The 72,089-nt window shown below is 32.8% G+C and overlaps 1 long non-coding RNA gene across 1 annotated transcript; it reads right to left on the bottom strand.

Annotated features, from left to right (window-relative positions):
* Positions 1-41,699: 41,699 nt before the first annotated feature.
* Positions 41,700-66,165, bottom strand: LOC141541254 (uncharacterized). Its single transcript, XR_012481711.1, has 3 exons — positions 66,021-66,165; positions 43,971-44,078; positions 41,700-41,819 (listed from the first exon to the last, which is right to left on the bottom strand). It is a non-coding gene; the product is annotated as an uncharacterized LOC141541254 (long non-coding RNA).
* Positions 66,166-72,089: the final 5,924 nt, after the last annotated feature.

Genomic DNA, 72,089 nt, shown 5'->3' with positions numbered 1-72,089 from the left:
AGGTTAATTTCATCTATTTCTGATGAAAAAAACAAAAAAAAAAAAAAAAAAAAAAAAAACAGAACTAAACAAAAAGTTTGATCTCTAATTATAGAACTCAAGAGAAACCTAAAAAGGTAAAAAGAAATATTGGGAAGTATATTTCTGTTATAAAGATATATAAAGAACACATGTATAATTTGTTCTAGAAACCAGAGATGGAAAGGAAATTGTACCAGAAAAAGGATAAAGTGGGGGTAGTACATCTCAAGAAGAGGCAAAGAAAACCTATTATATCTGAGAGAAAGAATGGAGGGAGATGAACATGGTGTATATCTTACTCTCATCAGTATTGGCTTAAAGAAAAAAAATATTAGACATATTTGATTTATGGTGAAACTTTTCCCACGTCATTGAAAAGTGGGAGAGGAAAAGTGAAAAGGGAAGGAGTAAGCTAAACAGAAGGGAATACAGAAATTGTGAGGAAAAGGGATAAGATAGGGGGGGGGAACTCTAAGGGGGAGAGGGTTACTAAAAAGGGAGAGCCGTTTAATACTGAGGAGGAGGGTAAAGGGGAAGGAAAGGAGAAACACACAAGCGGGGTTAACAAAATGGCAAGTAATACAGAATTAGTAATTTTAACCATAAATGTGAATAAGGTAAACTCCCCCATAAAGAGGAAGTGGTTAGCAAACTGGATTAAAAGCCAGACTCCTACAATACATTGTTTTGGAAACACACTTGAAGCAGGGAGATACATACATAGTAAGATAAAAGGTTGGAGCAGAGTCTACTATGCTTCAGATAAAGTCAAAAAAAAAAAAAAAAAAAAAAAAAAAAACATGAGAAGCCATCCTGATCTCAGATCAAGCAAAAGCAAAAGTTGATCACATTGAAAGAGATAAGGAAGGGCACTACATCTTGCTAAAGGAGAGCATAGATAATGAAGGAACATCAATATTAAATATATATGTACCAAGTGGGATAGCATCTAAATTCTTAAAAGAGAAATTAAGAGAGCTGCAAGAAGAAATAGACAACAAAACTATAATATTGGGAGATCTCAACCTTGAACTCTCAGAATTAGATAAATCAAACCACAAAATAAATAAGAAGTCAAAGAGGTAAATAGAATACTAGAAAAGTTAGATATGATAGATCTTTGGAGAAAACTAAATGGAGACAGAAAGGAGTACACTTTCTTCTCAGCAGTTCTTGGAACATATACAAAAATTGACCATATATTAGGACATAAAAACCTCAAATTCAAATTCAGTAAGGCATAGATAGTAAATGCATCCTTTTCAGACCACAATGCAATGAAAATTACATTCAATAAAAATCCAGGAGAAAATACACAAAAAGATGATTGGAAACTAAATAATCTCATACTAAAGAATGATTGGTTGAAACAGCAAATCATAGGCATAATTAATAACTTCACCCACAAAAATGAAAATAATAAGAAGCCATACCAAAATGTGTGGGATACAGCCAAAGAGGTAATAAGGAGAAATTTTATATCTCTAGAGGCCTACTTGCATAAAATAGAGAAAGAGAAGGTCAATGAATTGGGCTTGCAACTAAAAATGCTAGAAAAGGGACAAATTAAAAACCCCAGTCATATATTAAACTTGAAATTCTAAAAGTAAAAGGAGACATTAATAAAATTTAAAGTAAAAAAAAAAACTATTGAATTAATTAATAAAACTAAGAGTCAGTTCTATTAAAAAACCAACAAAATATATAAATCCTTAGTAAATCTGATTTTAAAAAGGAAAGACTAAAATTAAATTGTTAGTCTTAAAAATGAAAAGGGAGGACTCACCACTAATGAAGAGGAAATTAGAACAATAATTAGGAATTATTTTGCCCAACTTTATGCCAATAAACTTAAATGAAATGGAAGAATACCTTCAAAAATATAGCTTGCCCAGATTAAGAGGGGGAGAAGTAAATTAGTTAAACAGTCTCAATTTAGAAAAAGAAATAGAAGAAGCTATTAATCAACTCCCTAAGAAAAACCCCCCAGGATCAGATGGATTTACATGTGAATTCTACCAAACATTTAAAGAACAATGAATTTCAATGCTATATAAACTATTTGAAAAAAATAGGGATTGAAGGAGTCCTACCAAATTCCTTTTATGACACAGACATGGTACTGATACCTAAAGCAAGTAGGTTGAAAATAGAGAAAGGAAAGTATAGACCAATCTCCCTAATGAATACTGATGCTAAAATCTTAAACAAAATATTAGCAAAAAGATTACAGAAAATCATCCCCAGGATAATACACCATGACCAAGTAGGATTTATATCAAGGAAGCAGGGCTGGTTCAATATTAGGAAAACAATTAGCATAATTGACTATATCAATAACCAATTTAACAAAAACCATGTGATCATCTCAATAGATATAAAAAAGCATTTGATAATATCCAACATCCATTTCTAATAAAATCACTTGACATGGTAGGAATAAGTGGACTTTTCCTTAAGATAATCAGTAGCATCTATTTAAAACCATCAGTAAGCGTCATACAAAATGGGGATTTACTGGAACCATTGCCAGTAAGATCAGGAGTGAAACAAGGTTGCCCACCTAAAATTACCCCTATTATTCAATATTGTATTAGTAATGCTAGCTTTGGCAAGAAGAGTTGAGAAAGAGATTAAAGGAATTAGAGTAGGTAATGAGGAAACCAAATTATCACTCTTTGCAGATGATATGATGGTATGAGAATGCCAGAGATTCTACTAAAAAGCTACTAGAAATAATTAAAAACTTTAGGAAAGTTCCTGGATACAAAATAAATCTACATAAATCCTCAGCATTTTTATACATCACCAACAAAATCCAACAGCAAGAGTTACAAAGAAAAAGTCCATTCAAAATAATTGACAATAGAATAAAATATTTGGGAATCTTTCTACCAAAGGAAAGTCAGGGTTTATATGAGCAAATTTACAAAACACTTTCCACACAAATAAAGTCAGATTTAAGTAATTGGAAAAATAATAAGTGCTGTTTGATAGACTAAGCAAATATAATAAAAATGACAATACTCCCTAAAATAATTTATTTATTTAGTGCTATACCAATAAGACTCTCAAGAAACTGTTTTAATGACCTAGAAAAAATTATAATAAAATTCATATGGAAAAACAAAAAGTCAAAAATTTCAAGAGATATAATGAAAAAATAAATCAAATGAAGGTACCTGATCTAAAACTATATTATAAAGCAGCAGTCAACAAAACCATTTGGTATTGGCTAAGAAATCGACTAGTTGATCAGTGGAATAGATTAAGTTCATAGGGAAAAAAATAGCCAATAACTATAGCAATCTAGTGTTTGCTCCCAACTTTTGGAATAAGAATTCATTATTTTACAAAATCTGCTGGGAAAACTGGAAATTAGTATGGCAGAAATTAGTCATGGACCCACATTTAACACTGTACACCAACATAAGATCAAAATATGTCCATGATTTGGGCATAAAAAAACAAGATTATAAATAAATTAGAGGAACATAGTATAGTTTACCTCTCAAACTTGTGGATGAAGAAGAACTAGAGATCATTATTGATCACAAAACAATGTCTGTGACAGCCCTTTTTGTAGTGGCTAGAAACTGGAAAATAAATGGATACCCATCAATTGGAGAATGGCTGAATAAGTTGTGGTATATGAATGTTGTGAAATATTACTGTTCTGTAAGAAATAACCAGCAGAATGAATACAGAGAACCAAGGACTCATTATACACTTCAACAACAATACTGTATGAGGAAATATTCTGATGGAAGTAGATATCTTTGATAAAGAGAAGATCTAATTCAGTTTCAATTGATTAATGATAGACAGGATCAGCTACACCCAGAAAAGGAACACTGGGAAATGAGTGTGAACTGTTTGCAATTTCATTTTTCTTCCCAGGTTATTTTTACCTTTTGAATCCAATTCTTTTTGTGCAACCAGAGAATTGTAGGGTTCTTCTCACATATAGTGTATTTAGGAAATTACTATAATATATTTAACATGTATGAGACCACCTGCCATATAGGGAAGTGGTTGGAGGGAAGGAAGGGAAAAGTGGGAACAAAAGTGAGTGCAAGGGATAATGTAAAAAAAAATTACCTATGTATATGTTCTGTCAATAAAAAGTTATAATTTTAAAAAACTTCTGGGTCTGAATTCCAAAAGTTTATTAATTTCTTTAAGATTATTCTCATTTGTTTCCTTTGATTTGTTTTTTGACCAATCAGTTCTTTAAAATTAAATTGTTCTCTGAAGGACTTCTGATGAAAAAATGTTATCTATCCTTACAGAAAGAATTGATAATGTCTAAATACAGATTCCCACACTTTTAAAATTTGTGTTTATTTTTCTTGGGTTTTACATCGGTCTATGTTTTTTTTTTTTAACAACATAACTAATATGGAAATGTTTTATGTGACTACACATGTATAATCTGTATTAAATTGTTTGCCTTTTCAATGAGGGAGAGAGCATTTTGAATTCAATTTTTTAAAATAAATGTTGCAAATTGTTTTTTTTCATAAAATTATGGAAAAATAAAATACTAACATGAAAAAAAAAACTGCAAGTGAAGAGTTAAGCAATATTGAAACAACAACAAAACACCCTTTTGAACAGAGCTGCATTTGAGGGACATGGAAGTGCTACATATACTCTGCAAATGCCTACCAGTACAGATATAATCCATTCTACCAATGGATCTCAAATAAAGAGAACAGGCATCCCTGTCATAACTATGATAGGTATAGATTCCTGTCTTTTAAGATTTTCCCCAGTCATTGACAATAAAACTTTTTCCTCAGCTGTTTGTTTTGAGCAGAAGAATAGACGCTCAATTCACCTAATAGATTTACCAATTTGTCCACATAACAATTAAAATGAATTGGAAAAACTGAGATCTGATATGGTTGGGTGACATTTTAGATTGGGAATGTATCTGACATGAGATTGTATCTGACAATTTTAATTTTAGAAGTTGAATTTTGATGCAGTCTCCAAAGAAGCATTAACAGCCTTAGATCTATTTCCAAGATGTATAGTTTGGCCCATAAACAGTTCTTATCTATTGAATAAAAGACTGATGATAGATCAATGAACACTTTAAAGAGTTATTTTTAACTTTCTCAATGATATGGAACAAAGGACAACAATTGTTGGTAATGGAATAATTTCCTAAATCCTGTTTGTTTCTTCTGGCAGATTTAGTGTCAATAGAAGGAAGAATTTTCTAAAATGCAGATTTTCCAGACTGAACAGGCATATGGTAGAAATATTAAGTCTAAAGGACTGATATTGAAGGAGATGCTACAATACTATAGATATCATTTCTATGTTGTCTGGGAGTTTGGATGACCTCTTAGGTATGTTAAAAGTCAAAGTTTTTTTTGCATAATTTGAAAGATCTGATTCTTTAATTTATTGAAGAGGAAGCTGACATAGGAGTACTTAACAAATAAATAATTTTCTTTTAAAAGATGAGATGAGAAATTTTAAGGTATATCATGAGGACACACAAATAGAATGTTGAACCAGATTTTGGATTCTAATCCAAATAAATCATCCAACCATAAGATAATAGTCAAGCCATCCTTCAGTATGTAAGCATTAGATAATCTCAAAATGTTTTGTTTTTAAATCTGTGAAGTGGTGAAAAATGTGGCTAAATATATTTTTCTTTTAAAAACCAAGCAACTCAGTGGCTGATCCTCAGCCATTTCCTAAAATCTACATATGTAATTTTCCAGTTACCTATACCTACAATAATGCTACTTTTCTTGGTGGTTAGGGGAAAAAGTGTGGGCAACCCTGCCCTATTAATTAGGGGTTGGTAAACTAAAAGGAATCTTCTAGGCTATCTCTATTCATCCCTTTTATTTAACATATGATGAACTTGGACCCACAGAGATAATTTGCCCAAGGCCACATAAGTAAAAATTACCAACAATAAAATCCAAGTGCTCTGACTTCATATCTGTCATTCTTTTCACTGTGCCCTGGTTCTGTTTTTTAAACTTTTTTTTTAAATACAGAAGAGCAAAGTCCTCAAGTGAGAATGAAATTGGGCCAGGGTTGATATATGTAATTACAAAGTAAATTAGAATGACATCTATGTGGCATTAGACAATTCATTTAACCTCTATGGACCTGTTTCCATTTCTGTAAAACTGAGGGGTTTGGACTAGAAGACATCTGAGGTCCATTCTACTAATACTATATGGTAGCATATATTTGATATCAAGAAAGTCAATGGGACAAATTTCATACTTTTGACAAATACCTAGGGGAGATGTGTGTACTCATTGGATAATTGTGTAGAATGATTGAGAAATTTTCATAGAAAAAATATTGTTAGATGGGTTTCTATAAGAAAATTGGTTTCAAGATAAAGTTTTGGTCAATCTGTTTTAAAAAACACAGGATGCTTTTTGCTTGAGTTACTTTATATTGTTTCTTGTATATTAAAAAAAAATTGCTCAGTATAACTCAAAAATCTAACAACCACCTAAAACAATTTTTCATTGAGTTTGAAATATTTTCCTAGAAACTGAAAATATTTAAGAAATATTTGTATAGATGTTGAAACACAGCTATTGAGACCAAGTAAAGGAAACTTAATTGAGCATCTGGCATCATATACTTTTTATATGATATTAAATAGGTTAACTTTTCTCACACAATTTCCACATCTGTAAAATGGTATAATAATTATATCAGCCTTTCTGAGTTCTGAATTTATACTTAAAATCAACATTATTTAGTTTTCCCATAAGAGAGATATTCTCAGTCATTGATCTTACAGATCTGTAGAGAATTAGATTCAGTGTTATTCTTGAAGTTTGAATCCTGTATCAGATATTTAGTATGAGACTCTGGACAAGTCACTTGACTTCTTTCAAACTCAGTTTCTTAAGCTATTAAATGTGTATAATAATAGCACCTAATTTATATGAGATCAAGTGATATGATATTTTAAGTATTTTGCAAACCTTAAAAACTTATGTAAATTGGTGCTGTTGTTATTATTAGTACTTGGAATGGGATGGTTTGGTTTCAATAACAAGATATTATGTAAATTGAGTTATCTATAGATTTCCTACAGATAAAACTTTGGCATCATCTTAGGAAATCTTATCCAAGTCCCTAGGAATTTTTATACCAGCTGATGGTGACTTTGAGAATATCATCTAGCAGACCATTTCATTTCTTCAAATTTCCAAGACTTTTATATGCAAATCAATAAGTAGTAAATATATATTAAGACATATGTAACAGATTTGTGTTTTGTTATTGTTTTGCTATAGGGTCATTGATTTAGAGATATTAACGATGCTTTAGACTATATAACTCCTTGCATTTTATAAATCAGAAGACTTACACTCATGTGCTGATTTATCCAAGGTCACACAAGTTGCAATCATTTGATAGTGTCTGAAGTCAGCTGCCTGAATACGTGCTCTTTGCTCTGCACTGACATATTCATTTAGAAACTTCAGAATTCTAGATTCTGTAGTATCAGTGGTATAGAAGTTCTGATCACTTTACACAGGATTTTTTTTTTGTTCTCCAGGAGGAAATGGAAGTCTGAAACTCTGTTGCACTTACAGGAAAGAGGAGAGAGAGAGACAGAGAGAGACAGAAAGAGACAGAGACAGAGAGACACACAGAGAGAAAGAGAGATTACACAAGCAGAAATCTAAGAAACTCATCTGATATCTCCTTTTTATGAGCCACAAATTAGGTTTTCCCCCTTTTAAAAGATGTTGTGATCTTTCCATGTGAGTACTCTTTCATGCCTTCTTTCTGATATTTGTCCATGTTTTTCAGTTTATACTATACCAATATTCTCCTTAAGATGCAAGTTATTCTTCTGATTCTTTTTAGTATCCTGAAGGTATTGTTCAGTATATCATCACATTCTGTATACATGACCCTCCAATACTATTTTTCCTCTTGTGTGTTGTTCTCTGTACTATTACATATGTATAATAGTTATCACTGGTATTATCCTACAGCCTGCTTAGTCTCATGTAGCTTTTTATTACCCCTTTGTTCATTTGCAATATTGTTTCTTAATCATTCTTAACCATAATTGTTTAGCATCTATTACAAGATGTCTGGAACCTTTCTCATACTTAATAATGTAGTAGGCACATCCTAAGATTTCTATTTTTTTTTAATGATACAATTCTTAGATTTCTGCTCTTTCTGTTTCTTTGTCTCTCTCCATCTTTTTCTCTCTGTCTCTGTCTCTCCCTATTTCTAAATCTCTTTTTCTTTCATAGGTGTACATATGCTTGGATGTAAGTGTGTGTATGTGTGTTGAGGTTTTGTTTTTTTTCTGTCATGTCTGACTCTTTATGATTCCTATTAATTTCTGGAGTTTTTTTTTTTTTTTTTTTTTTTTTTTGTTTTTTGTTGTTGTTGTTTTTTTTTTTTTTGAGGCTGGGATTAAGTGACTTGCCTAGGGTCACACAGCTAGGAAGTGTTAAGTATCTGAGACCAGATTTGAACTCTGGTCCTCCTGAATTCAAGGCTGGTGCTCTATCCACTGCGCCACCTAGCTGCTCCCTGGAGTCTTCTTCTTAACCTTATCTTCTGCTTTTCTTTTACCTCTGGGCTGCCAAAAAAAAAAAAAAAATAGAAGTTTTCTTGTCTTTCTCTCTTGCCAGTCTGAGGATACTATTTCTATTTTCTGTGTCTTCTTTGATCACTAGTAATAGCTGTGCTATTTTCTAGGTTAAAAAGAGAGAAGAGCCTTGAATGTGGATTTTGCCCTCTCCAGTTCATTAGGGCAGAAAAAAAAAAATCATTTGAGGCCAAATTCATTCTGAGTCACAATCTGGTAATTAACTTCCCAAGTTAACAATTGGGCAAAGTCTATATTTTTTTCTTCCCTAAGGTCAGTCATATTGATGGAATGGGTTTGTAGGTTTCCCTAAGGACAGCACTAAAAAAAATTCATAACCTTACTCTATACTATCTTCCACTAGATGCTTAGCATAAATATATACAAGAATAAATAAACATCAAATATAAGATAGAAAGGGATCTGTTACTTTGAATAGACTTGGCAGAAGCAACACGTAAAATACTACTTAAAATGAATCTTGATTAAAGAGAAGGAAGTGTAAATAAAAGAGGGCAAGCATATTCCAAGAATTGCCAATAAAAAAGCATAGAAAGGGGAAATAATGTGTCATGTATATATATAAAAAAAAAATAAGCATAATCAGCTTGGCTAAAAAAAGAATGCATTGAGAGCAATAAAAATTTATACTAAAACAATAGGTACTGAGCTGTTAATTCCTTCCCCCACCCCAGGCTGGGTTAAGTGACTTGCCCAGGGTCACACAGCTAGGAAGTGTTAAGTGTCTGAGACCAAATTTGAACTCAGGTCCTCCTGAATTCAAGACTAGTGCTCTATCCACTTTGCCACCTAGCTGCCTCTGCAAAAATTTTTAAAATCTAAAAAAAGATTACATTTTACTCTAGAGCCAATAAAGAAGTCAGTGAAATTTAATAAAAAGGGTAGTGACAGGATCAGACTATTTCAATGCAGAACATCTCTGTGTAAGGCCCATTTCCACTCAATGGTAAAATGGAGCATTTTTTTGTGGAGTGGCCCAAGCTGTTATTCATGACTCTCCTGGCACTGGTCTTGATTTGCAAAATTTCCCTTGGACTTACTGACCATATGGTTCTGCCTTTTCTCATCTTCCTTTCAAAAGCAGCCAATGGGAATACCTCTATATTACTAAATTATGGGGGAATATGAGCAAACATAATAAAAATTATATATATATATATACATATATATATATATATATATATATATAGTGTGTGGATTTCTTGTTTACCTGCCAAACAGATAATATTTATAAAATGACAGAGTGGTAAAGGTCTATTTAAGTAAGCTTTGTACTTTTTTGATATATTATTATTTTAGCCTAATACCTAGAACTCAAAAGTTAAAATGCTGAAAAACTCCAATTTCTCCAGCAAAGTTAAATAGGTCACATTGTACCTACAGAGGAGTATATTTTATAGTGGACATTTTAACAACATCATAATATCTATCTATGTCAAGGGATTTAACTATAGTACCTAAGCTTCAAGGGAAGAGGGAAATTAATTTCCAGCTGCAATTGCATTTGAGCCAGGTAAACTAGAACGAAAGAGGACAAGGAGTAGGTCAAGAATGATTAGGAATTGTTGCATTACAGAATTCTTTAGCTATTTGCCACTTGGTTCTGGTGAAGACTTTATCATTTCCTCCAATCTAATTATATCAATATATTATATCTCAAGGTGAGTAAAGAAGCTCAAAGATTGAGACACTGGGTATGGAAATAATTTAAATCTGGAAAGTGTTAAAACATAGATTGGGCACAAGAATAGAAGTAGGGAAAACCATTACATAGGTACAAGCAAATTATGGAATCTTTCACTTTCAATATTTGTGAAAATGTATTGTTTAAATTTGTATCTTAGATATTTGGCACATAATACTCCATAGTATTTTTGTTACTTTAATATATAAAAGAATCAAAATTGTGTAATGAATACAAGAAACTCTGAATTTATTCACACAGTCCATACACTGAATAATACTGATTGTATGACCTTAACTTCTCACTCTTTCAAGAAAGAAATTTATAAGAATATAAATTATAGAACAGATGCTTATCAGAATAAGGTTAAGGGGTTCTTCCATGGGAGTCCATATGAATATAAAATTGCAGGTCCTATCACAAAATAGCTAATAGTTAGCACTTATGTAACACTTTAATGTTTTTACACTACTTTACAAGTAGCATCTTATGTGCTACAACCTTTCAAAAATAGATGGTATTATTATTCCCATTTAATACAAAAGAAAAATGAGAAAGACAGAAGCCACCTAGGTTTCCTAATATCATAGTCTTAGTGACTCAGGTCTTATTAACTACTAGGACATTGTTTCAATCACTACACCATATAGCTGCCTGCAGCAACAGCAGTGAAGTCATTTAATTCTAATTTTAAAAGTATATTAGTTTCTTGAAAGAATATAGGATTCCTAGAAACTATTTTAATAATCTGAAGATTGTTTTAATTTAATAATTTTCTCCAAAATATACAATTATATCATTAGATTAAAAACTTTAAAGAATGATTGAAAATATTGTCTCTGACAATAAATTGTTAAAATCTTAAAATTTATCTCAAATGTCCTAAGGAATTCTCCTGGTAGGCAGTAATATTTCCTTCTAAATTTAGGGAATAAGTATACAATAGCTGTCTTTGTAGTTAGTATCATGTTTTAATAAGTTCATCTTTATCATATGTCCCAAAAATCTCAGTCTAATCTCACTCGCACTAACTTTTCTGTGATGCAAAACTTTATGGCAGAATATTGTTCCTATTTTTCTGTCTTCAGTACTGAGTAACAAAGAGGATCCCCTGAATGTAAGGCTCCTGGGCTTAGTGACTATGTCTGTAAACTCTAGTTTGAATATCTCAAGAAGTGAAAGGTGAAAGTCTAAGAAATACAAAGGTGCAATTTCTCAGTTAGCATCTTAATGAAGATGGTATGTGTAATGAATCTCCAAGAAACTATTAAGAAACATATGAAAAGTGATTTTGTTATTGCTCTTGAAAAAAAAGGCCTTAATAAATTTATCTTCTTTTAGAAGTTTGATATTTTTGCCTTTTAAAAAAAATCTTGCTTAATTAGCAGTTGGACTAGGAATAAAGTGATTTAATCAGTGGCTAAGTTTGTTGCTGTTATTAGTGATTTTGAAGGTTGTTTCATTTGCATACATTGACTCTGGTTGTATCTGTATTTAAAAAGGAAAGAATATCAAAAGAATAATAATGAAAAGTGATAAAAGGAAATTATTTTTAATTAATTGATACCTACAATGGTCACTAAATTCCTTAATTTAACCAGAAAACAGAAGTCAGTTTGTTTTGAAGAAGAAGAATGTGAAATTTCATGGAATGTAATATTTCCCTCTATCCTGGAAGAAAATTCAGAATTTATAAAACTATATTTAATGATATAGGAATAAATACATAGAAATTCCTGTTAACATGGAAAAGAAAACAAAACTGAGTAAAATAGGAAAATAGAATAAGTAAAGAAGCATGTGGACATTTAATGTAGGTCCAAAATGTAAATCCCTATAATACAGCATCATGCAATATAGCATGGTTGGTGAATGTTTGTAATGTTCAGCAATTAGTGTAAAGTCGGAAGGAATAAAGATGGATAATATTTAAAGTCTGCCTTCAAGTGACTTATCATCTAGTAATAAAGAATAAGTAGATACATATAATTCAAATCAGAACATAAGTGTCATAAGTAGGTGATTACCTAGCCAATGTCCTCATGATGTGAATAAGAGTAGCTCTGAATTATTATTCTCTTAAAATATTCTGGACTGGCTACTTCTGTTGCTTAGAATATTGCTAATGGCACCAAGGTCCTGAGTTCAAACCTATATGAAGCAATTAGTTTTGCAAAGAGTAAAATTATCCTACAACCACAAATGACACCATTTGCATCATGAAATCCTGCTAAGCAGCTCACAAATCCAAGTTGGTAAGGAAGGACACAACCCCTTACTCTTATTGGAATAGCAAACTTAAAAAACACACTTCATTCATAGTATATTAGTACTGTCACCTTGATTTATGAAGTACAGAACATCTGAAAAAGAAGGTTCTGTGGAGCTTTCTGTGGAGAAGTCTTTATGAATTCTGGCTAAAATAAGCATGAGAGGCAATGAACATCAAGGATAGAGAGTCAATATTAAAGTCAAGAAGACCTAGGTTCAAGTCAAGCCTCTGATATATATTGGCTATGTGAGTGTGTATAGGTTTTTAAAAACTCTCCATTATCATATGTACAGTAGAAGTTATAGTTAAATTATTGTTCTCTGGTGGAAGGAATTTCTGCACCAAGAGATCTCTACACAGATGAAAAAAAAAAAAAAAAGGAAAAAAGAGGGGAAGAAAAAGGAAGGTGGGTAGAGGAGAGGAGAGAAAAGGAGCAGAGGGTATGGAAAGAGTTGGAATAGAAGAGGAGATGAGAGAGGAGAGATGATTTAAAACAAGATACAGAAAAAGATGCAAAAATTTTTGCATAGCATTTAGAAACATTATTGAAAATACTTTTGTGTTCTCTGACCCAGTGAGTTATTATATCAATTTACCAGAGTTAGTGCAACTAATAAATCTTTTTTTTCAACCTAATTTTGTTTTTTTCCATGTAGGTTTACCTAAAATTAAAAATGTTCTTAATAGATCCTGGGGAGATTTTTAAATTATTATTCTTTATGTCCGATATTTATCATTATCATTATTTTAATTTTGATATTCAAAAGACATGTATAAAAATGCATCCACAACATTTTGTCCTTTAATTTCCTATAGTTTGTCCCATAGTTCCAAAATACTGAAAAATGCTTTTAAAACAAAAACATCAATTGTAAATTCATAAAAACTTCAGTCCATCTATTAAAATATCATTTTATTCATTTGTAGGTGGATTTCTGATTCAGTTTAATTATCCCATAAGCCAAAATTTCAGAATGAAAACTTCAGGATATTTGTTTTTCCTACCATATGACATGTGCCAATTTGGAGGATTAGTCAATTACATGACAGATGGGGAAGCAAGATGAATCATTGGAGAGTTGATATAAAAAGTATAAGTAGACTTTAGAGAAACATTAAAAATAATCAACAAACAGAATGACACACAAACAATGCATTCCAGTGCAAAGATATTAGCAGCTAGACATCAGTCTTTCTCACTATAGACATCACCCAGGAAGAAACACCAGAGAGCCATCTTTCAAAATTTATAGCAGTGATATAAATATCATTATGTAATATACATGTTATGTAATCTATAGAAATATATATAGAATTGTTGAGGCAACCATGGACAGATCGTGAGGAGCAGTTTATAGTATATCTGTGGGAGGAAGAAAAGGATAAATATACAGAATGAATGGAAAGAAGAAAAGTACCTAGAAGTTAATATCAGAATGAATAGTGAAGTGCATAGCAGAATGTAAATTTTGTTTAATTTGTTTGCATATGGTAAAGCTTTATATTCCATCTAGCCATCTACCCAGGCTAATCATCAAAGTGCTCCAGACAACCTGCTCTTTAAGAGCTAGACAAACATTCTCCATGGTTTATCTGAACCCGAGGCCTTTCTGTAATTGGGACTCCAGAATCTACCCCTCAGTTACAGTTAATCTGTTCATCTTGCAGTTCCCACTCTGTGGTTCTGGGCATTGATCTGATGCCTACCTATGCAGAATCTGCCTTCGATTAACAATCTATCGAGCCTTCCTTCCATGCACTTTTTCCAACACCCAGAATAAAATAGCCGTATTTGGTTCAGTGCATGTGCATCAGTGTGTAAATGTATGTGCATATATATGCAGAAAGAAAGATATAAATTTAGAGATTATAGATGATAAATATAGCAATAAAATATATGTATTTAAATATTTGTGATATAAAATATAGAAACATAAATATAGAGATATAAATATATGTGTATATTGTCTTCCTCTATTTTGTAAGATTCTTAATGGTAGGACCCATTTCTTTAGAAAAAAAATTATATTACTGGAGTTTTCCAATGGCTGGCACAAATTTATAACAATTGATTATATATAGACAAATCTGATGATTAATAAATTGCCTAATAGATACACAATCCAATCTTAAAATAGAAGTTGTACACATTCTTCCAATACAAAATATATAGAACTGATGAAATTCTATGTGGAAAGAGATACATTGTTTAAAAAGGAAAAATGAGAATTAAAGACAAAAAAAAATCCTTTACTTTTGTTTTAGTATTTTATGCTTGAAGAGATGTGTTTCAACAGCAACAGCAGCAAATATTCATTACACAGATAATTTGCATAGTTTAGCTGAACCTGAGAATGTCAAGGAATTTAGATTAAAAAAAAATTAATATGGTTTGTGTTATAGACCTTCTGACCAAAACTAATACTTTCATGAGTTCAAATCAATGGAAATAAAGGAACCCAATTGTTCTAAGTTATACATCAGATAATTTAAATAGACAACAAAGAAAACAAGCAAATATATGTTTTTCTATTATATGGTATATTTATCCTTGTATAGTAAGATGAATTATTTTCAATAGACATTTTTTTACTTCAGAATGTTTAGAACTCTCTTGTTTTAAAGATGAAAAAACTATAACAAATTACCTTTACGAAGTCCAAGGATATACATCTAGTATAAATAGTAGAAATAGGATTTCATTGCATTGGTTTTTCAGCTCACAATATGGTTTTTCCCTTATAAGGTATTGTATTGAGACAACCAGTATTATGCTGCCTATTTCAGTTCTACTGCTTTTAGTACACACAAAATCTTAGCACTGACACAGAAAGTAACATCAATTCACAGTGTGGCTTAAAACAGAAGGGGTAGAGGCACTTAAGTTTTCCTTATCTGAAGAGAATTGAAGTTTTGTAGTTTTTCTTAGGTAGACTTAAAGGTAATCATCACAATCACAATAATAATTTGTGTAGCTCTTTAATATTTGAAAATTACTTAAACATATATTAGCTTTTCATTTGATTCTCACAATAAATATTATTGCTCTCATTTTATAGAAGGGAAACAGGTTAAAAATATAAGTGATTTTTTTCTCAGGATTACATACTTAGTGAAGAAAAATTGTGTGAATTGATATAAACCAACTTAAGAAATGACAGATTAATATTCACAATCATTGTAATGTCAGTAGAAACAACATAAAAAAAGAAAAAAAAATACCTGAATGCAGGATAAATGCAAAGGCAAATATTGTGTCTAGATCACAAATGAGTTTTGTTTTGTTTTGTTTTTTATTAAGAACACAGAAAGTCATAGAAGCTTCCAGACAGCAAATTTGTCTTACATTTTGCTGATTTTTTTTTATTTGTAACATGAAAAACTTGGAAGGGAAAAGAATATATCAGGAAATGATCCCATAGCAAAAAAAAAAAAAAAAAAAAAAAAAAAAAAAAAAAGAATTAATGTATTTTTTTTGGAAAATAAAGTAGTGATATATAAAGTATATAGAACATATTTAATTCATTTCAACAACCATTTAAAAGAGCCTATCATGGACCAGATGCTGATATATTCCATGAATATAAAGACAAAGATGAAAGCATCACTGCTCTCCAGATGCATCCATTCTTCTTTGGTGAATAAAGGTTCAAAAATTATTAAAACACACATATACACAAAGTAATTTGGGGTCAGCAGACAGTGATAAGAATTGCAGGAATCATAAATTCCTTATGTGAGAAGATCCACCATATCTGATTCTCAAAGGGAACTAGAGGTCATAAGAGGTAATCAAGGAAGGGTAGTGCAATTTCTGAAAATAATATAAGCAAGATACCAGAAGATGGGGTCTTTTGTGGAAAACAGTAAAAAGATCCCTTAATGAGGAATATATAAAATAGCTGAAAATATACCTAACACATTATTATGAATAGATTTAAATGTCTAATTATTTTTATTTTATCACAGAGGCATAGCCAAGAAAACATTTAGAGCAGAATGACATGGTCAATTGTGTACTAACTAGGATAGCATTTTGTTTATAGATATTGGAAATAAATATAGGAGAGATTGAAAACAGGATGACCAATTAGGAGATCACTACAATAGAATATATGAGAGGCTATGAGGGTCTGAATTTGAGAGGCATGTATGTAAGTGGAGAGAAAGAGATAGATGCAAGAGATGTTAAATCAGCAAAATTAGCAAGATTATGATTTTTAGTCATACATTTTTACACTTTACTGTATATATATATAGCATTTCACTTCACAGGGATTATTTAAAATAATTTTCAAATTATTATATATGAAAAATGATGGCAATGATAAATTGAAGGATAACTCCAAAAGTGAAAACTTAGATGACTAAAAGTGTTGTAATATTCTTGGGTAAAAATCAACATGGCTATTTGGAGGAGAGATTTGTTTAAGAAAAATATAATAAATTCTCATTTGGATATATTGAGTATGATATGCCTGTAGAGTAATAATATATGACAGTAAATAATAATAAATAACAATAATACATGACAGTAGGAATTAGAGTTCAGGAGAGAAAGAATTAAATGAATAAGAAATATATGAATTGATGAAGATTAACTGCTATATCTTTTAAAGCTTCTAATTTTTTTTAAAGAACTACCTGTATAATTTATCATTTCCATTGTGCAAGTTAAGGAGTAATCTCCACAGCACTGATAAATTTACTCCTGGAAGTCACAGATTAACCAATAGTGAAGGTATAGAGAGAGAGAAAAGAAAAGGAAATTTTGAACTGAGCCTTGATGACCATCCATAATTAGGGAGCAAACCATGCCTACTCCTTTTCATGAAGATGATTTATTTTTAAAAAAAACTTAAAAGGATGTCAGGAGGTTAAGAAGAAAAAAAAAAGGAAGAACAACATTGTCACAAATTTTTTAGTTACATACTCAGGAAGTATGAAACATGAACAAAATTCATTAAAAGATCACTTATTGACCTAGAGAAAAAAATTCAGTCAAGTTTTTGATCAAAATCCAAACTGCAAAAAGTAAGCTAACGGCAAATATGCAGCTTGAGGTATTGATTGTAGATGACCTTTTCCAAGAATTTTATTGTGAAAGGAATTAAAGATATTAAGTGATCACTAGAGGATATGGCAGCATCAAATTACATTTTTCTAAGAATGACCAAGATGGACAAGAGAAAGGAGTAGGTAGCTGAAAAGAGATTACTGATAAAAGAGGATAAACATTGAAGGGATAAGTTTTGGGAGACAGAAGCAATCAAAAAATATAAGCAAAATATCCTCAGACAAGCAGAGGGAAAGAATAGAAAATGCAGTTGATGGAATGTGAGATATAGATATAGATTTTTTCTTTTTTTTTTTCTCACAAAGAGATGGCTTGCCATTAATGGTTTATATTTTCTTGCATAATTGAAGTAGAAGTCCTCTTCTGAGAGATGTCATATAGATTGAGTAGTTAGAGAAAGAACTGAATGAATAAAGGAATCAATGAAGGGATGAATGGGAAAAACATTTATTAAGCACTAAATATGTAGAATGCTAAGCACCAGAAGTACAAATAAAAAGTCACAGACAATTCCAGACCAAGAGGAACTTACATTCCAGCACAAATAGAAAAATTATAGACTGTGAAGATTAGTTAGTTTGAAAAGTTATTGGAGCCATAATAGAACAGATTGATATATTCTATTCAGAACTTTGGATTTTTTTATTTTTATTTTAATACCACTGATCAACTGGAACTGAATTGGATCTTCTCATTGCTGAAGATATCCACTTCCATCAGAATTGATCCTCATATAGTATTGTTGTTGAAGTGTATAATGATCTCTAGTTCTGTTCATTTCACTTACCATCAGTTCATGTAAGTCTCTCCAAGCCTCTCTGTATTCATCCTGATGGTCCTTTCTTACAGAACAATAATATTCCATAATATTCATATAACACAATTTACCCAGCCATTTTCCAATTGATGGGCATCCATTCAATTTCCAGTTTCTAGCCACTACAAAAAGAGCTGCCACAAACATTTTTGCACATACAGGTCCCTTTCCCTGCTTTAATATCTCTTTGGGATATAAGCCCAGTAGTAACACTGCTGGATCAAAAGATATGCACAATTTGATAACTTTTTGAGCATAGTTCCAAATTGCTCTCCAGAATGGTTGGATCAGGTAATTTGTTACTTAGTGGGACTTGAAAAAATATAAAATATAAAATAAATGTCAGAGCAATTTAGGAAACTTACTTCTCAGATTTTCCATAAAAATGGACCCTATTTTATTGTCATGCAAGGCCTACACACACAAAAGAGAAGTCACAAAAATCAGAGGAGATTCTTTACAAAATGGTGTGATGAAGCTTGGGTTTATTGCATTTCCTATATTTAGAAAAGTAGCTGCTTTAATATTTTTCAAACTCTCCCCCAAGATTGTAGGAGCAGGAAAGCCTCTAGATGACTACATTAAATCCAATGATCCACAGGGACTATTGCTACAGAAAAAAAAAAAATGTCAGCATGCCCAAAGCAATGCTGGAAATGACTATGATCCTTGGTTTGGCCCCAGGCAGTACCTACAAAACAATTTCAGTGATGTTCCTGGTAGAGAGGTAATGGTTCCAGACCAAGGCAATGTGACCTTTCAGATACTTAGAGTCACACAAATCGATGACATTGAAAGAAAGAAGGAAGAAAAAAAGATTCTGCAGATTAGCAAAACAATATTGATTTTAGAAAATAGACAAGTCAGAGTTAAGTAGAGAGATATTGACTTTTTTTAGACAAACCTTTAACAAATTGATTAAATAAGAAACAGTTTTCCTTCAACCTACTAAAACCAGTCTTAGGATATTTGATCCAATACTCATTTTCCTTGCAGAGCTTATATCCAATGTTACCATTAAGTTAAGATTATATTTAAATCCCCATAAGGAGATTGCAGCCAGACAGTGTAGGAAAAATCCAAGGTGAAGTTACAATAAACTATCAAATATAAAACATGGCCATGGAATGACAACAGTCATTTAATGAATTATTGATAATTGATTAGGTGCCATATCTCCATCTATTCATTAATTCAACTTTAAGTTTTGCATTAGATTAAAGGGTTTTATTTATTAAATTGGGCCATCTAATCAGTGCTATTTTCCATGAGTATACACTATTTTGCTTAGAATTAAAAGAATTGATCACAACCATTTTAATTCCTACATTTGGCAACAAATTGGATTTGTTTGAATGAATGGTTTGTGTAATATCAGCATCATTTCTAATAGAGCAAGAGAAGAAATATCACATACAAAATCTGCACATCCAAATGAGATTTATTGAAGGATATTCTTAAAACCCACCAAAACCTCAGAGTAGCTAGAGAGGAGGTTTGCTATAAGTCTAAATCTGTGACTCAAGGTGAAGGGCAGAAGAAACAAATTAGGCTTTTCCACATTCTCCTTTTTGTAGAGAAGATTTAATATCTCATAGATAGTGATATTGCAACACACTTCTCCAACACTAAGGGGTAGAAAGGCAAAATATTCTGTTATCACAACTTCTAGATCAGTTTTTTAGAGTCTTTGTAATTAGTTAAGTGAATAAGGAGAAGAGAATAGAGACACATACAGAAATGGTGAGGGGAGAGAGAGAGAAACAGAGAGAGATTCTAAAATACACAGTTGCTAACCTAGACTTTTTCTTTTAGAAATAAGAACCTGCTTTTGCTCTTGCCTTAACTCTGAGTTACTACCCTAACACCATCCCTGTGTAATTGTTTATGGATATTACAGTAGTTTACTTAAAAAATAAACAAGAAAGGGCCCAAAGTTTGTTCTTGGCTTGAAGGTGTGATTAACTCTTACATTTCTTGATCTATCTCCAAACCCTAAAGCTTGATGTACATATAGAAAATAGTTTAACTTTTACTGAGCAATAGTTCATAAACCAGGGTATCTTACAGTTATGAGGTAGGCTAATTACTGGCAAGTATTTACTGACCTGTAGATTAGTACTTAATATATTTCCTTATGATAAGTGATTTATTTGGTAAATAGGATTGACATGATAAAATTGTTCACTTAAAATAGTCCAGCAATATTCTATTTCTGTCTTAAAAGTTATAAACTTGGATGCTTTGATAATGATGATTTGCATGTTCTTATCTCCCAAGGACCACAGAAATTTATGCTATCTCTATATCCTGATATGTGAGTCATTAGGAGTCACATATGAATGCCATGAAAATTTGAATATATTGATGAAGGATCTTGATCACTTGTAAGAGTTTGCTCTTTGTGGTAGTTTCTCTTGAGCAGAAATCATTTTGCTTCTCTCCCTTCTTACATGGCTTCATTGAGAGTCAGTCAGGACTTCGGGGGTAGAGCCAAAATGGTGGAGAGCAGACAGGACTCTTTGTAACCTCCTCTGACCTTCTCTCAAACCAACAGCAGATTAAGCCTCTAAACTGGTTTTGATGTCAAAGAACCCACAAATATTTGGAGTACAACACATTTCTAGAAGATACCTTGGAAGAACTTCAGAACAGGTCTGTTTCAATCAGGCAGGGGGACAGAATGTGAAGCCCAAACCATAGCACAGGGAGACAGGGAATAGGAGCTGGAGTGGCAAGTCAGAGTCAGAACATTGCAGTTCCAAACACCTGGAAATCTTCTGTGAGCCTCTTTGGCTATTCTGTCCTGGTTGCTAGCAGGTGGTTTGGTAGATTTGCCTTTTAAAAAAGACATTGTAAACCACTGAACCCAGGAAGAACACTGGACCTTGCCACCATTACCCAGCACCAGAAATTAGTCAGAACTGCCCCAGGGCAAATTAAAGGCTGTGTGGTTTCTTTGCATTGAACAGACCTCAAGCCTTAAAAAATGAATAAAAACCAAAAAAGAACTCTCACCACAAACAGCTTTTATGAAGAGATAAAATAACATACTTCAAATACTGACATTTCTGAAGGCAAAGCAACTCCAAATGAAGCCCCAAAGAGAGACATGAGCTGGTCCACATTTCACAAGGCTTTCTTCGAAGATTGCATAAAGGATCTTAAAAGACAGTTAGAAGAAAAATTAGAAGAAAAATGGGGAAATGAAATGAGATAATTGCAAGAAGGAATGGATAAAATGGGAAAAGAATGCAATGAACAAAAAAAAATTAATTGACCAATTGCAAAAGGAGCTAAAAAAGGTTACTGAAGAAAACAATACACTAAAAATTAGAATTGAGCAAATGGAAGTGAATTACTCAATAAGACTTCAAGAATCAGTCAAAAAAATGAAAAAAGGAAGATAATGTGAAATATCTCCTAGGAAAAACAACTGACCTAGAAAATAATCTAGGAGAGACAATATAAGGATTATTGGGCTTCCTGAAAGACAATATGGAAAAAAAAAAAAAAAAAAAAGAACCTAGACGTTATCTTACAGGTAATCATAAAAGAAAACTGCCCTGATATTTTAGAATCAGAAGGTAAAATCGCCATCAAAAGAATACACTGATCATCTTCTGAAAGGGAGCCCAAAATTAGATATATTATGGTTAAATTTCAGAACTATTGTACCAAGAAAAAAATATTTCAAGCAGCCACAAAGAAACAATTTAAATACCGAGGAGCCACAATTAGATTACTCTGGATCTAGAAGCTTCCACCTTTAAGAATTGAAGGGCTTGGAATCTGATATTCTGCAAAGCAAAGAAACTGGGATTATAGCGAAGAATAAACTATCCAGCTAAAATGAGCATTATCTTTCAGGGGAGAAGATGGACATTCAAAGAGATAGGTGAATTTCACTTATTTCTAATGAAAAGACCAAAAACAAACAAAAATTTTGATCTCCATACACAGAACTCAAGAGAAGCATAAAAATTTAAAAGGAGGGGCAGCTAGGTGGCGCAATGGATAGAGTACCAGCCTTGAATTCAGGAAGAACCCAGTTCAAATCTGATCTCAGACACTTAACACTTCCTAGCTGTGTGACCCTGGGCAAGTCACTTAACCCCAGCCTCAGGGAGAAAAAAAAATTAAAAGGAAAGAATTCTTGAGAATTATATTTCTATTATGGATATAATTAGAGAATGTGGATATAACGTGATTTTATTATGATAATATGAAAAATAAACTAGAGGTGGGAAGAGGATCATACTGGAAGAAGAGGAAAAAGGAGGTAAAATAAGAGAAATTACATGCCACTAAGAGGCAAAGAAAATCTATTATAATTGAGAGAACAAAGGGAGGGAGATGAGCACAGTGTGAATCTTACTTTCATCAGATTTGGCTTTAAGAGAGACTATCAGATATATTTGGAATTATAAAGAAACTTGTCTCACCATATAGGGAAGTAAGAGGGAAAGGGAGAAAAGAAAATGAAAGACTAATAGAAGGGAAAACAGAAGAATTAAGGGAAAGATGTAAAAAAAATGGGAGGCTCTAAAGGGGGAGGACAATTTGAGGGAGGTGGTCATCAAAAGCAAAATACTGGGGAGGAGGGAAGGGAAATAGGAAAGTGAAAAGCATCAGCTAAAGTAAATAAGATGGCAGGAATTACAGAATTAGTTATTTTAACTGTGAATGTGAATGGGATGAATTCCCCCATAAATGGATGTGGATAGCAGACTGGATTGAAAGCCAGAATCCTATAATATGCTGTTTACAAGAAACACATTTAAAGCATAATGATATATAAATAGTGAGGGTAAAAGAGTGGAACCAAATATACTATGCTTCAGGAGAAGAAAAAAAAAAAGCAGGCTTAGCAATCTTGATCTCAAATCAAGTAAAAACAAAGATCTAACTAAAAGAGGTAAGGAAGAAAACTATATCTTACTAAAGGCTACCAAAGATAACAAAGCAATATTAATACTAAACACATACACATCAAGTGGTATAGCATAGAAATTCCTAGAGAAGTTAAGAGAGATTCAGGAAGAAATAGGCAGCAAAACTATACTAGTGGGGGATCTTAACCTTGCTTTCTCAGAACTAGATAAATCGAACCACAAAATAAATAAGAAAGAAATTATGGAGGTAAACAAAATGTTAGAAAAATTAGGTATGATGGATCTTTGGAGAAAATTAAATGGAGACAGAAAGGAGTTTCCTTTTTCTAAGTCAACAAAATCCTGCAGCAAGAGATACAAGAGAAATTCCAATCAAGTAGTATTGAATAGGTCAAGCAAATATAATAAAGATGACAATACCCCCTAAACTAGCATATTTATTTAGTGCTAAACCAATCAAACTCCCAAGAAACTATTTTACTGACCTCGAAAAAATAACAACATTCATCTGGAATAACAAAAGATCAAGAATTTCAAGAGAATTAATTTTTAAAAAATGAATGAAGGTGGCCTAACTATATCAGATCTAAAACTATATTATAAAACAGCAGTCATCAAACCATTTGGTACTGGCTAAGAAACAGAGAAGTCAATCAGTGAAATAGGTTAGGTTCATAGGACAAAATCATCAATGACTATAGTAATCTAGTGTTTGACAAACCCAAAGACCCCAGCTTTTGGGATAAGAACTCACTATTTGAAAAAAAAAAAAAACTGATGGGAAAATTGGAAACTAGTGGGACAAAAACTAAACGTTGACCTGCACCTAACATTGTATACCAAGATAAGGTCAAAATGGGTTCATGATCTGGACATAAAGGATAATATTACAAACAAATTAGAAGAACATAGGATAGTTTAACTCTCAGATCCGTGGAAGAGGAAAGAATTTTTGACCAAAGATCTAGAGACCATTTTTGTCACAAAATAGATAATTTTGATTATATTACAATAAACTGTTTTTTTTATAAACAAAACTTTTGCAGACAAGATTAAAATGGAATCAATAAACTGGGAAGATTTTTTTTTTTACATTCAAAGATTCTGATAAAAACCTTACTTCTAAAGTATATAGAGAATTGACTCCAATTTATAAGAATTCAAGCCATTCTCCAATTGGTAAATGGTCAAAGGATATGAACAATTTTCAGATGAAGAAATTGAAATTATTTCTAGTCATATGAAAAGGTGCTCCAAATCACTATTAATCATAGCATTGCAAATTAAGACAACTCTGAGATGCCACTACACACATGTCAGATTGGCTATGATGACAGGAAAAGATGATGCTGAATATTGGAGGAGATGGGGCAAACCAGGACACTGATACATTGTTCGTGGAACTGTGAATGGATCCAACCATTCTGGAGAGCAATTTGGAACTATGCTCAAAAGATTATCAAATTGTGCATATCCTGATCAAAGGATCTGTTTCTACTGGGCTTATATCCCAAGGAGATCTTAAAGGAAGGAAAGGGACACACATATGCAAAAATGCTTGTGGCAGCCCTTTTTGTAGTGGCTACAAATTAGAAACTGAATGTATGCCCATTAATTGGAGAATGGCTGAATAAATTATGCTATATGAATGTTATGGAATATTATTGTTCTTTAAAAAATGATCAACAGGATGATTTCAGACAGGTCTGGAGAGACTTACATAAATTGAAATTAGCAGAACCAGGAGATCATTATATATGACAATAATAAGACTATAAGATTATCAATTCTGATGGACATGGCTCTCTTCATATATATATATATATATACATATATATATATATATATATATATATATACACATATATATATATGTATATATATATATAAAACCTGCCAGCTAAGGGAGAGAGTGGCAGGAAGGAGGGAAAAATTTGGTGCAGAAAGTTTTGCAAGGATCAATATTTTAAAATTACCCATGCATATGTTTTGTAACTAAAAATATTTAATAAAATATAAATATATATATATTTTTTTTAAAAGAAAGTCAGTTAGCTGCAGTCAACTAATCAGGACTATCCATACTCCCACTGTAATCATGTTAAACCATTTGCATTGAATTCTGAATTAATACTGATTAAATTCAGAACCAGATATTTACACCTTTTGTAGACCTAATATCACAAGCCTTCTTCACCCAAATAGTTCCTGAGAACCCTTCCTAGCCATACATCATGAAATATTTGTGTCATTAGTTTATTCTGAAAGCATAAACTATAATTTTAAGTTATGCCAAAGATAATGAAATGATTTCTAAAGGAGATTTATAAGATTATAGATTTAGTATCTGAAGAAACCATAAAGATTATTTGTTCCAAACTTATTTTACTGAAGTGGAATCTGAGGCTTAGTAAGGTGAAATGATGTTTCCAATGTCAGAAAGGTAGAACCTATGTATCAGAAATAGTTTGGGAATCCAGATGCTCTGACTCCAAATGCGGTTTCTCATGTTTCTTTTTTTTTTTTTTTTTCACTTTAATTCAACCTTTCTGCTGCCACCAAAGTAACCTTTAAAAAAAAAAAAAAAAAAAAAAAAAAAAAAAAAACATTAATTTACTCCTATCACTTCTGTTCAAAAACTTTCTATAATCAATTGTTTCAAGTTTAAAATCCTCTGCATAGTCATTCAAGACCTCCCCTAATTTGGTGTCACATTTCCTTTTAGGATTCGTTCATGATACTTCAGTGTACAGACATACACACTTAAATACATACACACCGGTCAAATTTTACTACACTACAAAATCTACACTATCTCATCTTTTTGATTGTTTTTTTTCCTGTGCATGTTATCATGCACCTCATTCTTGACTTAAAGTATACCAAAACTTTGAAACACAGCATAAACACAATATCATTCTCTGATCTCTTCTTTGGTAATATCCTTCCCACTCAGATCTCATTCTGTTTTATAATTCTAGAGTTTAATTATCTAGTAGTATACTATTAGCTAATAGTTTCCAATCTGCTTTCTAAGCTGTAAGGTATTTGAGGAGAGGAACCTTGGTTTGTCTAAACTCTTGTCACAGTAGCCATTTAATAAATGTTTGCTAATTTCTTTTTAATGGCACTTTGTTATAACTCTATTAATTTCTTTTCTTATAACTGTGATGCTTTATCAACTGGCCTATGGGCTTATTTAGGATAGGGACTATGATATAGCTAAATTTTCTATCTTCTCCTGTGCCTAAAAGTGTTCTCTGTGAACAGCAAGAGATTAGTCAAAAATTTTTTGTGTTATTGTTTTCCTTTTTTATCTTGTTTTCTATTAAATTTGGTTAAACATTAAAAGAACATTGGACTTTATAAGAGAAGTAGGTTTATTTTGTAAAAATCTTTAGTCATTTCTGCTAGCCCAGATTTAGAATCTCCATATCCCAAATTACCTATACTGTTTAATTACTCTTAATATTCAGTTCCATTTGTACTATTTTCCACAAAAGAACTGAATAGAAATTAGGTATCTGAAAGTTTTTGCCCCAACTTTCAATAGTACTTTTTTCCCTAATTTCTCATTGTTGGGAACATTATTATGTTCAACATTATCTCTTCTACAGAGAACAGAGGGGATCTCTAACATGTCATTAAATCAAAGTCATACTTTTTTGCTCAAAAACTTCTCTGATTAAGACTATTGTTTCTGTAAAGCATTATGTTCCATTTTTCTAGCTATCTATTTCTTCTAGGACTGAGTTATTCCCTTATAACTGTATGCATTATTTCTTAGTGCAGTAGAATCCATGTTATGTCTTCTACAATTAAGGGAATAGGTCCATCCCAGAATAATCAAACTCATCAAATCAAGGAATATTATCAGTGTATCACATTATGAGTGGAAAAAAACATTTTAGAATGAAGAGAAAAATTGCACAATTATTTTCAAAATGTTACAAAATAGCATGATCGATATAGTATCATTTCAGATCTCTTTGCCCATCCCATCACAAGCTTCCAATTTTAAAATGATTATTGTGTACTGATACCTTTCATTTACAAAGTGCTTTCATTTTCAAATGTATTTTTACTTTATTATTGAATGACAACAAAAATATTAAAATACATAATGAAATTTTATTATGGACCAAGCCCTATGCTAAGTATTGAGGATTAACAACAAGCAGATAAGAAAGTTTCTATTCTCGCTGGGGGCGGAGCCAAGATGGCAGAGAAGAAACACACGACTCTGTAAAGGTCCTCACTCCCTCACAACCAATTAGATAAATTAAGCCTCAGAATAAGCCCAGGACTGATAGATACCACAAGGACTGGAAGCACGACTTACCAGCTGAAGAGAATCTGGAATTTCAACAGAAAAGGTCAGTTCCCAGGGGAGGAAGAAGAAAGGCCAGCACAGATGGCTGGGTGCTAGCATACTCTGCCGATCACGCTGGGGAGGGCTCTGGGATCAGAGAAGCCACTGAGATAAAGGAATCTGGCACAGACTATTAGCTCTTCTCTGCTAATTATTTAGCAGTTCAGAAGAGAAAGCTAAAATACCTTAAAAACTCAGATTTTCCCCGGATCCTGGAGGTGACTCAGCAGATCTCCGCACCAGGGGGGTGTGGCCTCAGCTACCACCTGAGAATAGTTAAGAGATTGACAAGTGGGTGGATACGGCCCAAGGCAACACACACTGCCTAGCTTAGCTGGAGGGAGTGAAACTCAGCTCCAGAAAGTCCCAGAGAAGCTGAACCTTTGAACTAGGGACCGTGGTTTCTGGCAGACACTTCCAGTTTGAGCGCAGGGGCTTTTCACGTCACCTGCTGCAGACATCCACGCCCCACCGGGAAGCATAGGCTGGGCTTTGTGCTGCCTTTACTGTTCAGTCTCAACCTCCAGGAAGCCGCTAAAACACAGGGCCCTTGGGGCACAGCAGTGCTAATCACCTCTGAGGCACTTCCAGGGAGGGGGTGGGGAACTCTCTCCCAGAGCTCTATCTTAGCTCAGGCACAGGAGCTGCTGCATCCATCTGGTCTGGGAGGAAGCTGGTAAAGAAGTAAATAAATAATTTCCTACCCCAGGCACAGACCCCAAAATATTTTTTAAATATGAACAAAAAAACCAGAAAAACTATAGATTCCTTCTACACAGAGAAAGAGCGGGTATCCAACCCCAAGGAAGTTAATAGCAGAGAGTCAGCAGATAACAACCCAAAGGGGAACAATTCCTGCCCCCCATCACATAACTCTCTCCTAGAAGACATTATTAAAAAATTAAGGGAGCTTGAAGAAAAATGGGGAAAGGAAAGGGAAGCTATGATAGAGAATAACAACGTCCTGAAATTGGAGTTGGAAAAAATAAAGAATTCACAGGAGATGCAGGGAAACAAAATTTATGAATTAGAAAAGGTTAAAAAAAAACACAGGAAAGTAGGATTTCTGAATTGGAAAAGATAAAAAAGTCTCAAGAAAATAGAATTTCTGAATTGGAAAAAGAAAATAATTCTCAAAAAAAAATTAGGGAAATGGAAAAAAATTCAATAGAGCAAAATAATTCATTTAAAAACGAAATTGGGCATTTAAAAAAAGAACTAAAAATTGTGAAAGAAGAAAATAACTCCTTAAAAGTCAGGATGGAACAAATAGAAATGAATGACTCACAGAGAACCCAAGAATCAGCCAAACAAAAAAAAAAAAAAAAAAAAAAAAAAAAAAAAAAATGAGAAGCTGGAGAACAACGTCAAATACTTACTGGGAAAATCTATAGACCTGGAAAATAGATCTAGGAGAGATAATCTGCGGATCATTGGACTTCCAGAAAACTATGACCAAAAAAAGAGCCTAGATTCTATTTTACACAAAAAATTATCAAAGAGAACTGTCCAGAGATAATAGAAACAGAGGGGAAAGTAGATGTTGAAAGAATTCATCGAACTCCTTCCGAAATAGACCCTAAAAAAAGAACACCATGGAATATAGTGGCTAAGCTGCAGAATTACCACACAAAGGAGAAAATCCAGCAAGCAGCTAGAAAAAAAACAATTTAAATACCAAGGTGCCACAATAAGGGTCACACAAGATCTGACTGCCTCCACATTAAAAGATAGAAGGGCCTGGAACCTGATATTCCGTAAGGCAAAAGATCAAGGACTGCAACCAAGAATGAACTACCCAGCTAAGTTTAGCATCTTTTTCCATGGAAGAAGATGGTCATTCAATGAAACAGAGGAATTCTATATGTTTCTAAGAAAAAAAAAAAACAGACTTAAACAAAAATTTTGATCTACATCCACAAGACTGAAGAGAAACAGAAAAAGGTACACAGAACCCTTGAGAACTGTAACTCTGTTGTGGGTATATAAAAAGTACTCAAGGATAATTTGATTTTACTGATATAAAAGAAAAAAAGGGGGGAGTAGTAAAGGGAAGGAGGTCGGTTCAGAAAAAGGGGGAGGAATGATAAAAAGAGGGAAACTACATCCCAGGAAGAGGCATAGAAAATACACCATATCTGAGGGAACTTAGTGAGGGGGAGAATCATTGTGTGAATCTTACTCTCATCAGGAGAGGCTCAAAGAGTAAATAATTAACATATTTGTTTTTCAGAGAATTTTCTCTCACCTCATTAAAAGGGAGGAGAGGAAAAGGGAAAAGGAAAGGGAGAATAAGTGAAGGGACTTGGAGCGAGGGGGGGGGGATACTAAAAAAAAAAAGGGAGGGTTGCGCGTCATAAGTGGGGTCTGTAAATTAAATATCAGGGAGGAGGATCAGGGGGGTCAAGGGAAAAAGCATAATCTGGGGATAATATGATGACAGGAAATACAGAATTAGTAATTTTAACTGTAAATGTAAATGGGATGAACGATCCCATCAAACGGAGGCGGATAGCAGATTGGATCAAAAAGCAGAACGCTACAATATTTTGTCTACAGGAAACACACTTAAAGCAGGGAGATACATACAGAGTAAAGGTAAAAGGTTGGAATAGAGCCTATTATGCTTCAGGTAAAGCCAAAAAAGCAGGGGTAGCTATCCTTATCTCAGATCAAGTAAAAGCAGAAGTAGATCTCGTTAAAAAAGATAAGGAAGGAAACTATATCCTGCTGAAAGGTAGCATAAATAATGAAGCCATATCAATACTAAACATAGATGCACCAAGTGGTATAGCATCTAACTTTCTAAAGGAAAAGTTAAGAGAATTGCAAGAAGAAATAGACAGTAAAACTATAATAGTGGGAGATCTCAACCTTGCACTCTCAGATTTAGACAAATCAAACCACAAAACAAATAAGAAAGAAATTTAAAAAGTAAATAGAACATTAGAAAAACTAGGTATGATAGACCTTTGGAGAAAACTGAATGGCAATAGAAAGGAATATACTTTCTTCTCAGCAGTTCATGGATCCTATACAAAAATAGACCATATATTAGGACATAAAGATCTCAAAATTAAATGTAGGAAGGCAGAAATAATAAATGCCTTCTTCTCAGATCACAATGCAATAAAAGCTACATTCAGTAAAAAGTTAGGGGTAAATAGACCAAAAAGTAATTGGAAACTGAATAATCTCATCTTAAAGAATAACTGGGTGAAAGAGCAAATTATAGAAACAATTAACAATTTCACCCAAGATAATGACAATGATGAGACATCATACCAAAATCTTTGGGATGCAGCTAAAGCAGTAATAAGGGGAAATTTTATATCTTTAGAGGCTTATTTGAAGAAAATTGAGAAAGAGAAGATTAACGAATTGGGCTTACAACTTAAAAGGCTAGAAAAAGACCAAATTATAAACACCCAACAAAAAATTAAACTTGAAATACAAAAATTAAAAGGAGAAAACAATAATATTGAAAGTAAAAAAACTATTGAATTAATAAATAAAACCAAGAGTTGGTTTTATGAAAAAGCCAATCAAATAGATAAACCTTTGGTAAATTTCATCAGAAAAAAGAAAGAGGAAAATCAAATTGATAGTCTTACAAATGAAAAGGGGGATCTTTCCATCAATGAAGAGGAAATTAGAGAAATAATAAGGAGTTACTTTGCCCAACTTTATGCCAATAAATTTGATACCTTAAGTGAAATGGATGACTTCCTCCAAAAATATAGGCTCCCTAGATTAACAGAGGAGGAGATAAATTGCTTAAATAATCCCATTTCAGAAAAAGAAATAGAACAAGCTATTAATCAACTCCCCAGGAAAAAATCCCCAGGGCCAGATGGATTCACATGTGAATTCTACCAAACATTTAAAGAACAATTAGCCCCAATGCTATATAAATTATTTGAAAAAATAGGGGATGAAGGAGTCCTACCAAACTTCTTTTATGACACAGACATGGTACTGATACCTAAACCAGGTAGATCGAAAACTGAGAAAGAAAATTATAGACCAATCTCCTTAATGAATATTGATGCTAAAATCTTAAATAAGATATTAGCAAAAAGACTTCAGAAAATCATCTCCAGGATAATACACTATGATCAAGTAGGATTTATTCCAGGAATGCAGGGCTGGTTTAATATTAGGAAAACTATTAATATAATTGACCATATTAATAATCAAATTAATAAGAACCATATGATCATCTCAATAGATGCAGAAAAAGCATTTGACAAAATCCAACATCCATTCCTACTAAAAACTCTTGAGAGTATAGGAATAAATGGACTATTCCTTAGAATAATCAGGAGCATATATTTAAGACCTTCAGTAAGCATAATATGCAATAGAAATAAACTGCAACCTTTCCCAGTAAGATCAGGAGTGAAACAAGGTTGCCCACTGTCACCATTACTATTCAATATAGTACTAGAAACGCTAGCCTCGGTAATAAGAGCCGAGAAAGAGATTTAAGGAATTAGAGTAGGAAATGAGGAAATCAAACTATCACTTTTTGCAGATGACATGATGGTATACTTAGAGAACCCCAAAGACTCTGCTAAAAAGCTACTAGAAATAATTCAAAATTTCAGCAAAGTGGCAGGATACAAAATAAATCCACATAAATCCTCGGCATTTTTATATATCACTAACAAAATGCAACAGCAAGAGATACAAAGAGAAATTCCATTCCAAACAAATGTTGAGAGTATAAAGTATTTGGGAATCCATCTACCAAAGAAAAGTCAGGAATTATATGAGAAAAATTACAAAACACTTGCCACAAAAATAAAATCAGATTTAAATAATTGGAAAGACATTCAGTGCTCTTGGATAGGCCGAGCGAATATAATAAAGATGACAATACTCCCCAAACTAATCTATTTATTTAGTGCTATACCAATCAGACTCCCAAGAAACTATTTTAATGACCTAGAAAAATAACAACAAAATTCATATGGAAGAATAAAAGGTCAAGAATTGCAAGGGAACTAATGAAAAAAAACTCAGAGGAAGGTGGTCTAAGTGTACCTGATCTAAAGCTATATTATATAGCAGCAGTCACCAAAACCATTTGGTATTGGCTAAGAAATAGACCGGTAGATCAGTGGAACAGATTAGATACAAAGGACAAAAAAGGGTACATCTATAGCAATCTAATCTTTGACAAACCCAAAGATACCAACATTAGGGATAAAAATTCATTATTTGGAAAAAACTGTTGGGAAAACTGGAAATTAGTATGGCAGAAATTAGATATGGATCCACACTTAACACCATATACCAAGATAAGATCAAAATGGATCCATGATTTAGGCATAAAGAGGGAGATAATAAATAGATTAGAGGAACAGAGGATAATCTACCTCTCAGACTTGTGGACGAGGAAGGAATTTATGACCAGAGGAGAACTAGAGATCATTATTGATCACAGAATAGAAGATTTTGATTACATCAAACTAAAAGTTTCTGTACAAATAATACTAATGCAAACAAGATTAGAAGGGAAGTAACAAATTGGGAAAATATTTTTAAAAACAAAGGTTCTGACAAAGGTCTCATTTCCAAAATATATAGAGAACTGACCCTAATTTATAAGAAACCGAACCATTCTCCAATTGATAAATGGTCAAAGGATATGAACAGACAATTATCAGAGGAAGAAATTGAAACTATATCCACTCACATGAAAGAGTATTCCAAATCACTATTGATCAGAGAAATGCAAATTAAGACAACTCTGAGATACCACTACACACCTGTCTGGCTAAGATGACAGGAGCAAATAATGATGAATGTTGGAGGGGATGTGGGGAAACTGGGACACTAATACATTGCTGGTGGAGTTGAGAAAGAATCCAGCCATTCTGGGGAGCAATCTGGAATTATGCCCAAAAAGTTATCAAAGTGTGCATACCCTTTGACCCAGCAGCGCTACTACTGGGCTTATATCCCAAAGAAATACTAAAGAGTGGAAAGGGACCTGTATGTGCCAAAATGTTTGTGGCAGCTCTTTTTGTTGTAGCTAGAAATGGAAGTTGAATGGATGTCCATCAATTGGAGAATGGTTGGGTAAATTGTGGTATATGAAGGTTATTGAATATTATTGCTCTGTAAGAAATGACCAGCAGGAGGAATACAGAGAGGCTTGGAGAGACTTACATCAACTGTTGCTGAGTGAAATGAGCAGAACCAGAAGATCACTGTACACTTCAACAACAATACTGTAGGAGGATGTATTCTTATGGAAGTGGAAATCTTCAACATAAAGAAGAGCCAACTCACTTCCACTTGATCAATGATGGACAGAGGTAGCTACACCCAGAGAAGAAACACTGGGAAGTGAATGTAAATTGTTAGCACTAATATCTGTCTGCCCAGGTTACATGTACCTTCGGAATCTAAAGTTTATTGTGCAACAAGAAAATTATATTCACACACATGTATTGTATCTAGACTATATTGTAACACATGTAAAATGTATGGGATTGCCTGTCATTGGGGGGAGGGAATAGAGGGAGGGGGGCATAATTTGGAAAAATGAATACAAGGGATAATATTATAAAAAATATATATATATAATAAAAAAAAGAAAGTTTCTATTCTCAAGGAGCTTACTTTCTAATGAAAGACAACAGACAAAAGATATGGTCATAGATTTCTATCTGAAAGGGACTTCAAAGGACTTCTAGCTAATTTTTTTAGACTATAAAACAAAAGTCAAGAGAGCTGTAGTGACTTTCCAAGATCATGTGAGTAGCATATAGAGTATAAATTTACACACATGTTCTCTGAATGTAAATTGCACTAGAATAATATAAATCATACCACCCATGCATAGTACTATATTTGTTTATTCTTTCAACTTCCTCTAATAGTAGCAGGTTGGTTTCCCAGAATATGATTGCCCATTTTTCTCCTCATGTGTCTTGAAAGTAACCCTAAGTGACTCAGACTTCTAATAGTATCATTGATTAGTTCCTACCTGGTGCATTTTCCAAATCTTAACCAGTTGATCTCTTCAATGCAATCAACTAGTTGATGTCAATGAATTTTGTAAAGGAATATACTGATAAGGTATAGCAAAAACTGATAACAAGCATCCCCCAGGACAGGTCCCATTCTTCATTCTGTAAACATTTGTTCTATGGAAAGAGTAGACTCCAATTTGAAGGCCAAAGATTCTGAAACATATGTAGAAAACATATGAGGCTAAAACTTATTCCCTAATCATGTCAATTCTTTTCTTTAAATATAATCCCAAATGACAATACTTCTTGGTGTAGTATAACTGATGGAAGTAGATCCAAATAATTCCTATGAGTTCTCCTCCCCCCCCCGAAAAAAATGTATGAAAGATGAATAGCATATCCTCTATTGGAGGAGTGCTTTTTTTTTCAACATTTGCTATGCCTTCTTAATATATGCTTTTATACTATAATATTTATACATACATACTTATACAACATACTATATTAAGTATAAGAACACTTAATTCTACAGTCTCATAATGGTATTCATTGACTTGCTCCTCAACAGAATTCACCAATGAAACTACAATTCCTGTTGCTTGATTATTGATACTCTGACCTCTTAAAGCTTGTAAGTTCAAGCCTGACATAGTCTATCTGAAAACACTCATTGAAAAATAATTTAAATAGAGGAAAGATAATTTAAAAATCTAAAACTTTTTATTACTCATCATTTCCATACAATAGATATGTAATACTAGTAGAAAGCAAGAAGCCTTCCTTGATCCATTTTAATGCTAGCGTCTTACTTTTATTGATTATTTCAATATATTCTATCCATATCTTGGTTAAAAATAGTTGTTTGATTTTTACAGTTAAAGGTTCTGATAAAGACCTCATTTCCAAAATATATAAAGAATTGGCTCTAATTTGTAAGAAATCAAGCCATTCTCCAGTTGATAAATGGTCAAACGATATGAACAGACAATTTTCAGATAATGAAATTGAAACTATTTGCACTCATATGAAAGTGTTCCAAATCACTATTGATCAGAGAAATGCAAATTAAGACAGCTCTGAGATATCACTACACACCTATCAGATTGGCTAAGATGACAGGAAAAAAATAATGATGAATCTTAGAGGAGATGTCAGAAAACTGGTATATTGATGCATTGTTGGTGGAGTTGTGAAAGAATCCAACCATTCTGGAGAGCAATCTGGAATTATGCCTAAAAAGTTATCAAACTGTGCATACCCTTTGATCCAGCAGTGCTACTATTGGGCTTATATCCCAAAGAAATACTAAAGAAGGTGCAGAAAAAGCATTTGATAAAATCCAACATCCATTCCTACTAAAAATGCTTGAGAGTATAGGAATAAATGGACTATTCCTTAAAATAATAAGGAGCATATATTTAAAACCTTCAGTAAACATCATATGTAATGGCGATAAACTAGAACCTTTCCCTGTAAGATCAGGAGTGAAACAAAGTTGCCCACTATCACCATTACTTTTCTATATAGTACTAGAAACTCTAGCCTCAGCAATAAGAGCTGAGAAAGAAATTCAAGGAATTAGAGTAGGAAATGAGGAAATCAAACTATCACTTTTTGCAGATGACATGATGGTATACTTAGAGAACCCCAAAGACTCTGCTAAAAAGCTATTAGAAATAATTCAAAATTTTAGCAAAGTTGCAGGATAAAAATAAATCCACATAAATCCTCAGCATTTTTATACATTACCAACACAATCCAACAGCAAGAGATACAAAGAGAAATTCCATTCCAAACAAATGTTGAGAGTATAAAGTATTTGGGAATCCATCTACCAAAAGAGAGTCAGGAATTATATGAGCAAAATTACAAAACACTTGCCACAAAAATAAAGTCAGATTTAAATAATTGGAAAGACATTCAGTGCTCTTGGATAGGCCTAGCAAATATAATTAAGATGACAATACTCCCTAAACTAATCTATTTATTTAGTGCTATACCAATCAGACTTCCAAGAAACTATTTTAATAATCTAGAAAAAATAACAACAGAATTCATATGGAACAAAAAAAGGTCGAGAATTTCAAGGGAAGTAATGAAAAAAAAAATAAGTGAAGGTGGTCTAAGTGTACCTGATCTAGAACTGTATTATAAAGCAACAGTCACCAAAACCATTTGGTATTGGCTAAGAAATAGACTAGTTGATCAGTGGCATAGGTTAGGTTCACAGGGCAAGATAGTGAATAAAAATAGCAATCTAGTGTTTGACAAACCCAAAGATCCCAAATTTTGGGACAAGAATTCATTATTTGACAAAAACTGCTGGGAAAACTGGAAATTAGTATGGCAGAAACTAGGCATGGACCCACATTTAACACCACATACTAAGATTAGATCAAAATGGGTCCAAGATTTAGGCATAAAGAACGAAATCATAAATAAATTGGAGGAACAGGGGATGGTTTACCTCTCAGACTTGTGGAGGAGGAAGGAGTTTGTGTCCAAGGGAGAACTAGAGACCATTATTGATCACAAAATAGAAAATTTTGATTACACCAAATTAAAAAGTTTCTGCACAAACAAAACTAATGCAAACAAGATTAGAAGGGAAGTAACAAATTGGGAAAACATTTTTACACTTAAAGGTTCTGATAAAGGCCTCATCTCCAAAATATACAGAGAATTGACTTTAATTTATAAGAAATCAAGCCATTCTCCAATTGATAAATGGTCAAAGGATATGAACAGACAATTTTCAGATGATGAAATTAAAACTATTTCCACTCATATGAAAGAGTGTTCCAAATCACTATTGATCAGAGAAATGCAAATTAAGATAACTCTGAGATATCATTACACACCTGTCAGATTGACTAAGATGACAGGAACAAATAATGATGAATGTTGGAGGGGCTGTGCGAAAACTGGGACACTGATACATTGTTGGTGGAGTTGTGAAAGAATCCAACCATTCTGGAGAATAATCTGGAATTATGCCCAAAAAGTTATCAAAATGTGCATACCCTTTGACCCAGCCATACTATTACTGGGCTTATATCCCAAGAAAATACTAAAGAAGGGAAAGGGACCTGTATGTGCCAAAATGTTTGTGGCAGCCCTTTTCATAGTGGCTAGAAGCTGGAAGATGAATGGATGTCCATCACTTGGAGAATGGTTGGGTAAATTATGGTATATGAATGTTATGGAATATTATTGTTCTGTAAGAAATGACCAACAGGAGAAATAGAGAGAGGCTTGGAGAGACTTACATCAACTGATGCTAAGTGAAACGAGCAGAACCAGAAGATCATTATACACTTCAACAATGATACTGTACGAGGATGTATTCTGGTGGAAGTGGATATCTTCAACATAGAGAAGAGCTAATCCAATTCCAATTGATTAATGATGGACAGAATCAGCTACATCCAGAAAAGAAACACGGGGAAATGAGTGTAAACTGTTATTTTTACCTTCTGAATCCATTTCTTCCTGTGCAACAAGAAATTTGGTTCTACACACATATATTGTATCTAGAATATATTGTAATATAGTTAACATGTATAAGACTGCCTGCCATCTGGGGGAGGGGGTTGGGGGAGGAAGGGAAAAAAATCTGAACAGAAGTTCAAGGGATAATGTTATAAAAAATTACCCATGCATATGTACGGTCAAAAAAAGTTATAATTATAAAATAAAATAAAAATTAAATTAAAATTAAAAAAGAAAAAAGAAATACTAAAGAAGGGAAAGGGACTTGTAAGTGCCAAAATATTTGTGGCAGCCCTTATTGTGGTGGCTAGAAACTGGAAAATTAATGGATGCCCATCAGTTAGAGAATGTTTGGGTAAATTATGGTAACATGAATGTTAAGGAATATTATTGTCCCGTAAAAAATGACTATCAGGATGAATACAGAGAAGCTTGAAGAGACTTACAGGAACTGATGCTGAGTGAAATGAGCAGAACCAGGAGATCATTATACACTTCAACGACAATACTGTATGAGGATGTATTCTGATGGAAATGGATATCTTCGACAAAGAGATCTACTTCAGTTCCAATTGATCAATGACAAATAGAAGCAGCTACACCCAGAGAAGAAACAGTGGGAAATGAGTGTAAACTGTTTGCATTTTTGTTTCCCCCCCAGGTTATTTTTACCTTCTGAATCCAATTCTTCCTGTGCAACAAGAGAACTGTTCAGTCCTGCACATATATATTGCATCTAGGATATACTATAGCATATTTAACATGTATAAGACTGCTTGCCATCTAGGGGAGGGGGTGGAAGGAGGGAAGGGAAAAATCAGAACAGAAGTGAGTGCAAGGGATAATGTTTTAAAAAAAAAAATTACCCATGTATATATACTGTCAATAAAAAGTTATAATTATTTTTAAAATAAATAAATAAATAAATAAAGTTGTATATTATCTTCCATGTTAAACTGTGAAATTATTGACAGCAAGGACATTTTTTTTTCTTTTATATCCTGAGTGCTTGGCCCATTTCCTAGTATATATTGTAAATACTTTATGAATGTTTATTGACTGACTGAAGAACTCATCATTTTTCTTCAATATTTTGAAAGAAAATTACTCCATGATTTTATGGATGTAAAGTTGAATGTCTCCAAATATTAGTAAAAATTTTCATAACTGCTGCAACAAATGATGCACTGTGTGTTTAACTGGTTCTCAGGCAACAAAGACACAAACTATTGATAGGTCAGAAGTCCTTGTAATCCTGAGTCAAGCAAAATCATAGACTCGGAATTACAAGGAGTTCTGATTCCATCTTCCCTAGAACTGAATAGGAAACAAAGTGATTCAACTAAGAAGCAATCATCCAATGGCCCTCCCAAACACTTCTAGTATTATGTGGTGTTGTGATATGGGAACCACCTGCCAGTGATTGCTGAAGTTCAAACTCAGACTTGTAGAATGGATCTCTTCATATGAGAGGATGATGATGATACAAAGAGATTAGGAGGTAGTTGTGTTCTCTGAGATTTGATGTGTCCCTTAACCTAAGCATGGTCTTTAGAAAGGTGGCTCAATACTCCTGGGTCCAATTTTGGACGCTTCTCACTTTTATGAAGCTTCTGCTCATTTTGAATTAAAATGTGTCTTTTTTTATAATATCCACATACTGCTCTTAGCTTTATGTTTTGAAGTTGAAGTAAAATAAGTCCAATCCTTCTTCCACATGTCATTATTTCATATATTTAAAAATAGCTGTATTGTACCTTGAAGGAACAGCTAGATGGCATAAGAGATAAAGTTGCAGACCTGGTAGCAGGAAGATTTATCTTCTGGAGTGTAAATCTGACATGAGACACTTACTAGCTCTGTGATTCTGGACAAATTACTTAACTATATTTACCTCAATTTCCTCATCTGTAAAATGAGTTGGAGAAGGAAACAGCAAAGGATTACCTTTGCCAAGAAAAGACAAAATTCTGTCCCAAAAAAAGTTAGACATGATTGAACAACAAAAACACTAACAGCAATGAGACTGTACCTCTCTTCTGCAATCCTCTATTGTCTAGATTAAATATCCCCAGTTCCTTCTATGGATTATTATAGAATATAGTTTTCAGCCTCTTCATCAACTCAGTAATAATGTTCTTGAGGAACTAAGTAAAATCTCATTGACCTTTCTTCTAAGAGGTAGTTGGATTTACACTATTGATTAGAGAAATACAAATTAAAACAACTCTGACATACCACTTTACACCACTTAGATTGGTTAAGATGACAGAAAAGATAATTATAAATATTGAAGGGGGTGTAGGAAAACTTGGACACCAATACATTGTTGGAGTTGTGAATTGATCCAACCATTCTGGAGGGCAATTTGGAATTATGTCCAAAGGGTTATCAAACTGTGCATACTCTTTGACCTAGCAGTGTCTCTACTGGGTCTATATAACTACAGGATCATAAAAAAGGACCCACATGTGCAAAAATGTTTGTAGCAGCCTTTTTAGTATTGACAAAGAACTGGAAACTGAGTGGAATATTTGGGGAACTTATGAATAAGTTATGATATATCAATGTATTTTATAAGAAATGATCAGTAGGAAGATTTCAGAAAGGCCTGAAGATACTTGCATGAACTGATGCTAAGTGAAGTGAGTAGAACCAAAAGAACATTGTGCCTGTGTACAAGTGTACTTGTGTATAACAAGATTATGCAATGATCAATTGTGATGGACCTAGATTTTTTTCAACAATGATGTGATTTAGGCCATTTCCCAATAGTCTTGTAATGAAGAGAGCAATCTGCATCCAGAAAGAGAACTACATGGACTGAATACGGATTGCAATATAGTATTTTCACCTTTTTGTTGTTGTTTTCTTAATTTTTTATTTTTTTTTTCTTTTTGATCTGATTTTTTATGTAGTATGATAAATGTGGAAATGTTTAGAAAAATTGCACATGCTTAGCCTATAATGGATTATTTGCTGTCTAAAGGAGGTGGGGAAGGGAGGGAGAAAAATTTGAACACAAGGTTTTGCAAAAAAATTATCTTTGTGTGTATTTTTAAAATAATAAGCTATTATTGCAAACTTTTTCAAAACATTGTTGGATTTAGAGTGAGGAAATTTAGAGTTCAAATCTTGACTTTACTGCTCACTTGTGTGACCTTAGACAAGGTATTCAACTTCTTTGGATATATTGAAAATTGCACCAAAATAATCTCTAAGAATTCAAAGAATTCTTAATGTGATAATCACATAATGTTATTTCTTGATATCAAAATTGTTTTACACAAAAATGTTTTAGATGGCTTGATTAGGAATTAACACAGACATTATTATGAACACTATTCATAATGTTATTAGTGATGTTATTTGTTAGGCTTACAAGATGAGAACTCAGGTTGTCTAAACAATTCTCTAGCTCAGAATTCGCACCTTTGGTTCAGGCCTTTGAAGGGAGTTGAGCCTGGAGTTAGTCTGACTGGGAGTTTGAGTTTAGATGGTGTTCTGGAAGGAGAGTCTGGCTGGAGGCTCCAGAAGCTTCCTAAGAAACCTGCTCACAGAGGAAAAGATGTTACAGAAAAGAGATCTCCTCCCAGAGAAGGATTATAATTGAAGAGACAACAGGACCTTTACAGTTATTAGTGCAGCTTGATATCATATAATAAGCCTGTAAAGCTACCATTTCATATATATGAGCATGTTAAATTTGCAATCTACTAAAATCTCTATGTTTATTTCCATGAACTGATGTCTGCATGCTTCTTTCTCTTTATGTACAATATTTTTTTGGAACTTGTGTAGTGATTTAAATTGATATGCTCTCTATTAAATTTCACCTCACTGTTCACACTCTAGTCCTTATGACAAGCCAATAAAATGTAAATTCCCTAAGGAAAAAAAAACTGTTTTTACATTTTATTTTTGTATCCCCCATGCTTAAAACCATTTCTGGTACAGATGAAGCATTTAATCAATGCTTGTTCTTAGGTGTTTGCTTGTTTACTTTCTTGCTTCTGTTTATTGTACAACCATCAAATATCTGAAACCCTTCTAGCTTGTTAAAAAAAAAAAGTGAGAATCTATGTTTTGTTGGCATGGCCTTTAAGAAACAAGGATAAGGTCTATACCTAAATAAAGAAACATTTTAATAGAGGACCTCTTTTTAATAGTTTTTTTTAAATTTCATAATAAAATACTTGTGGAAAAAATACATGGATAAAATATATAAATATTTAAATTATATTTAAAAGAATGCTATAAAATTTTTGATAAAGACAGATATCTTTGGGAAATTCTAATAATGGCTTAGAAACATTTTTCAAATGCAGCATTTATGTGAATTTCCTTTATGTGGAGAATCAATATAAAAAAGTACTGAGAGCAACATGTTACTGGTAAAGCCATTACATAATAATAGAGAATCGAAATTATGTTAATAGAAGCGATATCTAAGCAGCTTGAAAACTATTCTTTCTGTCTTTATGACATCATTTATGTGTAATTTGCCCATCAAAATTGCAGTGCCAAGATCATATGAAAAATTCAATGCTACTTAATAAACAACTCTTCTATTAGGAAGATAGAATCATTTTGAAGGAAAAATCCATAATATTAGCATGTAGAGAATTTTAATTTATCTTCCTACATCTATCTCTAATTGTGTGATGATATCCAAGTCACTAAGCTTGTCCTTACTTTTTTATGTTGTTTTTTTTCTTATTTTTTAAAGCTGAGATTCCCTATCTTATTCACACTGCAATTACAGTGGCCATTTATAAGCCTTATCTCCCTGTCCACTATCACAAGTGCTCTGACTTGCTTAATTTCACAAGTGAGATAGTTCACCCCATATTAGGATGCATGGTGTTCCCATCCCTCAGTCTTAGTCTATTGTGGCTGAAATAATCTCCCATTTTTTCTGCCCTTTGCATCATGCTTCCCCTCTTTGAAGGAAGTAAAATTTCCCTTAGAAAGGAGGAAGGATCAAAGGATAAAAGATATCCCGCCTCCCTATAAGCCATACAAAAACAATCCCATACAATGATCATCTCCAGATACACATAAATCTATAAAACGATGCATATAATGTAGACAAAATATAGGGATTATAGTCCTTTTCCTCAAGGAATACTTAAGTAACAACAATTATATAGATATAGTTTAGTAAGAAGTCATTTAAAAGATAGCATAGATTAGAGCAAAGCTTATTAAAATGTGGGCCATGACCCCATATGAATTTATAACTGAATGTCAGAGTTGTGAAAAATTTAATAATAATAAATGATTTCTGAATGTGATAACAAAAATTAATTCAAAATAAAATGTGTAATGGATCTGAAGTTTTTTTCTTGCCTGTATTGTATCATGCAACTTCACTTGTTTCTGAATGCATAACATAAAAACTTTGCCCTGTGCATGCACAATTGTTGCCAGAAACACTTCCACTCACATTCAAGATGAAGGCCCATAAAAATTTATCTGACAAAAAGGGGGTCACAAGTGGAAAAAATTTAAGTCTTGGGCTATAGGTTGACAGCTGACCTTGAAGCCAGAAGATAAGTTCAAGTCTCTGATATACATTGTTTTTTTGTTTTTGTTTTTGTTTGGACTTTGGCAAGTCCTTACAAATCTCAGTACTGTAAGAAGCTAAGTCTCTAATTTGCAAAGAACTAATCTGAATTAATAAAGGAAGTTTACTTACCCAAGAATTTCCAATATCAATGAAAATACAGGTCCAGTCTCAATTCCTCTATTTTCCCAAAAGTGGTTCATATTTCTCTTTCCTCTGTCTTCTCACCTTGAAAATTACCTACTTGATGAAATAAGACAAAATGACTAAAAAGTTTAATGAAAAAATAATTTAGACAGCTAACAATACAAGAAATGAAAGAAGAAATTTTGGAATAGTAATTTAGATTTGTGAAGAGTTTCTTAAAAGAAAGAAAATTAAATCCCAGAGAACTTATGTGATTTGCTCATGTATGTGATTGGCTCATAGACTCAATAACAGAACTGGAATTGATGATTAATTTAAATATCTACATTGTTGTGGAAATATATTCAACATGATTATACATGTATAATCTATATCAAATCATTTGCTGTCCTAGAGAAGGAGGGAAGGGAGAAAAGAAGAAAAGAATTGGAATAAAATTTTATAAAAGAGAATGATGAAAAATAAATAAACAAAAATTCACTTCGTCTTTTGCCATCAGGATTAAAAAACAAACAAACAAAAAAAAAAAAAACACTGCAGTATAGTACAGAAAAAAGTGATAGTAAAAGCCAGTCAATGAAAGCACCTTGTTTGTGTCATGTACTGGCATTAAAAAACAAAATAATAATACAATCCTTTACCTCAAATGACATGTATTTATTGTCAAATTTTAGTAATTCTTACAGTGTTTTAAAAATTTTCATTATTATTATCTTTGTCTTTATAATCTGTGATCAGTGATCTTTGAGGTTATTATTGTAATTGTTTTGTAGTGCTATGAACCACACTCATATAAAACAAGAACTTTATCAAGTAATATTATATATGCTCTGACTACTCCACTGATGAACCATTCTCCCATTTCACTTCCTCTCCTCAGGCATCCCTATTCCCTGACACACAGCAATATTGAAGATTATTATATCAACTTAGTTGATAAAAGGAACAGCAGGATTTAAGAGGATTAATTCCAATTTTGAAAGATGTTCTACTGTGAGTAAAATATTAAAAAACAGCAGTGCATACTACAGAGAAATCTTTTGTGAAAGGAAGAATCAATTGATGCAACAAAATCCCGTGTTGTCTTATTTTAAAGAATTGCTGCCAGGTACCCAGCCTTCAGCAACCAGTGCTCAATCAGAAGGCACCAATTCCTTTTTTTTGCTTTTTTTAAATTTTTTTTTATTTTTTATTATTATAGTTTTAATATTTTATTAAATTTATAATTATACATTTTACAGTATATATGCATGAGTAATTTTTTTATAACATTATTAATTGTATTCATGTTTCCAGATTTTCCCCTCCCTCTCTCTACTCCCTCCCCTAGATGACAGGCAATCTCATACATTTTACATGTGTTACAGTATAACCGAGATATAATATATATCTGTAAATCCAATTTTCTTGTTGCACATTAAGTATTGGATTCCAAAGGTATAAGAAACCTGAGTAGATAAACAGTAGTGCTAATATTTTACATTCAATTCCCAGTGTTCCTTCTCTGGGTGTAGTTGTTTCTGTCCATCAATGATCACCTGGAAGTGAGTTGGATCTTCTTTATGTTGAAGATATCCACTTCCATCAGAATACATCTTCATACAGTATTGTTATTGAAGTATATAGTGATATTCTGGTTCTGCTCATTTCACTCAGCATCAGTTCATGTAAGTCTCTCCAAGCCTTTCTGAATTCATCCTGCTGGTCATTTCTTTTTTTTTTTTATTATATATATATTTTTTATAATATTATCCCTTGTATTCATTTTTCCAAATTACCCCCCTCCCTCTATTCCCTCCCCCCGATGACAGGCAATACCATACATTTTACATGTGTTACAATATAGTCTAGGTACAATACATGTGTGTGAATATCATTTTCTTGTTGCACAATAAACATTAGAATCCGAAGGTACATGCAACCTGGGCAGACAGATATTAGTGCTAACAATTTACATTCACTTCCCAGTGTTTCTTCTCTGGGTTAGCTACCTCTGTCCATCATTGATCAACTGGAAGTGAGTTGGATCTTCTTTATGTTGAAGATTTCCACTTACATCAGAATACATCCTCATACAGTATTGTTGTTGAAGTGTACAGTGATCTTCTGGTTCTGCTCATTTCACTCAGCATCAGTTGATTTAAGTCTCTCCAGGCCTCTCTGTATTCCTCCTGCTGGTCATTTCTTACAGAACAATAATATTCCATAACCTTCATATACCACAATTTACCCAACCATTCTCCAACTGATGGACATCCATTCATCTTCCAGTTTCTAGCTACTACAAAAAGAGCTGCCACAAACATTTTGGCACATATATGTCTCTTTCCGCTCTTTAGTATTTCTTTGGGATATAAGCCCAGTAGTAACGCTGCTGGGTCAAAGGGTATGCACAGTTTGATAACTTTTTGGGCATAATTCCAGATTGCTCTCCAGAATGGCTGGATTCTTTCGCAACTCCACCCTGCTGGTCATTTCTTACAGAGCAATAATATTCCATAACATTCATGTACCATAATTTACCCAAACATTCTCCAATTGATGGACGTCCGTTCATCTTCCAGTTTCTAGCCATTACAAAAAGAGCTGCTACAAACATTTTGGCACATACAGGTCCCTTCCCCCCCTTTAGTATTTCTTTGGGATATAAGCCCAATAGCAGCAATGCTGGATCAAAGGGTATGCACAGTTTGATAACTTTTTGGGCATAGTTCCAGATTGCTCTCCAGAATGGCCAGATTCTTTCACAACTCCACCAACAATGTATCGGTGTCCCAGTTTTCCCACATCCCCTCCAATATTCATCATTCTTTGTTCCTATCATCTTAGCCAATCTGACAGGTGTGTAGTGATATCTCAGAGTTATCTTAATTTGCATTTCTCTGATCAGAAAAGATTTGGAACACTCTTTCATATAAGTGGATATACTTTCAATTTCATTATCTGAGAATTGTCTTCATATCTTTTGAGCATTTATCAATTGGAGAATGGTTTGATTTCTTATAAATTAGGATCAATTCTATATATATTTTGGAAATGAGACCTTTATCAGAACTTTTAATTGTAAAAATATTTTCCCAATTTGTTACTTCCCTCCTAATCTTGTTTGAATTAGTATTATTTGTACAGAAACTTTTTAAATTTGATGTAATAAATATCTTCTATTTTGTGATCTATAATGATCTTTAGTTCTTCTTTAGTCATAAATTCCTTCCTCCTCCACAGGTCTGAGAGGTAGACTATCTTCTGTTCCTCTAATATATTTATGATCTCATTCTTTATGCCTAAATCATGGACCCATTTTGATCTTATCTTGGTATATGGTGTTAAGTGTGGGTCTATATCAGACCAATTTCCTTAATGAATGTTGATGCTAAAATCTTAAATAAGATATTAGCAAATAGACTTCAGAAAATCATCCCCAGGATAATACACAATGACCAAGTGGGATTTATACCAGGAATGCAAGGCTGGTTTAATATTAGGAAAACTATTAGTATAATTGGCCATATTAATAATCAAATTAATAAAAACCATATGATCATCTCAATAGATGCAGAAAAAGCATTTGATAAAATCCAACATCCATTCCTACTAAAAATGCTTGAGAGTATAGGAATAAATGGACTATTCCTTAAAATAATAAGGAGCATATATTTAAAACCTTCAGTAAACATCATATGTAATGGCGATAAACTAGAACCTTTCCCTATAAGATCAGGAGTGAAACAAGGTTGCCCACTATCACCATTACTTTTCAATATAGTACTAGAAACTCTAGCCTCAGCAATAAGAGCTGAGAAAGAAATTCAAGGAATTAGAGTAGGAAATGAGGAAATCAAACTATCACTTTTTGCAGATGACATGATGGTATACTTAGAGAACCCCAAAGACTCTGCTAAAAAAGCTATTAGAAATAATTCAAAATTTTAGCAAAGTTGCAGGATAAAAATAAATCCACATAAATCCTCAGCATTTTTATACATTACCAACACAATCCAACAGCAAGAGATACAAAGAGAAATTCAATTCAAAATAACGGTCGATACTATAAAATATTTGGGAATATATCTACCAAAGGAGAGTCAGGAATTATATGAGCAAAATTACAAAACACTTGCCACAAAAATAAAGTCAGATTTAAATAATTGGAAAGACATTCAGTGCTCTTGGATAGGCCTAGCAAATATAACTAAGATGACAATACTCCCTAAACTAATCTATTTATTTAGTGCTATACCAATCAGACTTCCAAGAAACTATTTTAATAACCTAGAAAAAATAACAACAGAATTCATATGGAACAAAAAAAGGTCGAGAATTTCAAGGGAAGTAATGAAAAAAAAAAATAAGTGAAGGTGGTCTAAGTGTACCTGATCTAGAACTGTATTATAAAGCAACAGTCACCAAAACCATTTGGTATTGGCTAAGAAATAGACTAGTTGATCAGTGGCATAGGTTAGGTTCACAGGGCAAGATAGTGAATAAAAATAGCAATCTAGTGTTTGACAAACTCAAAGATCCCAAATTTTGGGACAAGAATTCATTATTTGACAAAAACTGTTGGGAAAACTGGAAATTAGTATGGCAGAAACTAGGCATGGACCCACATTTAACACCACATACTAAGATTAGATCAATATGGGTCCAAGATTTAGGCATAAAGAACGAAATCATAAATAAATTGGAGGAACAGGGGATGGTTTACCTCTCAGACTTGTGGAGGAGGAAGGAGTTTGTGTCCAAGGGAGAACTAGAGACCATTATTGATCACAAAATAGAAAATTTTGATTACACCAAATTAAAAAGTTTCTGCACAAACAAAACTAATGCAAACAAGATTAGAAGGGAAGTAACAAATTGGGAAAACATTTTTACACTTAAAGGTTCTGATAAAGGCCTCATCTCCAAAATATACAGAGAATTGACTTTAATTTATAAGAAATCAAGCCATTCTCCAATTGATAAATGGTCAAAGGATATGAACAGACAATTTTCAGATGATGAAATTAAAACTATTTCCACTCATATGAAAGAGTGTTCCAAATCACTATTGATCAGAGAAATGCAAATTAAGACAACTCTGAGGTATCATTACACACCTGTCAGATTGGCTAAGATGACAGGAACAAATAACGATGAATGTTGGAGGGGCTGTGGGAAAACTGGGACTCTGATGCATTGTTGGTGGAGTTGTGAAAGAATCCAAACATTCTGGAGAACAATCTGGAATTATGCCCAAAAAGTTATCAAAATGTGCATACCCTTTGACCCAGCCATACTATTACTGGGCTTATATCCCAAGAAAATACTAAAGAAGGGAAAGGGACCTGTATGTGCCAAAATGTTTGTGGCAGCCCTTTTCATAGTGGCTAGAAGCTGGAAGATGAATGGATGTCCATCAATTGGAGAATGGTTGGGTAAATTATGGTATATGAATGTTATGGAATATTATTGTTCTGTAAGAAATGACCAACAGGAGAAATAGAGAGAGGCTTGGAGAGACTTACATCAACTGATGCTAAGTGAAACGAGCAGAACCAGGAGATCATTATACACTTCAACAATGATACTGTATGATGATGTATTCTGATGGAAGTGGATATCTTCAACATAGAGAAGAGCTAATCCAATTGCAATTGATCAGTGATGGACACAATCAGCTACATCCAGAAAAGGAACACTCGAAATGAGTGTAAACTGTTATTTTTACCTTCTGAATCCAATTCTTCCTGTGCAACAAGAAATTCGGTTCTACACACATATATTGTATCTAGAATATATTGTAATATTTAACGTATATAAGATTGCCTGGCATTTGGGGGAGGGGGTTGGGGGAGGAAGGGAAAAAATCTGAACAGAAGTAAGTGCAAGGGATAATGTTGTAAAAAATTACCCATGCATATGTACTGTCAAAAAAAAAGTTATAATAATAAAATAAAATAAACATTAAATAATAAAAAAAGTGTGGGTCTATATCTAATTTCTGGCATACTAATTTCCAGTTTTCCCAACAGTTTTTTTTTCAAATAAAGCATTTTTATCCCTAATGTTGGTATCTTTGGATTTGTCAAAGATTAGATTGTTATAGTTGTATGCCTTTTTTTGTCCTTTGTACCTAATCTGTTCCACTGATCGACTGGTCTATTTCTTAGCCAATAAATACCACATGGTTTTGGTGACTGGTGCTATATAATATAGTTTTACATCAGATATACCTAGACCACCTTCATCTGACCTTTTTTCATTAATACCCCTGAAATTCTCGACCGTTTATTTTTCCATATGAATTTTGTTGTAACTTTTTCTAGATCACTAAAATAGTTTCTTGGGAATCTGACTGGTACAGCACTAAATAAATAGATTCATTTGGGGTGTATTGTCATCTTTATTGTATTCACTCAACGTATCCACGCACACTGAATGTCTTTCCAATTATTTAAATCTGACTTTATTTTTGTGGCAAGTGTTTTGTAATTTTGCTCATATAATTCCTGACACTTCTTTGGTAGATGGATTCCCAAATATTTTATACTCTCAATATTTGTTTGGAATGGAATTTCTCTTTGTATCTCTTGCTGTTGTATTTTGTTGGTGATGTATAAAAATACTGAGGATTTATGTGGATTTATTTTGTATCCAGCAACTTTGCTAAAGTTGTGAATTATTTCTAATAACTTTTTATTAGAATCTCTGGGGTTTTCTAAGTATACCATCATATCATCTGCAAAGAGTAACAGTTTGATTTCCTCATTACCTACTCTAATTCCTTGAATCTCTTTCTCAGCTCTTATTGCCGAGGCTACCATTTCTAGTACTATATTGAATAGTAATGGTGATAGTGGGCAACCTTGTTTCACTCCTGATCTTACTGGGAAAGGAACCAGTTTATCTCCATTGCATATTATGCTTACTGATGGTCATAAATATATGCTCCTGATTATTCTAAGGAATAGTCCATTTATTCCTATACTCTCAAGCATTTTTAGTAGGAATGGATGTTGGATTTTATCAAATGCTTTTTCTGCATCTTTTGAAATGATCATATGGTTTTTATTAATTAGATTATTAATATGGTCAATTATACTAATAGTTTTCCTAATATTAAACCAGCCCTGCATTCCTGGTATAAATCCTACTTGAGCATAGTGTATTATCCTGGGATGATTTTCTGAAGTCTTTTTGCTAATATCTTATTTAAGATTTTAGCATCAATATTCATTAAGGAAATTGGTCTATAATTTTCTTTCTCAGTTTTCGCTCTACCTGGTTTGGTATCAGTACCATGTCTGTGTCATAAAAGGAGTTTGGTAGGACTCCTTCATTCCCTATTTTTTCTAATAATTTATATAACATTGGGGCTAGTTGTTTTTTAAATGTTTGGTAGAATTCATATGTAAATCCATCTGGTCCTGGGGATTTTTTCCTGGGGAGTTGATTAATAGCTTGTTCTATTTCTTTTTCCGAAATGGGACTATTTAAGCAATTTATCTCCTCCTCTGTTAATCTAGGAAGCCTATATTTTTGGAGGAAGTCATCCATTTCACTTAATTTATCAAATTTATCGGCATAAAGTTGGGCAAAGTAACTCATTATTTCTCTAATTTCCTCTTCATTGGTGGAAAGATCCCCCTTTTCATTTGTAAGACTAAGAATTTGATTTTCCTCTTTTCTTTTTCTGATTAGATTTACCAGAGGTTTATCTATTTTATTAGCTTTTTCATAAAAGCAACTCTTGGTTTTATTTATTAATTCAATAGTTTGTTTTGTTTTGTTTTGTTTTACTTTCAATGTTGTTGATTTCTCCTTTTTATTTTAGTATTTCAAGTTTGATTTTTGTTTGGGGGTTTTTAATTTGGTCTTTTTCTACCTTTTTAAGTTTCAGGCCCAATTTATTAATCTTCTCTTTTTTTGTTCAAATAACCCTTTAAAGATATAAAATTTCCCCTTATTACCACTTTAGCTGCATCCCACAAGTTTTGGTATGATGTCTCATCATTTTCATTATTTTGGGTGAAATTGTCAATTTTTATATAATTTGCTGTTTCATCCAGTCATTTTTTAAGATGAGATTATTCAGTTTCAATTACTTTTTGGTCTATTTACCCCTAACTTTTTACTGAATGTAGTTTTTGTTGCATTATGATCTGAGAAGAAGGCATTTATTATTTCTGCCTTCCTGCATTTAATTTTGAGATCTTTATGTCCTAATATATTATCTATTTTTGTATAGGTTCCATGAACTGCTGAGAAGAAAGTATATTCCTTTCTGTCACCACTCAGTTTTCTCCAAAGTTCTATCATACCTAGTTTTTTCTAATGTTCTATTTACTTTTTTAATTTCTTTCTTATTTGTTTTGTGGTGTGATTTGTCTAAATCTGAGAGTGCAAGGTTGAGATCTCCCACTATTATACTTTTACTGTCTATTTCTTCTTACAACTCTCTTATCTTTTCCTTTAGAAAGTTAGATGCTATACCACTTGGTGCATATATGTTTAGTATTGATATGGCTTCATTGTTTATGCTACCTTTTAGCAGGATATATTTTCCTTCCTTATCTCTTTTAATTAGATCAATTTCTGCTTTTGCTTGATCTGAGATAAGGATGGCTTCCCCTGCTTTTTTGGCTTTACCCAAAGCATAATAGATTCTGCTTCAACCTTTTATCTTTACTCTGTATGTATCTCCCTGCTTTAAGTGTGTTTCCTGTAAACAACATATTGTAGGGTTCTGGCTTTTAATCCAGTCTGCTATTCATCTCCTTTTGATGGGAGAGTTCATCCCATTCACATTTACAGTTAAAATTACTAATTCTGTATTTCCTGCCATCATATTATCCCCAGATTATGAGTTTTTTCCCTTGACCCAACTGAACCCCTTCCCCAATATTTAATTTATAGACCCACACTTGTGACACACAGCCTTCCCTTTTTAGTATCTCTCCCCCCTCCTTCCAAGTCCTTTCCCTTATCCCCCTTTTCCTTTTTCCTTATCCTCTCCCCCCTTTTAATGAGGTGAGAGTGAATTCTCTGAAAAACAAATATGTCAATTATTTATTCTTTGAGCCTATTCTGATGAGAGTAAGATTCATACAATGTTTCTCCCCTCTCTAAATTCCCTCAGATGTGGTAGATTTTCTATGCCTCTTCCTGGGATGCAGTTTCCCTATTTTTATCACTCCTTCCACTTTTTCTGATACTTCTGATACCCTTCCCTTTACTACTACCCCTTTTTTTTATATCAGTAAAATCAAATTATCCATGTGGACTTTCTATATATCCACAACAGAAATACAGTTCTCAAGTGTTCTTTTTACCTTTTTCTGTTTCTCTTCAGTCTTGTGGATGTAGACCAAATTTTTTGTTTAAGTCTGGTTTTTTCCTTAGAAACAAATGGAATTCCTCTGTTTCATTAAATTACTATCTTCTTCCATGGAAGAAAATGCTAAACTTAGCTGGGTAGTTTATTATTGGTTGCAGGCCTTGATCTTTTCCTTTTTGGAATATCAGGTTCCAGGCCCTTCTATCTTTTAATGTGGAGGCAGCCAGATGTTGAGTGACCCTTATTTTGGCCCCTTGATAGTTGAACTGCTTTTCCCTAGCTGCTTTCAATATTTTTTCCTTTGTTTGGTAGTTTTGCAGCTTAGCCACAATGTTCCATGAAGTTCTTTTTTTAGGATCTTTTTCAGAAGGTGTTCAATGAATTCTTTCAAAGCCTATTTTCCCGTCTGTTTCTATTATCTCTGGACAGTTCTCCTTGATGATTTCCTGTAAAATAGGATCTAGGATCTTTTTTTGATCATATTTTTCGGGATGTGCAATGATCCTCAGATTATCTCTCCTAGATCTATGTTCCAGGTCTATAGGTTTTCCCAGTAAGTATTTGACGTTATTCTCCAGCTTTTCTTTTCTTTTTTTTTTTTTTTTTTGTTCTGTTTGACTGATTTATGGTTTCTCAATGAATCATTCATTTCTATTTGTTCAGTCCTGATTTTTAATGAGTTATTTTCTTCATTCACATTTTTAGTTCTTTTTGTATATGCCCAATTGAGTTTTTAAATGAATTATTTTGCTCTATTGATTTTTTTTCCATTTCCCTAATTTTTTTAGAGAGTTATTTTCTTTTTCCAATTCAGAAATCCTTTCTTGAGACATTTTTATCTTTTCCAGTTCAGAAGTCCTACTTTCCTGTTATTTTTTAACCTTTTCTAATTCACAAATTTTGTTTCTATGCATCTCCTGTGAATTCTTTATTTTTTCCAACTCAAATTTCAGGACATTGTTATTCTCTATCAAAGCTTCTCTTTCCTTTCCCATTTTTCTTCAAACTCTCTTAGCTTTTTAATAGTTTCTTCTAGGAGAGAGTTATGTGATGGGAGGCAGGTATTGTTCCCCATTAATGTGTTATCTGCTCACTCTCTGCTGTTAACTTCCTTGGGGTTGGATACTCACTCTTTCTCTGGGTAGAAGGAATCAGTAGTTCTCTTCAGCTTTTTACTCATTGTTAAAAATCTTTTTGGGTCTGGCCTTGGGGTAAGAAGTTTATTTATTTACTTATTTACCAGCTTCCTCCCAGACGGGATGGATGCAGCGGTTCTTGTGCCTGAAGTAGGAGAGAGCTCTGGGAGAGAGTTTCCCTACCCCCTCCCCAGAAATGCCTCAGAGGTGATATGGCTGTGCTGTGAGGGTTGCCTAGTGAAGGACCCTGCTGTGTGTTCTAGGGACTTCCCTGATGTTTAAGACTGAACAGTAAAAATGACACAAAGCCTGGCCAATGTGTCCCGTGGGGCGTGGATATCAGCAGCTGTAGTGAAAAGCCCCTGTGCTCAAACGGGAAGTGTCTGCCAGGAAACCTTGGTCCCTACTTCAAAGGTTCTGCTTCTCTGGGAGTTCCACTTTTCTGGGAATTCCAAGGCTGCTAGAGTACCACGGCTCAGGCTAACTCTGGCCCAATGTGGATTAAATATTGCCTCTGGCTGTGTCCTTGCTGTTCAGGCTCTTAACTAGCCCAATGTGAAGCCCCAGACAGCAGAAGGCGGCTTCACAGATGTGCCGAGATCTGTTAGGTCACTTCCAGATTGGGGTGGTTCTAGGATGTGGCTTTATATTTTAAAGTGGCTTGATTTCTCTTCTGAACTGCTGTTTTATAAGCAGAGAAGAGCTAACAGCCTGTGTCAGATTCCTCTATCTCAGTGGCTTCTTTGATCCCAGAGTTCTCCCCAGCCTGATCCGCACCATGTGCTAGCACCTAACCGTCTGTGCTGGCCACTTTTTTTTTTTTCCCTCCCCTTGGAAACAATCTTTTCTTGTTGAAATTCCAGATTCTCTTCAGCTGGTAAGTTGTGCTTCGAATCCTTGTGGTTTTTATCAGTCCAGCGTTATTTTTGAGGCTGATTTAACTAATTGGTAATGATGGAAGAAGGGAGCTTACAATTTTCCATGTATCTTCTCCGCTATCTTGGCTCCGCCCCAGTAGCCACCAATTCCAAGGCAATAGATTCTACCAGCAAAAAAAAAAAAAAAAAAAAAAAAAAAAAAAAAATATATATATATACATATATATATATATATATATATATACACACATATATATATACATATATATATATATGTATATATATATAGGATCTACTGAAGGCTAAATAATGGTTATGATTTATTTTTTTACCAGTAAAGTTGTTTTGTTTTGTTTTTTTTTAATTCAAGTATGTACTTTTTTTTAGTCATAATGCTATTGTACATTTCATAAACTGCAGTACAGTGTAAGCATAACTTTCATGCACAAAAGAATTTTTAAATTGTGTTATCTGCTTTATTGCAATTTGCACTTTCTTGCTATACTCTGGACCTAAACATGCAATATCTCTGAGGTATGCCTCTATAAAAGTTACTTTTTAAGATATTATTTTATCTTATCCTCACAACAGAACCATGAATGACAGCATTGAAATATGATAATAAAAAGAATGTTTGGATTTTGAAATAAGAATATTTGAATTCAAATTCTTACCTTCTATTTGATAGCTCTATGTCTTTTATGAATTTGTTCCCTCAAAAAAAAAGAAAAAAGGTGGGGGGATGTAAGTAATATCTAACCCACATGAGTGCTTTGCATCATAAGTGAAATAATGCTACATCAAGGTTATTTCTATGTTTTCAAAGTTCTGTTGAAGAACATAGGAGAAGAGATACTTGTACTCCAAGAGGGCAACATAAAAGAATGAGAATTTGAGCTTAGACTTGAACAACAATAAATATGATTTTTTCAGGTAGAAAATGCAAAGAAGAGTGCAATTCTGGTAAGAAGGGTAGAGGTGATAAACAATGCCTTTAAGTCTTTTGATGCTCTTTTAATGATTTCTCTGTAATATCTAAGTTTATGGAACTATGAGTAAAACAATATGTTTTAGTACATGAAGTTCATCTCAGCAAATAGTGATGAAAATGAAAATTGTAATCCTGATGTTTATTGTTGTTTATTTCTGTCTGACTCTTTGTAAATGTATTTGAGGTTCTCTTAGCTTAATGAAGTCATTTGTCATTTCTTTTTCCAGCTTTTTTATAGATAAGGAAACTGAGGCAGTTTTAAGTGACTTGTCCAAAATCACATAGTAAATATCTGAGGCTGAAGTTTAATCCAATAGATTAGATAGACTTTAGGCTCATTGGTCTATTAACTTTACCACCTGGCTGCCATTCCTGATGATCGAGTATCTTGAATTCTAGCTTTAGGAATTTAAAGTTAATCCAGGAAAAACTGGAAGCCATTAGAAGAGTTTGGTAAAGAGTTGGTAAAGGTTGTACACAGGACTAACTAACATTTGTGAAGTTTTTATTGTTTTATTTTTAAAACACAGCATTTTTTGTTTCATGTGATCCTTACAATAACATAATAATATTAGTGTTTCAAGTATTATTTCTCTCCTCTTATGGAGGGAATTATGTCTCAGAGAAGTGATTTTTTTCTCATGCTTACATACCTAGTAAGTTCCAGAAATGGGATACAGACAAATGTCTTTTCTGACTATAAATGCAGCTCTCAATTACACCAAATTGCCTCCTATGTGATAAAAAATAGTGCCTTTATTTATACTGGTGGCTGGATTTGAGAATACCAAAGCACTATGGATTAAAAGGAGTAGAGGTTAAAGTCAGGGATACTAGCAAACAGACAGTAATCTAATTTAGGAATGAGATAAAAAGAAGTTAGATTGTGCTAGCAGTAATACCTTATTGATTATACTCCCACAATATTTACCACAACTAATCCCCTCTTTTTACTCAGAATAAAACCTCTCTATAGATCCTCCTTACCAATGAATTAGAATATTGAAGTAATCTCCTAACTGCCCTTTCTTCCTCAACTTACTACCCCTCTTCAACACATCATTCACAAATCTATAAGAGTGATATGCCCAAAGTACAAGTCATGCCAAGTCATTTCCATAAATAACAACCTTCAGTGGTTCCCATATTGCCTTTATGACTGCACATAGTCTTCTCTGTTTAGCCTTTAAAGACTCATAATCTGATTCCAGTCTGACTTAACTTCCTTTCACAATTTTTATAGTACAGCCAAAATTATTTTTTAATTTAATTTTTATTTTATTTTATAATTATAACTTTTTTTTGACAGTACATATGCATGGGTAATTTTTTATAACATTATCCCTTGCACTTACTTCTGTTCAGATTTTTTCCCTTCCTCCCCCAACCTCTTCCCCCAGATGGCAGGCAGTCTTATACATATTAAATATATTACAATATATTCTAGATACAATATATGTGTGTAGAACCAAATTTCTTGTTGCACAGGAAGAATTGGATTCAGAAGGTAAAAATAACAGTTTACACTCATTTCCCAGTGTTCCTTTTCTGGAGGTAGCTGATTCTGTCCATCATTAATCAATTGGAATTGGATTACCTCTTCTCTATGTTGAAGATATCCACTTCCCTCAGAATACATGCTCATACAGTATCATTGTTGAAGTGTATAATGATCTTCTGGTTCTGCTCGTTTCACTCAGCATCAGTTGATGTAAGTCTCTCCAAGCCTCTCTGTATTTCTCCTGTTGGTCATTTCTTACAGAACAATAATATTCCATAACATTCATATACCATAATTTACCCAACCATTCTCCAATTGATGGACATCCATTCATCTTCCAGCTTCTAGCCACTATGAAAAGGGCTGCCACAAACATCCCTTCTTTAGTATTTCCTTGGGATATAAGCCCAGTAATAGTATGGCTGGGTCAAAGGGTATGCACATTTTGATAACTTTTTGGGCATAATTCCAGATTGTTCTCCAGAATGTTTGGATTCTTTCACAACTCCACCAACAATGCATCAGAGTCCCAGTTTTCCCACAGCCCCTCCAACATTCATCGTTATTTGTTCCTGTCATCTTAGCCAATCTGACAGGTGTGTAATGATACCTCAGAGTTGTCTTAATTTGCATTTCTCTGATCAATAGTGATTTGGAACACTCTTTTATATGAGTGGAAATAGTTTTAATTTCATCATCTGAAAATTGTCTGTTCATATCCTTTGACCATTTATCAATTGGAGAATGGCTTGATTTCTTATAAATTAAAGTCAATTCTCTGTATATTTTGGAAATGAGGCCTTTATCAGAACCTTTAACTGTAAAAATGTTTTCCCAATTTGTTACTTCCCTTCTAATCTTGTTTGCATTAGTTTTGTTTGTGCAGAAACTTAATTTGGTGTAATCACAAAATTATTTTTAAATAATCCTTATGCATATTGAGACTTTGAGAAACAAGGCAGCGTAAATTGGTCCTCAAGACAGTCAATTTTCATGGCCTTTACAGAAGCTGTTAATTTGTTTACTTGAGGTAATGAGGTTCAGAGATGGCAACTGGATACACAGCTAAAGAGAAGGAATTTAAACAAAGTTCTTTCTGACTTACAAGTCCAGAACACTATCCACACAATCCTTCAATAATACTATAAAAAGAAACATAAAAGTTGGGAAGAGAGCTGGTTTTAACAAGAAAATTCATTAATGATTATAACCAGTAGCATCAAATTCAAATAGAAATAAAAGTTACTATAAGAATCTTTGTTTGCTATATATTGACTCAAAAGAACATATATTAATACTATATATGTTCTATTGTAATTTATATATTTTGTTATTTTCCAAATACATTTTAATCTGTGTTGCTGGCACTTTGGGGAATAATAATGCATATAAGACCTTACTCTCAAGGCTGTTGTGAACTTCTCATTAAGATGATGCCCATAGCAATATTTACAAATTTAAATTAATTATATAAATGCTAGCCATGGTTATTAATTTTAGGTGTCAGATGAATCATTCTAATATCAAATTCTGTTTCATCTTTACACCAAGACTTTTTTTAATGACAGAAATTCCAGGATACTGACAGATTTCCAAAATGAGAGATTTTTAAAAGGAGGTCACAACCCCAAATTTGAGAAATCCTGGTCCAGTAAAACATGAATATACTAAAGAAAAAAAGAAAATGCCTTCACCACATTCATAAGCTGCTCACTTGCTAAATGAAAATTAGACACTTTTGCAAGTTCCCTCAAATAAATATGTAAAGCTAAGGAACAAAATACTTGTTATAAATGCCAGAGAAACACTACTGTTTTATTCCTTTTGAATTTCTGCTCATGTTTTGTGACTTTTGGCTTCCTAGAATAAATTGACTTCCAAAAGGATCTTGACCAGAGTAGTTTTACAATGGTAAAAACACTTGCCTTATTAAGCTATTCCTCATTTACTTTTTACAAAAGTATGATGACCTAATATTAAGGATTGTTAGCATGTTGTTTGCTTTTATTTGATGGTTGTTTTTTTTTTTTTAAATCAGCTTCCAAAAGCACTTAACTTGATGCAAGAAATTTTTGTCCTGTGAGAATCTAGTTCAATGTGTAACTCTGATGCTATCCTGCTAAACATTTGATAATGGAATTTCATCTGAATAATGTCAGGCAACAGTAAAGAATAACATGAACTAAAATTTTCCCTATAGTAAGTTAGTATTTACGTCATTAATATTTCTACTGTGATCCCTTTTTACCTCCCTCAGGAAACTTCATAAAGTCCAGTGTACCTTACTATCCTTAGAACTATTCTCAGATCATTACATACTTCAACAATACTATATGATGATCAATTCCTATGGACGTGGCCATCTTCAACAATGAGATGAACCATATCAGTTCCAATAGAGCAGTAATGAACTGAACCAGTTCATTACTCTGGGAGATGACTATGAAACACTACATAGAATTCCCAATATCCCTATTTTTGTGTGCCTGCATTTTTTATTTCCTTCACAAGCTAATTGTACACTATTTCAAAGTCTGATTCTTTTTGTACAGCAAAATAACTGTTTGGACATGTGTGTGTGTGTGTGTGTGTGTGTGTGTGTGTGTGTATACACACATTTATATATATACATATATATAAATGTGTGTATACACGCACACACTGTACTATATATATATATATATATATATATATATATATATATATATATATATATATATAGTATTTGATTATACTTTAACATATGTAACACGTATTAGTCAATCTGCCATCTTGGGGAGGGGAGGTGGGGGGAAGGAGGGGAAAAATTGGAACAAAAGGCTTGGCAATTGACAGTGCTGTAAATTTACCCATGCATTTATCTTGTAAATAAAAATCTATAATAATAAAAAAAAGAAAAGAAAAAGAACTATTCTCAGAATTACTGAATTCTTGATTCTACCTGATACCATTCCACCTTTAGATTGTCATTTCTTTGTGACTAGAATGTATTGTCTTGGCATTACCAGGTACAGGGCCTTACACATGGACATTTAAAAAGTGCTTGGCAAATTGAGTTGAGTAGCAAATAGTGCAGTAGATACAGTATTGGGCCTGAAGTCAGCAAGAGTCATCTTGATGAGGTAAAATCTGACCTCAGACATTTACCAATTATGTGAATCTCAGTGTCACTTAACACACTTTACCTCAGTTCTCTGTTGTGTAAAATGACCCAGAGAAGGAAATGGCAAACCACTCCTATATCTTTACCAAGAAAATACAAAATGGGGTCACAGAGTTGAACACAACTGAAGAATAACTAAACAACAACAAATATTGAGATGAATTATTTCTGGATATGAGGTGGATAAGTTCATTAATGTCTCTATTGATCACCATTTACAACCTGGTGATACCTTCCTTCAGGTATTTTATTACTATGAAAGTTAAATCCAATATATGATCTTTCAATCAGGATATGTGTTCTGTAAGGCTCTACTATGGTTCTGGAAAAGAGTGCTAGATTTGAAGTTAAAGATTATGGAATCAAATTCTGTGTCCCCCAATTACTATTTGAATAGCTTTGGGCAAGTCACTATGGTCCCATTTATGTCTCTTCTGTCATCTGTAAAATGTGTCAGGAGAATAAATGTCCCCAAATACTTCTTACAAATATAAATCAATATTCCTTAGATTCTATAGCACAATCAAGTTTTTTTTAAGTATCTTATCTGCAAGTAATATAAAAAGAACATAAAAAACCACAAAGAACAACTACTTTATCCTAAATCTAATTCACATTTTTCTTTCTTGTAATAAAATTTCTGAATAAGAAAACCTCTGTATGTTTGAAGGCTCTAGGAGCACTTTCTTAAAACTGCCCAAACATTAAATAACAATTCATAAATAAATCTAGATTCTCACTGCCTGAATATAAAAAATAGTTCAGATGGTATATGCTTCTAATTTGCTCCTTATTAATGACAAAGCAGATAATCTCTCTCAAACCAATTTTTTCATCTCCAGTTCAAAATTCCTATCAACCTTGGTTGTTCAGGGAACATTAACTCAGTTATGGAAGTTTGATTAGTTAATTCCCATTTAAAAACTTAATTATCATTCTTTCTATAGCAACCATTTTTCATAAAATGAGAGTAGCTAACAATAAGATGAAGACTTGAAGGAGCACGTAAAGATCATCTGGTCCAGTTATTTCATTTTACCTGAAAAAATTAAGACCAAGGGAAAATGAACTTAAACATCTCATAGTTTAAGGGGCAGAAATTGGACTTAAACCAAGACTGTCTGACTCCAAACCCAGTATGTCCAAAGAAACATGATAGTCTGTAGATGAGAGAATATGAGGATGAAACTTTAAATGGAATTTCTACCGTCAGTAAGCATAATATTCAATATAAATAAACTGCAACCTTTCCCAGTAAGATCAGGAGTGAAACAAGGTTGCCCACTATCACCATTACTATTCAATATAGTACTAGAAACACTAGCCTCGGCAATAAGAGCCGAGAAAGAGATTCAAGGAATTAGAGTAGGAAATGAGGAAATCAAACTATCAGTCTTTGCAGATGACATGATGGTATACTTAGAGAACCCCAAAGACTCTGGTAAAAAGCTATTATAAATAATTCAGAATTTTAGCAAAGTGGCAGGATACAAAAGAAATCCACATAAATCCTCAGCATTTTTATATATCACCAACAAAATGCAACAGCAAGAGATACAATGAGAAATTCCATTCCAAACAAATGTTGAGAGTATAAAGTATTTGGGAATCCATCTACCAAAGAATAGTCAGGAATTATATGAGAAAAATTACAAAACACTTGCCACAAAAATAGTCAGATTTAAATAATTGGAAAGACACTCAGTGCTCTTGGATAGGCCGAGCAAATATAATAAAGATGACAATACTCCCCAAACTAATCTATCTATTTAGTGCTATACCAATCAGACTCCCAAGAAACTATTTTAATGACCTAGAAAAAATAACAACAAAATTCATATGGAAGAATAAAAGGTCGAGAATTGCAAGGGAACTAATGAAAAAAAAAAAGGCAGAGGAAGATGGTCTAAGTGTACCTGATCTAAAGCTATATTATATAGCAGCAGTCACCAAAACCATTTTGTATTGGCTAAGAAATAGACCGGTAGATCAGTGGAACAGATTAGATACAAAGGACAAAAAAGGGTACCTCTATAGCAATCTAATCTTTGACAAACCCAAAGTTACCAACATTAGGGATAAAAATTCATTATTTAGAAAAAACTGTTGGGAAAACTGGAAATTAGTATGGCAGAAATTAGATATGGATCCACACTTAACACCATATACCAAGATAAGATCAAAATGGGTCCATGATTTAAGCATAAAGAATGAGATAATAAATAGGTTAGAGAAACAGAAAATAGTCTACCTCTCAGACCTGTGGAGGAGGAAGGAATTTATCACCAGAGGAGAAGTAGAGATCATTATTGATCACAAAATAGAAGATTTTGATTACATCAAACTAAAAAGTTTCTGTACAAACAATACTAATACAAACAATGTTGGAGGGGATATGGGAAAACTGGGACATGAATACATTGTTGGTGGAGTTGTGAAAGAATCTGGCCATTCTGGAGAGCAATTTGGAACTATGCCCAAAAAGTTATCAAACTGTGCATACCCTTTGACCCAGCATTGCTGCTATTGGGATTATATCCCAAAGAAATACTAAAGAGCGGAAAGGGACCTGTATGTGCCAAAATGTTTGTGGCAACTCTTTGTTGTAGCTAGAAACTAGAAGTTGAATGGATGTCCATCAATTGGAGAATGGTTGGGTAAATTATGGTATATGAATGTTATGGAATATTATTGCTCTGTAAGAAATGACCAGCAGGATGAATACAGAGAGGCTTGGAGAGACTTACATCAACTGATGCTGAGTGAAATGAACAGAACCAGAAGATCACTGTGCTCTTCAATGCTGTGTGAAGAGGTATTCTGATGGAAGTGGATATCTTCAACATAAAGAAGATCCAACTCACTTCCAGTTGATCAATGATGTACAGAAATAACTACACCCAGAGAAGGAACACTGGGAAGTGAATGTAAATTGTTAGCACTACTGTCTATCTACCCAGGTTACTTATACCTTCGGAATCTAATACTTAATGTGCAACAAGAAAATGGTATTTACAGACATATATTGTATCTAGGTTATATTGTAACACATGTAAAATGTATGGGATTGCCTGTCATCTGGGGGAAGGAGTGGAGGGAGGGGGGAGATAATTTGGAAAAATGAATACAAGGGATAATATTAAAAAAATGGAATTTCTAAAGGATAGAGGTTGTACCTAGTGATTTCTAAATAATTCTAGGTATTCATTTGTGATGAATTCTAAACATTATTAAAATGAATAAATAATTTATTAGCTTAATAAAAAGTCAAATTAGACTCATAACTCACCAAGTAGGTTAATATGACAATTCTCTCATACACTCAGTCATATATTAATCTCCAATTAATATAGATTTTTAAAAATAATTTTACTTATTATATATGAACTGTATATAAAGTTTTAACAAATATCACTCACTGACAAGTGGTTTCAGAGGAAAATGCCATAAAACAATTTCCAGGTTGTAGTCTATAATAGATTTATATTATACTATAACTCTAAAAGAAAAGGAAAAAAATCTGTTGAGATAAATTATTGAGAAGAATAAATGGGTCCTACCAAGCTACGCTTTTTGTTTGTGGAGATTGTTTATATAATTTCTTGTCCAATAATCTGAAAATAAGTTCTTAGTTGTTATGGTTGTGAACACAATCTAGAATTCAAAATCACATTTCTTAAAGAAATGATAGAATGTTAGAAAGGACCAGTCTTTATGTATTTTCTATTCCTAACCCTTCATTTTATAGTTAAGGAAAGAGAAGTTAAATATGATGTTACCAATCTCATATTTGGTTAATAGTACCCAAGTTTACTGTTTGCCATTCATAGGTGCTTGTTCATTTTGTATCTTCTGGGATCAAGTAGTGTGAGCTAGAATGCATAATTATATATTTATTTTGAATGGTTTATTTTTAGAAGAGTATCGGTATACATTCCTGATTTTTTCTTCATTGCATTTACCAGAATAAATGTCCATTGCTGTATCACTATTAAATAATAATTTAAAAGAATTCTAATTCCTGTAATAAAAAATAAATATTCCCTTTATTATTAAAAGTAATTTCTCAATAGTACTTCATTTAGTCACTAAGCCAAGTAGACTTTTTCTGTATAAAAATGCATATTGAACACTGATTTTGACTATTCATTACAACCTGACTATTGAGAACAAAGTGTGAACACAATCTAGAAGACTGAGTTAATTTCAATTATTTTCTATTAGAAGTTCAAATGAAAATAACTTATTTTATTTATGGAATTATAATAGTAAAATAAATAAAATTCATAGTAATAAAATAAAAATGAAATAAATAATAAATAAAATAAAAAGTAATGATATCTAAGGAAAAATGTCTTATGTGGTAAAAAAAAAAAAAAAAATAGAACATATATAAGGAAAAGAGACTTTTTTTTCTGTTTATGGGCTCCTGGAGCAAAACAAAAATCAAAAATGAAGAAATTACTAACATAATGTTTTTTATCAAGATGATTGTTTCAGTTCATGAATCTGTCTCCAAGAAAGGAGGGTTTTTTAATAATCTGTTTTTTATTGTTCAATTCATTCTCAATTCAGTACTGCATGATTTTTCTTTCTACATTCTAATTTGCTCCAAATTTCCCTTTTCCTTTTCTTCCCATATAAGAAATAATATTTTTAAATAAAAGAAAAGCTAAAGAAAGGAAGGAATGGAAGGGAAGAGAGAAGAGGAGAAATTTCTGATTTTTGTGATAATTATTGACATTTTTTGATGCTTGTTAGTGTTGTTCTTTTCACTGTAGAGAGACAACTCAGTCATGAGTACTGAATATTCCTCCAGGGCCTTAACCTGTTCTTTGTTTCTTTAAGGAAAATTTTATAGGGACCCACATGTGCAAAAGTGTTTGTGACAACCTTTTCATACTAGCTAGGAACTAGAAACTGAGTGGATGCCCATCAGTTGGAGAATGACGGAATAAGTTATAGTATATGAATATTCAGGAATATTATTGTTCTTTAAGAAACTATAAGCAAGATGATTTCAGAGAGGCCTGGAGAGACTTACATGAATTGATGCTAAGTGAAATGAACAGATCCAGGAGATCATTGTACATGGAAACATCAATATTATATGATGATCAATTCTGATGAACGTGATTTTCCAAAAATGAGATGATTGATGCCAATTCAATGATTTTGTGACAAAGAGAGTCATCTACACCTAGAGAGAGGACAGTGGGAATTGAATATGGATCACAACATAACATTCTCACTCTTTTTGTTGTTATTCGCATTTTGGTTTCTTATTCATTCACTTTCCTTTTTAATCTGATTTTTCTTGTTCAGCAAGAGAATTGCATAAATATGTTTACACATGATAAATTTAACATATATTTTAACATGATTAATATATATTGGATTTCTTGATATCTAGGTGAGGGGATGGAGGGAAATAGGGGAGAATCTGAAACACAAGACTATGCAAGGATCAATGTTGACAAATTGTGTATATGTTTTGAAAATAAAAACCTTTTAAAAAATTTTTTATAACATTATCCCTTGTATTCATTTTTTCCAAATTATCCCCCCTCCCTCCACTCCCTCCCCCCGATGACAGGCAATCCCATACATTTTACATGGGTTACAATATAACCTGGATACAATATATCTGTGTAAATACATATATTGACAAATTGTCAAGGCCTTTTAATTCATCTATTGAGAAAATATATGATTTGGTATTTTTAATATGAGTGGTTGCTTTGATTACCTTCTTATGCTGAACTATCCTTTGCTCCATGATATAAATTAAAAATGTCAAAATGAATTGTTTCTTTATGAATTCATATGTTTTGTTTGAAAGGAATTTATTTTAAATTATGAATAAATATTTATTAATATTTTCTAATAAATTTATTTCCCTGATTTAGTTGTTAGTTTTATGTATGTCTGAAAAATGCTTCTTTCTCAGTGTTTAAAAATAAGTTGTATAGTAGGTTTATTTTTTTTGTTTTATTTTTTTAAAAAGCATTATTAAAAGTTTGTATGAATTCTCTCATGAATGCATCAGGAACTGGAATATTGTTATTCCCTTTGATAGTTTCTGTATAAGATCTATTTCCTTTTCTAAGATTAGGTTATTTAAGATCTCTACTTTTTTTGTCGATTTTCACAAATTTTTTACTATATTTTTTATTTTATGCATTCTCATTTTCTAAGGAGATTAATCAAAGTTGTCTAATGATATCAACCAAATTGTCTCAATATTATAAATCTTTTAGAAGTAGCTTTTAGCTTTGTTTATCTTTACTGTAGTATTTTTGGGCATCCCATTTATTTTTTTTTCTGTTTTTCAGTATTTCTTCTTTTGAATTCTATTTACCTTGTTAGCTTCTTTCATATTAATTTTGTGATTCAATTTATCTAGTTCTGAAAAAGCAGGTTTGAAATTCCTCACCAGTATAGTTTTGCTGTATAATTCTTCTTGCAGCTCTCTTAACTTCTCCTATAGGAGTTTAGACGTTATACCACTTGGTACATATATGTTTAGTATTGATATTACTTCATTATCTATGGTACCTCCCTTAATTCTTTTAATTATATCTATTTTTGCTTTTATTTGATATGAGAACAGGATTGCTACTCATGCTTTTTTTTTTTAACTTCAGCTGAACCATAATAGACATACATAAAGAATTAAAACTACTAACTGTATTTCTTGCCATCTTATTTTCCCCAAATAAAGGGTTTTCTCTTTTCTTCCCCTCTTTCCCTCCTCTTCATCCTCTCCCTTAAATAGCCCTCCCCTTTTGCAGCCACTCCCCTTTCTTATACCTTTCTCCTTCTAATTTTATTCTCCTTTCTATTAGCCTCCCCCACTTCTTTCCTCTTTCCCCTCCTACTTCCCTATATGGTGAGACAAGCTTCTCTTTGAAGCTAAATGTTTCTGATATTTTCTCTTTGAGCCAAATCTGATGAGAGTAAAATTCTTACAATGCTCATGCCCTTCCCTTCTTTCCTCAATTGTAACAGGTCTTTTTTGCCTTGCCATGAGATGTAGTTTATCCCATTTTAACTCCATTTTCCTCTTCTTCTAGCAGAATCACTTTTCTCCTCTAATTTCTTTTTTATATCACAATGTACCCTCTAAGTATAATCATAACACAGATACAGTTCTCAAGAGTTAAATATATCATCTTCCCATTTAGGAATATAAGCTTTTTAACTTTTAAAAGAAGGTTATATTTTTCATTTCTTTTTACTTATTTATGTTTCTCTTGACTTCTGTATTTGAAAATCAGATTTTCTCTTTAGCTCTGGTTTTTAAACTAGAAATAAATGAAATTCACCTGTTTCATTGAATGTCCATCTTTTTTCCTTGAAAGATAATGTTCAATTTTGCTGAACAGAGGATTCTTGGAGGCAGTTCAAGTTCCTTTGCCTTTCAGAATACCAGATTCCATGCCCTTTGATCCTTTAAAGTGGAAGCTACTAGGGTTCTGGGTAATCCTGATTATGGTTCCTTGATATTTGAATTGCAATATTTTTTTAAAAAAATCTTTTTATTTACAAAGCATATGCATGGGTAATTTTTCCAACATTGACCCTTGCAAAACCTTTTGTTCCAAATTTTCTCTACTTGGCAGATAGTCCAATACATGTTAAATATTGTTGAAATATATGATAGATCCAATATATGTATATATATTTAAACAGTTATCTTGTTGCATAAGAAAATCAAGAAGGAAGAAAAAGGAAAAATTGAGAAAAAACAAAAAACAAAATGCAAGCAAATAACAACAGAGAGAGTAAGAATACTACGTTGTGTTCCACACTCTGTGCCCATGATTCTCTCTCTGGGTGTAGATGACTCTCTTTATCACTGCACAAGTGGAACTAGTTTGAATCATCTCAAAGTTGAAGAAAGTCACATCCCTCAAAATCGGTCATTGTATAGTCTTGTTGTTGCTGTGTATAATGATCTCCTAATTCTGCTCATTTCACTTAGCATTAGTTTATGTGAGTCTCTCCAAGCCTCTCTGATATCATCCTGCTGGTCTTTCTTACAGAACAATAGTATACCATAGCATTCATATACCATAATTTATTCAGCTATACTCCAAGTGATGGAGTTTCCAGTTTTTTGCCAATACAAAGAGAGGTGCGACAAACATGTAGATCACTTTCCCTCCTTTAAGAACTCTTTGGGATATAATCCCAGTAGAAACACTGCTGGATCAAAGGATATGGACAGTTTGATAACTTTTTGAGCATAGTTCCAAACTGCTCTCCAGAATGGTTGAATACATTCAGAGTTCCACCAAGAAGGTATCAGTGTCCCAATTTTCCCACATCCCCTCCAACATTCATCATTATCTTTTGCTGTCATCTTAGCCAATCTTATAGGTGTGTAGTGGCATATCAGACTTGTCTTAATTTACATTGCTTGTTCAATCAATAGTTATTTGGAGCACCTTTTCATGGGGCTACAAATAGTTTCAATTTCTTCATCTGAATATTGTCAGTTCATATACTTTAACCATTTATCAATTGGAGAATGACTTGAACTATTATAAATTTGAATCAATTCTCTATATATTTTAGAAATGAGGCCTTTATCAGATCCTTTGGATGTAAAAATGTTTTCCCAGTTTATTGCTTCCCTTCTAAACTTGTCTGCATTAATTTTGTTTATACAAAAACTTTTTTTAATTTAATATAATCAAAAGAATCTATTTTATGATCAATAATGGTCTCTAGTTTTCCTTTGGTCACAAATTCCTTCCTCCTCCAAACTGTCCTATGTTCTTCTAATTTGTTTATAATATTCTTTTTTTTAATTTTTATTATATATATATATATACATATATATATATTTTTTTTTATAATATTATCCCTTGTATTCATTTTTCCAAATTATCCCTCCCTCCCTCTATTCCCTCCCCCCGATGACAGGCAATTCCATACATTTTACATGTGTTACAATATAGTTTAGGTACAATACATGTGTGTGAATATCATTTTCTTGTTGCACAATAAATATTAGAATCTGAAGGTACATGCAACCTGGGTAGACCGATATTAGTGCTAACAATTTACATTCACTTCCCAGTGTTACTTCTCTGGGTGTAGTTATTTCTTTCCATCATTGATCAACTGGAAGTGAGTTGGCTCTTCTTTATGTTGAAGATTTCCACTTCCATCAGAATACATCCTCATACAGTATTGTTGTTGAAGTATACAGTGATCTTCTGGTTCTGCTCATTTCACTCAGCATCAGTTGATTTAAGTCTCTCCAGGCCTCTCTGTATTCCTCCTGCTGGTCATTTCTTACAGAACAATAATATTCCATAACCTTCATATACCACAATTTACCCAACCATTCTCCAACTGATGGACATCCATTCATCTTCCAGTTTCTAGCTACTACAAAAAGAGCTGCCACAAACATTTTGGCACATATATGTCTCTTTCCGCTCTTTAGTATTTCTTTGGGATATAAGCCCAGTAGTAGCGCTGCTGGGTCAAAGGGTATGCACAGTTTGATAACTTTTTGGGAATAATTCCAGATTGCTCTCCAGAATGGCTGGATTCTTTCGCAACTCCACCAGCAATGTATCAGTGTCCCAGTTTTCCCACATCCCCTCCAACATTCATCGTTATTTGTTCCTGTCATCTTAGCCAATCAGACAGGTGTGTAGTGGTATCTCAGAGTGGTCTTAATTTGCATTTCTCTGATCAGTAGTGATTTGGAACACTCTTTCATGTGAGTGGATATAGTTTCAATTTCTTCCTCTGAGAATTGTCTGTTCATATCCTTTGACCATTTATCAATTGGAGAATGGTTCGGTTTCTTATAAATTAGGGTCAGTTCTCTATCTATATATTTTGGAAATGAGACCTTTGTCAGAAACTTTGTTTTTAAAAATATTTTCCCAATTTGTTACTTCCCTTCTAATCTTCTTTGCATTAGTATTATTTGTACAGAAACTTTTTAGTTTGATGTAATCAAAATCTTCTATTTTGTGATCAATAATGATCTCAAGTTCTCCTCTGGTCATAAATTCCTTCCTCCTCCACAAGTCTGAGAGGTAGATTATCCTCTGTTCCTCTAATCTATTTATGCCTAAATCATGGACCCATTTTGATCTTATCTTGGTATATGGTGTTAAGTGTGGATCCATATCTAATTTCTGCCATACTAATTTCCAGTTTTCCCAACAGTTTTTTCCGAATAATGAATTTTTATCCCTAATGTTGGTATCTTTGGGTTTGTCAAAGATTAGGTTGCTATATATGTATCCTTTTTTGTCCTTTGTATCTAATCTGTTCCACTGATCTACTGGTCTATTTCTTAGCCAATACCAAATGGTTTTGGTGACTGCTGCTATATAATATAGCTTTAGATCAGGTACACTTAGACCACCTTCCTCTGAGTTTTTTTTTCATTAGTTCCCTTGCAATTCTCGACCTTTTATTCTTCCATATGAATTTTGTTGTTATTTTTTCTAGGTCATTGAAATAGTTTCTTGGGAGTCTGATTGGTATAGCACTAAATAAATAGATTAGTTTGGGTAGTATTGTCATCTTTATTATATTCGCTCGGCCTATCCAAGAGCACTGAATGTCTTTCCAATTATTTAAATCTGATTTTATTTTTGTGGCAAGTGTTTTATAATTTTTCTCATATAATTCCTGACTTTTCTTTGGTAGATGGATTCCCAAATACTTTATACTCTCAACATTTGTTTGGAATGGAATTTCTCTTTGTATCTCTTGCTGTTGCATTTTGTTAGTGATATATAAAAATGCCGAGGATTTATGTGGATTTATTTTGTATCCTGCCACTTTGCTGAAATTTTGAATTATTTCTAGTAGCTTTTTAGCAGAGTCTTTGGGGTTCTCTAAGTATACCATCATGTCATCTGCAAAAAGTGATAGTTTAATTTCCTCATTTCCTACTCTAATTCCTTGAATCTCTTTCTCGGCTCTTATTGACAAGGCTAGCGTTTCTAGTACTATATTGAATAGTAATGGTGATAGTGGGCAACCTTGTTTCACTCCTGATCTTACTGGGAAAGGTTGCAGTTTATTTCTATTGCATATTATGCTTACTGAAGGTCTTAAATATATG

This window comes from Sminthopsis crassicaudata, chromosome 4 (assembly GCF_048593235.1).
Source record: "Sminthopsis crassicaudata isolate SCR6 chromosome 4, ASM4859323v1, whole genome shotgun sequence".
NCBI classification, from domain to species: domain Eukaryota; kingdom Metazoa; phylum Chordata; class Mammalia; order Dasyuromorphia; family Dasyuridae; genus Sminthopsis; species Sminthopsis crassicaudata.
Note: the sequence above shows the minus strand (reverse complement) of the source record. Positions and strands in the feature narration are given on the sequence as shown.